General features: G+C 45.4%; 2 protein-coding genes, 3 long non-coding RNA genes and 1 pseudogene across 9 annotated transcripts; 3 read left to right on the top strand and 3 right to left on the bottom strand.

Annotated features, from left to right (window-relative positions):
• Positions 28,554-30,470, top strand: LOC8059371 (translation initiation factor IF-2). The gene has a single exon (XM_002458955.2). The coding sequence runs from the start codon at positions 28,947-28,949 to the stop codon at positions 30,174-30,176; it is 1,230 nt and encodes a 409-aa protein (XP_002459000.1). The 5' UTR covers positions 28,554-28,946; the 3' UTR covers positions 30,177-30,470.
• LOC110433868 lies at positions 38,030-41,883 on the bottom strand. 3 transcript variants are annotated; one of them, XR_002451252.1, is made up of 6 exons: positions 41,831-41,883; positions 41,630-41,714; positions 40,534-40,958; positions 39,731-40,099; positions 39,194-39,249; positions 38,030-38,383 (listed from the first exon to the last, which is right to left on the bottom strand). It is a non-coding gene; the product is annotated as an uncharacterized LOC110433868 (long non-coding RNA). The 3 variants fall into 3 exon arrangements; XR_002451250.1 differs by having other exon boundaries at positions 39,731-40,958; XR_002451251.1 differs by having other exon boundaries at positions 39,731-40,958; positions 41,801-41,882.
• On the bottom strand, positions 42,378-43,979 carry LOC110433869. The gene is made up of 3 exons (XR_002451253.1): positions 43,563-43,979; positions 43,330-43,476; positions 42,378-42,436 (listed from the first exon to the last, which is right to left on the bottom strand). It is a non-coding gene; the product is annotated as an uncharacterized LOC110433869 (long non-coding RNA).
• On the top strand, positions 45,442-71,398 carry LOC110433775 (annotated as a pseudogene).
• LOC110433395 lies at positions 47,564-51,856 on the top strand. Of its 2 annotated transcripts, XR_002450809.1 has the most exons (6): positions 47,564-48,081; positions 48,240-48,330; positions 50,442-50,616; positions 50,725-50,774; positions 50,874-51,006; positions 51,473-51,856. It is a non-coding gene; the product is annotated as an uncharacterized LOC110433395 (long non-coding RNA). The 2 variants fall into 2 exon arrangements; XR_002450810.1 differs by lacking the exon at positions 48,240-48,330 and having other exon boundaries at positions 47,566-48,081.
• On the bottom strand, positions 48,541-50,433 carry LOC110433393. 2 transcript variants are annotated; one of them, XM_021455400.1, is made up of 2 exons: positions 49,726-50,433; positions 48,541-48,862 (listed from the first exon to the last, which is right to left on the bottom strand). In XM_021455400.1, the coding sequence occupies exons 1-2, from the start codon at positions 50,071-50,073 to the stop codon at positions 48,758-48,760; spliced, it is 453 nt and encodes a 150-aa protein (XP_021311075.1). In that variant the 5' UTR covers positions 50,074-50,433; the 3' UTR covers positions 48,541-48,757. The 2 variants fall into 2 exon arrangements, with proteins under 2 accessions (XP_021311075.1, XP_021311076.1); XM_021455401.1 differs by having other exon boundaries at positions 49,734-50,433.

Below are 72,089 nucleotides of genomic sequence, written 5' to 3'. Positions count from 1 at the left end.
CAGATACAATCTTCTTAGGCACTCCATGCAAACAAACTATCCGCTCCATATACAACTCTGCTAGTCGAGCTCCTGAATCAGTGGTTTTGACTGGCAAGAAGTGAGCAACTTTAGTCAATCGATCCACTATTACCCATATTGAATCATATCCTCTCTGTGTACGTGGTAAACCCACTATGAAATCCATGCCTACTTCCTCCCACTTCCACTCAGGAATCTTCATTGGTTGCAACAGTCCAGCTGGCCTCTGGTGTTCAGCCTTCACTCGCTGACAAGTATCACACAAAGCAACATATTCGGCCACATCTCTCTTTAAGCCATACCACCAGTACTTCTGTTTCAGATCTAGATACATCTTAGTACTACCAGGATGAATGGAATACGCTGACTCATGAGCCTCTCTCAGAATCATATCACGAATAGCCTTCACTTCTGGAACGCATATCCTTTGTCCAAACCATAGTACACCATTGTCATCTATTCTGAATCCTGGTGCTTTGCCTAGTACCACATTCTGTGCTATCTCCTTCAGTTTCTCATCTTCCAACTGTCCTTTCAATATCTCTTCCTCTAAAGTAGGAGTGACCTCAATCTCCATAGCATTTACTACGATCCCCAAGTTCAAATATGCAAATTCAGCACACAACTCTTCAGATTCAGGTGTCGCCCGAAGCTCATTAGCATGTTTCTTTCTGCTAAGTGCATCGGCTACGACGTTCGCCTTCCCAGGATGATAATGCACTTCCAAATCATAATCCTTTATCAGTTCCAACCATCTTCGTTGCCTCAAGTTCAAGTCGGTCTGGGTGAAGATATACTTCAAACTCTTATGATCAGTATATATGTCACTTTTATGCCCAATCAAATAGTGTCTCCAAATCTTGAGTGCATGAACCACAGCTGCTAACTCCAAATCATGAGTAGGATAATTCAGTTCATGTTTCCTCAACTGTCTGGATGCATAAGCAACAACTCTACCTTCTTGCATAAGAACACAACCCAAACCCAGACGAGAAGCATCACAATAGATAGAGAAACTCTTACTCAGATCTGGCAATACCAACACAGGTGCAGTAGTCAATCTCTTCTTAAACTCCTCAAAACTAGCTTGACACTTATCAGACCATACAAACTTAGCATTCTTCTCTAACAAAGCAGTCATAGGCTTTGCAAGTTTTGAGAACCCTTCAATGAATCTACGATAGTAACCAGCTAGACCAAGAAAACTGCGAATTTCGCTTACATCTGTAGGTGGTTTCCAATTCAACACATCTTTCACCTTACTAGGATCCACTGCAATACCACCATTAGAGACAACATGACCAAGAAAAGAAACTTCCTCCAACCAAAACTCGCATTTACTACGCTTAGCATACAGCTTATGTTCTCTAAGTTTCTGTAAGACCAATCTCAGATGTTCAGCATGTTCTTCCTTGGTTTTAGAGAATACCAGAATATCATCAATAAAGACCACCACGAACTTATCAAGATACTCCATAAATACTTTATTCATCATGTACATAAAGTAAGCTGGTGCATTGGTCAAACCAAAAGACATAACTGTATACTCATATAACCCATACCTTGTTGTGAAAGCTGTCTTTGGTATATCTGAATTCCGAATCTTCAATTGATGATAACCAGAACGCAAATCAATCTTAGAGAACACACAAGCACCTCTTAGTTGATCAAACAAGTCATCAATCCTAGGCAATGGGTATTTGTTCTTGATAGTAACCTCATTAAGTGACCGATAATCCACACACATCCGCTGACTACCATCCTTCTTATCAACAAAGATAACTGGTGCACCCCATGGTGATGAACTAGGGCGAATGAACCCTTTATCTTGCAATTCCTTAATTTGTTTCTTAAGTTCTTCTAGTTCATTAACCCCCATTCTATATGGTCTTTTAGCTATGGGTGCAGTACCAGGTAGTAATTCAATAATAAATTCAATGTCTCGGTCAGGTGGCATACCTGGCAATTCATCTGGAAAGACATCCGGAAACTCATCCACTACCAAATTCTGAGGATCAACATCTTCATTCAGTTGGTTCACCTTGGCTGTGAGTGGTGCTTGCACTGTTACATTAACACTGATTCGTTCTCCCTTTGGTGTTGTCAGAGCCACTACTCTCTCTTTGCAATTAATATTTGTTTCATGTTGCTTCATCCAATCCAAACCCAAGATCACATCTATGCCTGAAGTTCTCATAACCATGGGACTGATAGGAAAATCTACCCCCCTTAAAGAAAGACTTGCTGAGGGGCAACATAAAGAAACTGGTATAGTCCCACCCGGTGAATTAACTAGCATAGGAGTTTTCATTGCAACTAGTGGAAGGCTATGAACTCTAACAAATGCTTGTGATATGAATGTATGCGAAGCTCCAGAATCAAATAAAACTGTAGCAGGGATAGAGTTGATGCTGAACGTACCCATCATGATCTCTGGTCCCTCCTGAACTGTCTCTGTAGCCACATTATTCACTGTTGCCGCATAAGCAGTAGACTTCTGGTTGTTGTTCGGCTTGTTGAGCTTCTCCGGGCAATCATATGACATGTGTCCCTCTTCCCCACAACGGAAACACCTGGTAGGAGTGTTAGAAGCACTTCTTTTTGTGGAGTTGGCATTTGAGTTTCCTGAGCGAGGTGTCTGCTGACCATGCTGCTGTTGATTGTAGTTACGTTGTTGGAATGAAGGACGTTGGTTCCCACTCTGCGACTGATTCTGGAAACGCTGGGGTTGCTGGTTACGGTTCCACTGACTAACTGGTCCCTGGAACCTCTGCTGATGGCCTTGATGAGAACTGAAACGCTGACGGTTGTTGCTCCCAGATCCTTGTACCAGCATCCTTCTCTTCTTATCCTGACTCTTCCGCATATTATCAAGCACGATAGCACGATTCACAAGAGCTTGAAAGGTAGGATAAGTGTTTCCTGCCAACTGCAACCTGAGTTCATAGTACAAGCCTTTCATGAACAAGCGCTGCTTATCAGCATCTTCCCTGACTTCATTCGGGGCATAGCGAGCCAACTGTTCAAACGTGTCATGATATTCTGCCACTGTCATGGAGCCCATCCGGAGTGATCTGAATTCTTCCTGTTTGAGCTCCATCATTCCCTCATTTATGTGTCGAGCTCTGAAGTCCCTACAGAATTCCAGCCATGTGACAGGAGGAGCATTGTTGGGACGAGCAGCTTGATACGACTCCCACCATGTCTGAGCTGCACCTTGAAGCTGTCCAGAAGCATACAACACCTTCTCCAAGTCATTGCACTGTGCTATGTTTAGCTGCCTCTCCACAGCACGTAACCAATCATCTGCCTCCATGGGATCAGCTGAGTGTGTAAATACCGGAGGTCTCCCCTTCATAAACTCTCCACGCTTGTCCCTCACATGAACAGGTGGTGGTGTTGGTGGAGGTTGTTGCTGCAGGTGCTGCATGAAAACGTGCATCATCTGATTTTGGGTTTGCATGAGTTCCTCCACGGTGATTGGGGCATTGCCACCATTGCCATTGTCATTGCCATTGCCACGGCCTCTGCCTCTGCCTCTTCCCCTTGCTGCCATCTGCATTCCAAGGTATATAAACACATCTTAGTAATGTCCAACATGACAATTACAAGAGTTAACCGAATCTGAAATTTTCTGGGTAGCATCCAACATCAGCAGATCAGAAAATCAGTAATATCTCGAGTTCCAGAATTCAAAAGGATACATGCTGTACACCGTTGGAAAGATAAAGAAATTGTCTACAACCTTCATTTAGATCATATTACCAGATTTCAACGTGAGGTTAACCAAAAACTGGGTACAACCGAAACTGTTCCAGAATTCAGACTGCGCAGAAACCTCAACTTTAAACAGTCATAACTCACAGCTCATAATAGATAATATGGTCATTCTTGCGGCATTGGAAATATATGAAAGTCTACTTTTTCCCAGAAAAATTTGATGAACATTGCACGAGCAGAATTTGATTTATTCCAGAATCATTGCAGACTGCTCCAGAAAACAGCAAAAGACAGAAACAGGATATGACCCCAACCCACTATTTATTCATGTTCTTACTTAAGGTTCTTAACTAGGGAACTTGTGGACATGCCCACAAAGTCCCAGCACTCATTACAAAAATCCAAATCACACATATTCATAATAACAAATCAGCAAGCACCCCAAGTTCACGCCACAATAGCAAAAGACTCGAAATAACTCGTAAACTACTAACGTTCCTATTACATATGGGTTCTTTTCTATTCCTCGGGTGCAGCATCCTTCAAGATGGGTTCAACATGCAGCCTCTTATGAAGTTTGGGGCGGCCTAACTCCGCTCGAAGGTCATCCGCTTCCCTTTGCTCTTTCTCCAGCAGCTTCCTCTCACGGTGTAGTTCATTCTCCAACTCTATCACCTTGAGTGTCAGCTCATAAGTCAACTCCACTTGTGCTTGAAGCTTTGGTTGTGAAGCATCTGCAACTTCTATGGCCCAAGTCATCTTCTCTGGTACAAAGCGAGGATAGTGGTATGTTGCATTGTACTGAACATCCTCAAAGCGTCTACCACGGTAAAAGATCAAGGCCTGGTAAGCTGCATCTGCCATGCTCTCTCTCATCGTGTCCCGGCTGATTCGAGCGATGTGTTTTGATTCCACCTTTCGAATCCCCTTGGTGGCATCCAGTGTCTTGACTATCAGCTCTGCAACCCAAAGTGATCTCCTCAGCGGGTGTTTGTGCTCAGTGCAGTTATACTCCAGTGTGGCTTGCAAATCCGGGTAATGGTGTTTCAATGTTAACACCAAATTCTCATGGAAGAAGGCCTTGGGATCTGCTTCTAGAATCCACAGCTCAGTAGTCCATCCCATCCTTGCATTAGCAGACTGTGGTGGAGGTAGATCTTGCATCTCCTCATCCTCAGGTCCTTCCTCCTGAGCTTCCACCCTTGATTCCTCATCCTCCAGCTCAGGAACTCCATCCACACGTTGTCCTCCTAGGTTGAACATGGCACGGTACTCCTCAGCAGCCATGCGTGCAGCACTGCGGGTACGAGGCGGCATCTACAAAAAGTTTTTAGACATAGATCAGATGGATGCAATAATTTCACAATAGAGCAAGATAGAGAAGCATAAACTTTTAGCAAATAACAAGACCATAGTGGGAAGCATGAAGTAAGTAAAGTAAGGACCTAAATTTTTGACCCTTTGCTAACTAGGTTTGCGTCCTACAGTCAACAAAGCTTTGATACCAATTTGTCACACCCATATTTTAAGAACAAAATAGGATGCATAAAAGACTCATATGTGCCCCAGGAATAGTCGCACACATAAGTAGACAAATCTCAATTGTACCATTGCAGTGTTTATTACATAGCGGAACATAATAAATCACATAGTCTTACACAAAAATGATAATAATATTAAACAACGCTCTCGACGGAAGCTCCACACAGGGACACTGTTGACTGGTTGACTCCAAACCTAGTACTCATAACGATAATCCTCATTCCAGTCACCTTCATTATCATATCCTGGGGTGTTGGGAAATTGCAAGAGTGAGCACATATCGTACTCAACAAGTATAACCAGGGGTTCATGAGGCTCAAATAGCTGACACTGGTTTGACTGCATTTAGCTTTTAATAGTTGATAACATATTTAATCATTGGATAGCAAATGTCAAGGTAGCATAATTAAATCCCATAACCACATGATCAATGTATACAAGAATTAAGAATAACACATATAAACAACATAATAAACCATCATTTATTATCATTATTCACGTTCTTCAGTGTCCGTTTATTCCGTCAGTTTTCCGGGCCGCCCGTATCCGTGGGCACGGCTAGTATACCAGATTTAACACTCTGCAGAGGTTGTACATCTTTACCCATGAGTCGTGATTTACCCTTTTGCCCGAGGCCCGTCGACCTCTTAGCTCACTTCCAAGGAAAACCGGCAGGGTTCACTATGAAGTCTTTCAAAGGTTCGTCTAACAAGTTAGGGCCGCAAGGTTTCCTTTGCGCGCAGATATAGATACCCCCCTTCCGAATGGCACAATGACGCGCAGCCTATACACATAAGGACAGGGGCTCGCACTATACCCAAAACGGTTCAGCCCCTCCGCCCTTTCGGGTAACCTCTAACAAGCTAGAAAAGCTTACTCATACTTGACTAAAGCCAGAGCCATATAGCCCTCATGGTTGTACGAGTTGTCCCAGCTTTTGCCAAGGGATAAGTCCTTATGGAGGGTCAAGATCAATCCAGCAAAAGCTAGAGTTCTTTCCACCCTTTATATTCAAGTTGCTAGAAAGCTTATTTTATTGTTTATTGTATATTCAAATATTCATGTTACAAGATCATGGATTATTAATCAAGCACTAGCAAGAACTTCCCAAATGCATATCCAAATAGGTAACAAGGAATTCAGGATAACAATCATCTATGATTTTGCTACGGTCATCAAGGTGGTAGCATGCATATGATATATATATGTAGTTATAAGTGAATAGGTAACAAGGATGGTCCCAAGTTATACTTGCCTTGCTCAAAGCTCTCCTGAGCCTGCTGGTCCTCAAAAGCTTGGTCTTGATCACCAACGTACAGCTCACCGTCTATTCCCAAACATCAATCAACAACACGCAATCCAATGGAGACAATCATACACAAAGCAAACAAGGTATAATTAGAACATTACACCAAACAGTGGTAAAACAAATATAAAAGTTTATCAAAATATTCTACGCAGCGCTACGATCACACAAACGTAAAGTTCACGAAAATCGGAATTAAAACGTGAAAGTTATGAATTTTCTAAGATTTCCTATAGAGAAATAATTAATTAAATAGTACCAGAAAATTAAAAAGTTTCAAAACAGAGAATAAATAGTTCTATCATGTAGAGCATATAATTACGAACCTAACGCAATTTGAATGGACAAAAACAGAGTTAAAATGAATATTTTATAAGCTATCTAAGTTCAGTGGCAGTTCTGTAATTAGCTGAAAACATAAACCAAGTTGAACAGACAGGAATACGCTTTCAATCAAAGGAAACGTAATCTGTGCCAGGGCGCCAGGGACCGCGGGGTAATTAACCAATCTTTCCAGGGACTCTTTATGAAAATTCCCTGCGAACAGGTATGTTCTAATCTCGGCCGTTGATCGTCGGTTGGATGGTCACGAGCTGCTCCTGGGGTCCTTGGCGGTGGCCGGCTGGCCTCTCCCTGTCCGATGCGGTGGCCGCCATGGCCAGAGAGCGAAAACTCGCCGGAGCTCCTCGGCTTCTCCTTTCCGAGCACCGTTTTTTGAAAGGAAAATACCGGGAGGGCGAGAAGCTCACCGCGAACGAAGCTGGGGGCTTGGCTCGGGCCGAGAGCTAGCAGAGGGGCGTGTCCACGCGCGGCGGCGGAAAGAGCTCCCGGCGAGATCCAGAACTCGCGAAACAAGGCACGGGGACTCGGTTTTGGCGACCTAGATGCGAAAACATGTCGAGGGAGCGATGCTAGAAGCTTTATAGTGGTCGGATTGCGCGCTTGGCAAGGAAATCGCGGGATCCGCGGATCCGATTCGGTGAGGAATCGTTTCCTGCTCGAGCACGGCAGGGAGGAAGAAGGAAAGGGCGCTGACGTGGGGGCCCCAACCGTCAGCCAAAGAAAGGAGGGAGAGGGAGAGAGTGCGCGCGCTGCTGGCCAGTTTGGGCCTCACGGCCAATTGGCCACCAAGCCGAGTCCGGCTGTTTTTTTTTTTCTTTTTTTTTTTAATTTTCCAAAGCCTTTTAAAATCAAATTTTGAGAGCAAATAAAATCCAACATATACCAGCAGCACAAATAAATAAAGATGCTCCAGCATGAATGCTCAATCAAGGTTGCTAAACCTATACTGAATTTTAATTCCCACATAATTATTTAGTTGCTAGATTTCTATGCCCACAAAAGTACTTAAATAAATTAAATTAAATCCTATTATTTGAAAATCAAATTTTGGGTGTTACACTTTTGTAGGAGAGCAGGTTAATGGTGATTCACAGTGTACGGCGCAAATTAGTAAACGCAAACGTTAACTAGCCACGCTTTCAGAGTTGTTTATTACACACTACACACTCTAGCTAATACTAGTGGTAGCGATTGATGGTGGGGCCTAGAAGCTATATATATAGGAGTAGGCATGAAAGAAAGAGTGCCCTAGCTAGCTAGCTAGCTTATATAAAAACTAGTGATATATATACTTAATCTCTTTCCTTTTTTATTACTTTTTCTTAACTAAGACTTATGCAACGTGCACTAATCAACTCGCGAGCGCCACTAAGAGCTGGACTCAATTGTCCGATCGATGGGGACCACATGGATCCCCTTATTTAATTACATGTGATTTGTACTAATCTGATCAGTACTATATATTATGGGAAGTGACTTTTCAAAGTCACTACCACATCTGAGTATTTGTATGGACGCCACTAATCTAAAAGTACAGCATATATAGTAGTATCAACAAAAGTTAACAAGATCAGTTCCAGTAGTTTTAATTATCATTTACTTTTCATAGCTGAAAACCTTATGTTATTGTTTCCTCAAAAAAACCTTATGTTACTAGCTACTTACTACTGTACATATATACTAGCAACTATTATCCTATAGTGCAGTATAGTTGTTACCAGCAAGCCTGTCTTAAGTAACCTGACCCTTGTATATGTAGTGGAGTAGTATATGTATACAAAAGATACCAACTCGGGCAATAATTCCGTTAGGAAACTACAACCTGGATAAAAGCAACATATGGTGTTGTTTAGATGCGAAAACTTTTTGGATTTCGCTACTGTAGTACTTTCGTTTATTTGTGGCAAATATTGTTTAATCATAGATTAACTAGGATCAAAAGATCCATCTCGCGATTTAAAAGCAAACTGTGTAATTAGTTTTTATTTTTATTTATATTTAATGCTTCATGCATGTGCCGCAAGATTCGATGTGACGAGAAATCCTAAAAACTTTTTAGTTTTTGGGGTGAACGGCCGTGGTTAGTTCCCGAAGGAAAAAAATTCGCGACACTGTAGCACTTTTGTTTGTTTGTGGTAATTATTGTCCAACCATGGACTAACTAGGCTCAAAAGATTCGTCTCGTCAATTTCGACTAAACTGTACAATTAGTTTTTATTTTAATCTATATTTAATATTTCATGCATGCGTCTAAAGATTTGATGTGATAAGAAATCTTGAAAAATTTTGAGTTTTTGGATGGAAGTAAATGAGGCCTGGGCCTTGTTTAGTTCCCAGAAAATTTTGCAAAATTTTTCAGATTCTCCGTCATATCAAATCTTTAGACGCATACATGAAGTATTAAATATAGACGAAAATAAAAACTAATTGCACAGTTTTGTCGGAATTGACGAGACGAATCTTTTGAGTCTAGTTAGTACATGTTTGAATAATATTTGTCAAATACAAACGAAAGTTGTATTATTCCTATTTTACAAAATTTTTTGGAACTAAACAAGACCCTAAACAAGTCCATATATGCACGATATCTCAGAAACAAAACGGATATCATCAAAGTGCGTGTACTTAATGTTTGCCAACTTTTGTTGGTGTGTATATTTAATTTATTCAGATATGCAGACATGTTGTTGAGCCACCGCGTGATGACCTGATACATGATGCATGCTACTCATGTGTTAGCGTCCCAGTTAACTGTACTCCTGATGGCCTACCCAGCCTGCAGTGTGGTCCATCTGATGCAGCTGGCTACTAGTACTCGTCTACTTCTTGCCGATGAGTACAGTGTGTATATAATTATTGGTTTTCTTTAATTTTCGTATACGGTCCCAGTCCCACGAGAATACTAATAATTAGGGTACCATATATATACGGCGACACAGGTGCGTGCGCCACCTCGTACGCACTACCACACGAGATCTGTGAGCCCTCTCTTTGGCACGCACACATACGACATGGTTAAGGGACCATTAACGGTGACACCGGCCTGCATGCATGCGCAGTTAGATATACTATTGCTTATATTATTAGAATTTGTAAAGTGCAGTCGCGTGCGTGTCTTCATGTGCTAATAACGTACTCTACTGCTACTACTACTAACAGTACAGCGCCAGGTCGTTCTTTTTAGGTTGCCACAGGACTACGGCCGGTGTGAGTTGTTCCTTAATCAATCATCATTATTAGTAAACCGAGACAATATACGTGTATGACGCTGTAGTGCATTATATAAGCACCTAACGTGCTGCTCTCCTACATGTCCTACGGCCGGCGCTATGGTGGTGTATATAATATGTAAAGTAAAAAAAAAGTAGTAGTATAGCACCACACAAGCTCTCTTTCCATTATGCTAAAACACCACAAAAGAGACAAACATTAGTGATACGAAATTGAAATGAGTCTCCAATGTAAGACTAGAGATAAACATAACATGTCACTGGTTAGGTGTCGCCCATGGCCAGGAAACAAAATGTGTCACTAATGACGAGTTTTCAGAGACTTATCTAAGAGTCTATGATAACGATCTTGGCTCTTATAAGTGTGTTCCACCAAGGCAAGTCTATGATATATTGAAACTTCATAGACCATTTCTAGTCCCAAACACACAGCGCTTTTTTGTTTGGGCCAGAAACTTGAAGCCGTGTCTCAGATTGTAGCCTCCACGGACCCAAAAGGTCATTCAATATGGTAAATTGGCAACTGAAGTCCGGCCTCTCTTCCCCTGACCCCTTTGCTCAGGATCCCACGTCTCTTCTCCTTCTTCACATATCTTCTCTCGACCATCCCCTTGTACCTGCACACGCCCTCCCGCCTCCCAGCCTCGCCGTGTGCTTCGCCATCACCTATCTGCCCCCATGCCAGCTCTACAAATGTCGCTTTGCCTCACAAAATCCATCATTAGGGTTTATTAGGAGGCTAGATATTAGGGGCTTGGGTTGACCTCTAGGGTTTGATTCGGTACAATACCCAACTGCGGCCCACAATGTCGACAACAATCTGGTTTAATTATAGTGATAATTTTAGTTAAATGAATAAAAATGACATTGATAAATAGTCATGAATATTTTAAACATTTTTATTGTAATCATTTGAATACACATTATAATCAGTAACATATATACATTTGAATAATTAACTACTCTATATAAATACTCTAAATCACCATCTAAACCTAGATCATGAGCACTACTACTCCAAACTTTTTGGAGGAGGGCATTTTGGATTTTTGGAGGTGGGCAACCACCTCCAATGAAAGGTCACGGTTAATGCACTGACATGGAAGCAGGCGCTTTGCCCACCTTGGTTAATTAATACAAAAAAATAAAGAAAATCATATGGATAGGCCTACCGAGCCCATCCATGGGCTCGCCGAGCCTATCCACAGGAGGAGGCTGCTGCTAGCTAGATCCGTAGTTCCACTCGCCAGATCTATAGTTCCACTCGCTGGATCTACCACTCCGCTCCTCGGATCTGGGCTAGGTCGGAGAAGAAGATCTAGAGCCGCCACTGGAGGTGGAGAAGGGAGCGGCCTGCCACCACTGCCGGACCCTGAGGCGCTGGAGGTGGAGATCCTGAGCCACCGCCGCTAAAGTTAGAGATCCTGCTAGAGGTGCCGAGCCCCTGAGCCACCGCCGCTAGATCTGCGTCACCCCTGCCCAGAGACGTGCATGTTGAATCCTGTTGTCTCCTCATGGAGCGCAGGATCCTCTTGCCAGGGAGCACCACGGCTGTAGACCGTCGCCTCCTTGCGGAGCGCCAGACGATCTTCGCAGAGCGACGTTGTAAGGGTTGTGCGAGCTTCAGTGTGAGGGTCGTGCGAGCTCTGACACGGGTGCCGCGCATGCTCCGCGTAGGACTGCTGCAGGGGCGCGCAAGAGGGGCTATCGCCGTAGGAGGGGGTTCCACGCGCTACCAAGAGAGGGAGGCCAGAGTGGAGAGGGAGAGGGAGAGGGACGCCAGAGTCGAGAGGAAGAGGGAGATGGAGGCGAGCATCTAAGGGAGACGGCTCGGTCTCGCGTAGGCCGCGCGGTGGGATGGGAGACGAAGGCGGTTAGACAAAAGGAGAGAGAGGAGTGAAAACCCTAGAGTCTATGTATTTATACTTGAAGTCGGATATCGAGCCTCGCTGGGCCTGTTGGGCCTCGTCCTTTTCGGTGGCAGGCCTTATAGTGTGCCCGCCTCCAAAAATAGATTTACGGAGGCACGTATCTATAGTTGACCGCCTCACAAATAGAGGATTTTTGGAGGCGGTTGCCTTAATATGCCCGTCTCTATAAATCAATTTTAGGAGGTGGCCAAAAGTGTCCGCCTCGGTAAATAAAAAATGCTTGTCTCTGTTAATCGTAGCCATTAACCAAGGCGGTTGAATTTTGTGACCGCCTCCGCTAATAAAACGGAACCGTCTGGCAAAATCATTTTTGTAGTAGTGGAGGTTAAAATTTTAAACAATTGAGAAAATATTTTTTCCTACATGTAGATTTCTTGGATATTTTAATCATTTAAATAAACATTACAATCACTAATGCATAATTTAACATATAGGTATGCATAATTAATTTAATCTTCTTTAATGGAAGAAATGTGAAGGTAGCCGTTAAACTTTGTTTCTTATGGATATTTAAAATACTCAAACACCATGCTTTCTAGAGATCTCTCTCTTTCTCAATACATCAACCATGAAAACCTAGATCTAATTACATGACAAATTGTGGAGGACTGTAACACCCTAAAATTTATAACTCATGAAGTAGGTGAAAAATGATTTAATTTGTTGTTTTCTGTGCTCATGAAACATAGGAAAATAATATTTTCATTTAAATAAAATTAATCCTAGGGTTTATAAACGTTGCTGTGCATTCATGCTGGAGCATATTTTATTTTATGCTGATTGCTTTTGTTTTGAAATTGTTTGCATTCAAAATTTTATTTAGAAAAGGCTTTGGAAAATGAATTAGAAAAGAAAAAGAGAAAAAAACAAAGAAAGGAGAACTTACCTCAGCTCCATCGGCCTGGTGGCCCAGTAAGCCCGCAGCCATCCTCCCGCCCCGGCCCAAACTGAGGCCCATGCCGAGCCGGCTAGCTGGGCGCACTCCCTCCCCTCTCTCTGTCTGGATGACGAACGGGCCCCACCTTTCTTTCTCTCTGGCAGCTCGGGCCCACTGGACAGCGCCCATCCCTTACCTTCAGATCCCTTACCTTCAGCCGTAATCGAGCAGGATTCCTTCTACGCCGAACCCGATCCCAGAAAGCCGCGATTTCTTGCCTTTTGCGCGAATCAAATCCCTATAAAACTCTCTCTCCACTTCGCAACTCCTTTTTTGGCATCCAGGACACCCTAACCGAGCCCTAGCCGCCGTCTTCCTCAGCTTGGAAATCTCGTCGAGGTCGGGGACGAACTGCCGCTCGCCGCGAGCCCCGCTCCTTGCCCTTCGGCCCCAACCGAGCACCTCTTTGAACTCGCGGTGAGCTCCTCTACCCCGTGGTGTTTTCCTTTCGCGAAACGGTGCTCGGAATCGAGAAGCCCGTCGTCGCCGGCGAGCTCGGCCGGTAATGGAAACCACCGCACCGAAGCCGGCAGCCTGCTGGCCGGACCGCTGCCCAGCACCCTGGACACGCCGATGCCGTCCATTTGCAGATCGACGGCCAGGAAACACCGATACCCCTTCGCTGCGTATTTTTTTTAAGAGTCCCTGGATTTCTTGGTTTTCAACCCGCGGTCCTTGGCGCCCCTGGAAAACACGCCTTGCTGAGAAGAAAGCGTATTTTCGTCGGTTTAAAACAAAATATGTTTTCAGTTATTCACAGTTTTGCCATTGAATTTGTTTTGCTTATAAAATATTCGTTTTAACTCCGTTTTTGTCCATTCAAATTTCGTTAGATTCATATTTACGAGCTCTACATGTTAGAAGTGTTTATTCACTGTTTTGAAACTTTTTATTTTCGCAGTAGCATTTAATTAATTTCTTTTCTACATAAAATCTTAGAAAATTCATAACTTCTCCGTTTTAGCTCCGATTTTCATGATCTTTTCGTCTGTGAGATCGTAGCGATGCGTAGAATCATTTTTTAAACTATTCATACTGTTTTTATATGAATGGTGTACTGTTCTAATTGTAGTCTTGTTTGCTTCGTGTATGTTTCCATCGATTGTTTGTGTGATCGATGATCGAGTTTAGACGGAGAGCAGTTTCGGTGATCACGATCAGCAGGATCAGCAAGAGCATTTGGATCAAGGCAAGTATAGCATTTGGATTTTATTTCTGTGACCATGATCCCGTGACTAGATTAATGTTAAGTAATAAATGATAAAAATGACTCTTTAGCCACTTGATGATTTATCTGTAAGTGATAACCGGGACAACAGTGCAACCACGAGGGCTATAATGGCTCTGGCTTTAGTTAAGTATGAGTAACTTTTCTAGCTCGTTAGAAGTTACCCGTTGTGGCGCAGTTGGGGAATAGCAGACCGTGGATTCCTGCGGGTGAATCACACGGACTGACTAATGAAACCAAGCGGCCCTAACTTGTTAGACGAACCTTTGAAAGACTTCATAGTGATCCCTGCCGACCTCCCTAGGAAGGGGGGTAAGAGACTAGCTACCTCGGGCGAAAGGGTAAATCATGACTCATGGGTAAAGATGTGCAACCTCTGCAGAGGGTGAAAAACTAGTATACTAGCCGAGCTCACGGTCAGGAGCGGCCTTGGAGATTCTTGCTGCGACGATAATGATTCCTATGTGTTAAATATGCTCATTATTTATTATTTAATGCTATACATTATTTATGTCACATTGATCATGAGATTGTGAGAGCTATACAATCTAGCTGCTATACTTGTGGAGTTCGACATGGACTCACTCTTGCTATTTCCCCCACACTTCAGGAGATGTGTTAGGCTTGTGATCAACCAGTCAGTTGGATCCTGTAGAGAGAAGTTAATACCCGAAGTTTGGAGTTGTCTATCCGCTGTTTGTTATTAAAGGTTATCTCTTTTATACTAAGTACGTTATATATTTATGCATTGTCTTTTGATATTACCTCTTATTTGTAGCTATATGTGATATTTGACTTCTAAGACTCACATATGGTGCATATCTGGTTTTATCCTTAAAATCGGGTATTACAAGGACTCATCCAAAAGACAAGAGATAGATATTAACTAAGGTCTTGTTTAGTTCCCATCCAAAAACTTTTTATCCTATCATATCAAATATTTAGACACATGAATCAAGTATTAAATGTAGATAAAACAAAAATTTAACTGCATAGATTAATTGGATTTTGAGAGGTGAATCTTTTAAGTCTAATTAATATATGATTAAACACTAATTGCTACACTTACACATATGCTAATAATAGATTAATTAGACTTAATAAATTTGTCTCGTGGTCCTGACAGATTATGTAATTTTTTTTCCATTAGTATCCGGACACGTTATGCGACATCCTATATGACATCCAATGTGACACTCAAGAACTTTTCGATTTCGAACTAAACAAGGCCTAACCTTCTCGATCTGAGCAAGCTCTTTTTAAAAAATAAAGATATAAACCTCTTCGTTGTATTTTGTAATTTATAGACTTTCGAGGACACCGACAATGGAAGATCCGAAGATGGCTCAAGAAGAAGTGTTATAGTGTCCGTATCCTTGTTGGGGAAAGCCATGCATCATGCAACTTTATTAACTTCAAATAATAGTCAAGTCATCGACTAGACAAAGAATTGATATAATTCATTTATACTAGTGATATTGTTAAGTGAACCGTCAATATAGATCACTAGGATTAACACAGTGATTCGCTTGACACTGCTGTCATTGTAGGAGTATCTGCGGTTCATAGCCACGCACCCACACATCTGTTTGGCGCCTGCTCTTTATGAGCCGTCTATGGGGAAAAACAGGAGACAACAAAAACTGTTCCTATACTAGAGGGTGTCTATATAATTAGGCCTTGTTTATAGATGTGAATTTTTTTTGGATTTCGCTACTGTAGCACTTTCGTTTGTTTATAGTAAATATTATCTAATCATAGACTAACTAAGGTCAAAAGATCCGTCTCGCGATTTACAGACAAACTGATTTACAGACAAACTGTGTGATTAGTTTTTATTTTTGTCAATATTTAATACTTCATGCATGGACGTGACATGAAATCTTGAAAACTTTTTGGTTTTCAGAGTAAACTAATCAAGGCCTTAATGGTTTTCTTTAATTTTCCTACGGTCCGACAAGAATAATAATTAGGCACCGTACGATGACAGGTGCGTGCGCGACCTCGCGGGCTACGACACGAGATCTGTGAACCCTCGTTGGCACATATATGCCGTACGGAAATACATATGGTTAAAGGGACCATTAGCGGTAGGTGACACCACCGGCCCTGCATCTTGCAGACTTGCACTGCATGCATGCAGCAGTTAGATACTACTGCTTACTAGAATTTGTGAAGTGCAGTCGCTAGTATAACAAGTACATCGCCTGGCCGGTGGTCGTTCGTTCTTTTTAGATTGCCACACAGGACGGCCTTAATCATCATTAGTAAACTGATGACAATGTATTTAAGTATGCATGCATCTATATGACACTGTACGGCACCTAACATGCATGTGATATACGTACGTCTACAACTACAAGACATTCATGAAGACACATATAGAGAGCTCAGAGCTTCGATCGCTAGCTATATATGGGCGCGTCACCTGCCTTTTTTTGTTCTATAGATGTCCGACAATATCTGCAAAGAAAATTGGTGAGAAAACCAGGTGCTGAGGCACAATTAAAAAATGAAGAGGTGATAAATCACAAAAAAAATTAAAAAAACTCAAAGCGCCTATGCATGGCCTTCGATTCGACTCGGCATAATCGTTGCCAAAGAAAAGGAGAGGGAGCATAGCATGACAATATCAAGAAACTTAATATTGGGCGTAAACGAGGAATGGCATAATGCTAGCGCGCAATAACCTTGCCTGATTTTAGATTTAGTTACAAACGCAAACGTTCATATATACACGCGTACACTCATTCCAATGAATACACGCACGCACACACTACCTCTATGACCATCTCTGAAAAACCGAGGTGAACCGGCAAATCTCAAGATTAGCGAAATCACTATAGACACCTTGTTATTGACGCGCACGTTGCCTACCACTAAAATCATAGCGCCGTTAAATCCTAGAATAATCTAGAAAAATACAATCACCTATATTAAGTCGGGGACTTAAACCTAAGTGGATAGATTTCACTATAAGGATTTGAACCAGCTGATCTATGATCAGTTCGCAACCTTACCTGATTCATCTCTTCTCCTAATATTATTAGTTATTAAGAAAAGTTGTTCTCTATTATTAGTTATTAAGAAAAGTTGTTCTGATCCGTCTTTTTTCCCGAATAAAGCACAGTTGAGAGGATTTTTAAAATAAAATATATAAAGTCACATCAGCTAGCATATAGTATATACAGTCTACTCCCTCCGTATTAGATTTAGAAATTGTTTTGGATAAGGTTTGGATCAAAGATTGTGAACATAAATCATCAATAACTTTAAATTGTTGAGTTTGTAAATTTTAAAATTATATGAATATTTTGGAAAATATTTTCATAAAATTATATATATATCATTTTTTCTAAATATTTTTATAAAAATAAGATGTCAAAGTTATGTTTTGGAGACCGTGTCTTTGTCCTAAATGACTTCTAAATCCTATACTGAGAGGCTACTGTATGATTAAATGAACGCAAGTGGTGCAATAAAACTAATCCCAAGTTTTTCTTCTCTGTGAGCGGGAGAAAACAAATCTCAAGTTGAAATGTGTCGCCCTATGGTTATGGATGAATCTTAAGATAATGCTGATGTGGAGAAGAAAAGAGAGGAGAGAGATGAGAGCTTAGCTCTCATACAAGCACTAAGCTAGACACAGAAGCGTATTTTAGTGGCCCTAAGTAGAAAGTGTAGTGAGGAGGATTAGGAGAGAGATTTTTTAAGTTAAACGAGGAGAATACGGAGTGCGTTGCTGCGGGAATGCGGTAGATTACGTGGCATGATTATGTGGACAAACAAAATACTTATGTGTCTTGCTGATGTGGACATTACAATTATATGGCTAGTGGTTTTAGTTGTGTGTATAGTGCATTGCTTAGTTGGACAACTTGCACGTTGAGAGAAATATGATGACTTGCTGACGTGGACACTACAATTGCATGAGCTAGTGGATTTTTAATTATGTGTGATAGTGGGTTGCTTAGGTGGACAACTTACATGTTGAGAGAAATAGGTAGTGGGGTTTAGCTTTATAGGAGTATAAGATAAGAGCCACCTATTGTATAACTTTGATTTTGTAACTTGACTCCATTATCTTTTTGGAAACAAAGCAATCATTTTATTGTCTTTTCATGGGTTCACTTGAGTCCCAGAGTTACCCAAGAAATTACAAACTCTAGGAGGAGATCAGTCCAAACATGCGATTGATCTAGATCCTAACTCAAGCCAACCCGAGCAATTTCATGAGCGCCATTATTACATGATCACGGCGCATGGACCATATCTACATGCACAAAAATCATAGAAATTAGAAATTTTGCTTCTCTAATGAAAACACTGGTGGCCGAGAAATCATAGTCACTAGACTGAAGACCCCGTACTAGAATTGTTGAGTCTCGTTCTAGGAAAATATGAGACATCCCTTGATCAATCGCTACAGTAAGAACTGCAAGGCAACGATGGATCTCCACACTAAAGGCATCATGTGTAGCCAATTTGCTTGGCTGAAAAGCTATGACTGAAAGTACTCTTTATTGATTTGTTGTGAGAAAAAATACTGATAAATGACTGGCAGATTTAATAGTTAAGTTCAGGCAAGTCTCCCTGTACCGGCTAACATTGCTAATCTATCATGAACTCTCGTAATGAAACCCCGTTCACATTTCCTTTCTTCTTGTGAAAAAAACCCCATCAAAATTTATCTTGAGTACTATGAGGCCTTCTTTAGTTCCTTCTAAAAGCTAAAAACTTTTCAAAATTTTTCGTCACATCGAATTTTGCTGCACATTTATAGAGCATTAAATATAGATAAAAAAATAAATAATTACACAATTTGCTTGTAATTTATGAGATGAATATTTTGAGTCTAATTAGTCCATAATTAGATAATAATTGCTAAATACAAATAAAAGTATTATAATAAAAAACTTTTGACTCAGCGTGATTATTTGTTCCTGCGGCTGCCACGGGCCGGTCCGCAGACACATGCGTACCGATCTATCCTAGGATACCTTCCATTCACTGATGTGATTAATAACGAGAATAATACACCATGACCGCCTCCGACAAGTAGTGTAGATGGAGCTAATAAGGGACATTCAATGCCAACAACGGTGGCACCACATACACCATGCATGTGTATGCAATGCAACTGATAGTATAGTTTCAAAATATTTTACAAAATATGAACAGTAACGTTTTCGTTTGTATTTAATAAATATTGTCCAATTATAAACTAATTAGACTTAAAAGATTTATCTCGCAAATTACAGATAATTTATGTAATTAGTTATTTTTTTTATTTATATTTAGTGCTTCATGCATGTGCCGCAAGATTCGATGTGATGAGGAATGTGAAAAATTTTGCAAAATATTTTAGGAACTAAACAAGGCCTAGAATGAATATTACAAACCAGAGTGTGTTGTATTTGGGCTGGAAACAAGGTGGAATTATAGTTCCATATTTCAGTTTTTTGGATGGTTTTAACCCATCTTAGTATTTTATTGAAAAAGAAAACATGATGTGGTTCCCATTCTTGTTTATCACGGGCACGGGGTATAGCCTAATGCGACCAGAAATTTATGGGTCGATGATTCGTCTCTCTTCTGCTAGACATTATTACCTCCGATCCGGTCTGGTTTATAAGTCAATTCGCGTACATCAAAAGTCAAACTATCTTAAACTATTGTGATACAAAATTGACACTATTAGATTTATAGTCAAACACATATGATATCCAATAATATAAATTTATAATGACTAGGTAATTAATATAACATGAAATAAATGAATGATCAAATAGTAATTTAGAAAATCGTGATATGCTGCTACCTCTTGCAAACTAGATTGGATAGAGTATGGTCTACATGAAAAACCGTTTTATAGGCGTAAGCTCGGGTTTTTTTGATGACGTAAATGCATGCAGACTACGTAAATGCGCTGACCGATGGGAATTCCGACCGATGAGCAACGAACGCATCCTCGACAGAGCAGCAGCTACGCAGTCAGGCCTTGTTTAGTCCAAAAATTACTCAAAAATTTTAAAGATTTCCATCACGTCAGATTTTACAACACATATATATGAAACATTAAATTTAAAAATAAATAAAAACTAATTATACAGTTTGTCTATAATTTATTTGATAAAATTTTTAAATTTAGTTAGTTTATGATTAAAAAAATATTTATCAAATATAAACAAAAATACTATCATAAACGAAACTAAAAAATTTTGCCAACTAAATAAGGCCTTGTTTAGTTCTGAAAAGTGAAAACTTTTCGGAACTGTAGCACTTTCGTTTGTTTGTGACAAATATTATCTAATTATGGACTAACTAGAATCAAAATATTCGTCTTGTAATTTACAGCTAAATTGTGTAATTAGTTTTTGTTTTTGTCTATATTTAATGTTTCGTGCCACAAAATTCGATGTGACGGGAAATTTTGAAAACTTTTTTGTTTTGAGGCTGAACTAAACAAGGCCTAAGACGTCCGTCATCGGTTACCTGAATCGTGGCTATTCTCCCACGTGCTGCTACAAGGAACCTGGAGGCTGTAGCAAGTAACAGCGCATCTAGTACTAGCTAACTGCAACCGTGCGTGCATTCGTGTCATGAGCTCGACCACTCCAGGCAGCGCATGCATTTGACAAGTCACAAATGACAACAGTGTCAGTTTATTAGCGAGATCGAGGACCTGCCTGCAGTGGACGGATCGGAGCGATCGAGATGCCGGCCGGCCGGCCGGTCCATCGGTCTGTGCGTTCGTCAAGCTCAAGCATCAACCTGCCCAGTGCACGCGCTCTGCTTGCGCTCTCTCGGAACCTGAACCTGAACCTGTAGTGTCAGGATGTTCCCACATTGCACGCCGCATCTGCTGACAGTCTGATCATACGCATGCAGTTAGCCAGTCAACAATCGATTCATTGGACGATCTATCTTTCGTCAAAGGTGAAGCAGGTCTCAGTCTGCAGCCAATGCATGTAAAGACGATGGATTATTGGAATATGTTAGGCCTTGTTCAGTTCGCAAAAAATGTTGAAAAACGGCACTGTAGCACTTTCGTTTTTATTTGACAAACATTGTCTAATTACAGAGTAACTAGACTCAAAAGATTCATCTCGCGGTTTACAGATGAACTGTGCAAATAGTTTTTGTTTTCATCTATATTTAATGCTCTATGCATGTGCCGCAAGATTTGATGTGACGGGAAATCTTGAAAAATTTTGCGAACTAAACAAGGCCTTAGTAGCGTCTGGCTGTAGTGGAAATGGAGGCATGGGAATGGAAACGGATAGAAAGCAACAGCAGCCCCACGTGTTACGTACGTCCAGCCGCTTTCAGAATCAGGATCATCCAGACAGAAAGAGACGCGTATCACGTATGCACATGGTCTAGTCTCTAGTGACGGAGAAAAGAAAAACCTAAAGCTAGCTAGCTACGTGTTTCATCAACTGCAGCAAAACATATACTAACAAATCTATAGGCATTATACATATAGTATTTGCAAACGCAACAAGGCAAAATACGCTAGCTGCTCCACCTGCATCCTCGCCTACTAGCTAGTGTTGCAATTCAGACGAACCTTGCCTGCATGCAGGTCGTTCTCAGAGGAAAAGTTTTTAGCTGCATGGAATTAGGGCGGTCGCGGTCGGTCGACGTCGCTGTAAAACATGCATGCGGACGTGCGCCGATCCAGGGCAGCAGGATTCGATCTTGCCTGCCTGCCTGCCTGCCTGCTTCATTTCAGGGCGTGGTTTTGGTTGCTGACTGCCGGCAACCGCACCGCGCGATCGATGCCTTTTTTCCGGGGGGTGCAGTGGTGGTTGGAGCAGATCAAATCTCCCGCTGCATTACTAGCTCAGATCGCCAATCTTTTTCATCATCAGTCATCATGCTGCGTCGCCACACCATCACCAGACGCTGCTTAGAATATCCCGAGTTCCCGACACGCATGGCTCTTGCCAAAGCTCAAGGCTGGAGCTGATGATAATCTTCTTTACGAATCTTATTAATCCACTCTACGTACCCAGCTAGCTCTAGGCATGCACTGCTGCTATTAGCTGGGTTCTCACTTCTCAGTAGCACTGTTTAGTAGTTCATTTCCTGTGGATCTGGACGACTGAATCAGCAGCTGAGTGCTCTCTGACAGGACAACGCAACGCCTGATGATCTGCATGGCATTGCGGCGTCAGTTTAGTCGCATTATTTTCGCTGCGCTGCGCAACAAATTGGTTCTTCTGTCTGCAAATGACGAAAGTGCTCCGAATAATTGGGCAGACCTTTATTGAACTTTTCAAAAGAGATAAATACTATTATATATATTCTTTACGACTTTCCAAAGGTTTAGTTGAATTTTAAGTACGCAGTGACGACGCGCGGTGCTTGGCTACGTGCAGGTAAACCACTCGCCACGCACGGTGGGTGTGGCATCATGCTGGGCCATGGGATTGGGAAAATCCTGTTAGCTGCTATGCTAGGCGGTACTACTGCAGGCTACCAAATTTAAAACTAGACCCAACCTAATCACCAACAGTAATCCGTAAAATCAAAAGAAATCGCCCCTTGTCTGCCAAGCTATACGAGCCTGAAATTCAAAAGGATCTATTTATAGCATGGCATTTTGTAGCAGCAGGAGGATCGAGGAGGTGACGTTTAATAAACACCAGGAAAGCGATGCTCGTCTGATTGACGAACTCGCAATGGGGTTTTATAGATTTTTCTTTGTCTCGGTTGTTCCGATGGTGACACAAGTGAACCACTGTTGCCTGATGGCGGCTTCTCTGATCCTGATTGTACCTTTTTTTTAGCAAAATCCTGATTATACCTGCACACGTCAGCACGTACTGCATCGCAGATGTAAGTAAGGCCCAGAAGTTAGCTGGGCCTTGGCCCAGATACGTCGTGGGCCTTGGGCTAGTCCGTTGTGGGCCTCAGGATTAAATGGAGTGGATGAACAACAGAGGAGAGGAAAATTGCTCAAAGGAGAGGAAAAACCGACAAGGCCCCTCCGTTCCATCCACACGTACAAAATGGTTGACAAACGGAGACAAAATATCTTGACAAAACAGGTTTTAATTTTTTTTGTTTAAGAAGAGATGAAGGCTTTATTTAAAATAAGCTTCCGGACTCTCTAGCAAGGTATAAAATTATAGTTTCCAATCCAAAGCATGCATACAAATTAAGTACTGATTGTCCTCGGGTATCTTATTTTATAAAATCATCATTCGAGACAACATCTCAGTTGAGCGTTTTTAGTCGAAATTTAAACATAGCAATTTTTTTCTCATGAAGCAAGAACACTATTTTGTTGAACAACATCATTTTTCATTTTCAAGAGACGAGTGCTCTAATTTTCATTAGAAAAGCATTCCATGTTCGGGATAAGTACTATAGTTTCACAAGAAAATTGTTCTGGGTTAAAATTTTAAAAATGCCAACTCCATGAGAAAGTCTACCTAGTGCATATGCAACTGAAATTTATTATTTTCATACGTATTTTTTGCGAAAGAAGTATGAATCTCAAATTGTGACACTGCGCATCTACATATGCACTATTGGTGTGCATAGTTTCAAAATTTTTGAAAACTCTTAATTATAGTTTTTCTGTAATAACTCCTAATTATAGTTTTGCAAAGGGTTTTCACGATTGCTGTGAATATTTTGCCTTGTACAAAAGAAAAATATTCAGTGCAAACAATATCTTTGATACAATCGTGAAAACTCTTTGCAAAATCATACTTACGTGGAGTTTTCAAAATCATACTAGCACTATTTTTGTCCTATTTCATTATTTTCGTCTTTCTTTCTTGCATAGAGGAGCTAACACATTATTTGTTTGCCGGTTGCCTTATCTTTTACTATTATCACTTGTCTCTACCATGCAGGACATTTCCTTCGTTGTGTACCACCTGTTTTACGTTGGCATCGTGGTGGTGATGGTAATGGTGTCTGACAACTGGTGGGATCCTTGGCCAGGTGTTGTTATCCTATCACTTGTCTGCACAGCTACACTGTGGCTAACACCCAAGATGAAGAAGGTGTATGTTGAGTTCTATGCGACCAAGAGGACAACAGGAAGTGACAGTGACCTTAGCACCAAGCTCCTAGCATTTGAGAAATAAGCCAACGAGGGGGCATCATGTAGCTAATATCAACAGTTGTAGTGTATGGTGACTTGGTAAGTTGGTAGTAGCACGATACCTACGCACTTGTGTAGGCAATGGCCGGTATCTATGCTCTCTCTCTCTCTCTCTCTCTCTCTCTCTCTCTCTCTCTCTCTCTCTCTAGTGCTACCTGAGATCAGTATTGTATGAGTTGTTAGCAATGGGGTGGAAGGTGGATGGAGGCTATGGATGCACTCCATTGCCATCAGCAGAAGTATCTCCTGTGACCTGTGGTACAGGAACTCTGTGCTTCTTGTTCTGAATATGCATCTCAATATTTTGCTTTCGGCTGTAAATGTAGTCATCTGATGGTAAGGCTCGAAACAGGCTGTACGCCTGTACTCTTGCCTCACATGAGTATGGGCTGACCATTTGGAGGGCCCAAACACGACAAAGCATGGTGCTCCACTTATGGCAGGAAACTTCTGACGCGAATTAGGCCCATATGGTTAGGATACCCTGTAGCAAGTACGGCCCATAAACAAAACTATGGAGCTTGAAGAACACCGCTAGCGAAGTCCGTCCTTCTGGGCCTCCAGGGTACAAAACAGAGTGCCCATGTGGGACCCAAGACGGAAGCAAAAGGATCGATCGACAAGACCGGCACGGAATTCCATGGGCGCCGAGGCAGAAGATGATCAGAGTGCTCCATCAGAACTCGCTGCGCCAAAGAAAAGAAAAAGAAAAGATACTCGCAGCTGACACGAGCCCGTACGGAATGGAATCATCGGCTAGGGCCGAAAGCGACCCGACTTGTTGCTGCGTCCTGCACCGCCACCGGCCACCGCAGCAGGCATCCCGCATCCGTGCCGTCCGCCTGCCCGGCGCAGCGAGCCATGCTTTGCCAAATGCCTTTGCCTGCCTCGCTGCGCCAAAGCCTGGACGACGACGGCACCCGATAGCAACCTCACAGCACTGGCTCGCCTTCGCGGTCACTTCCGCGCGCGACCGCCTCGAGCGGCGGCGGCGGCGGCCTGCACTGTGCACTGCCCGAGCTAGCGCGGCGTCGGCACGGCATGCATGGGCCAGCCAACTGATGGGTTCGTAGAATACGATGATGGATGCCCCTGCCTGCACAGTCGAGAATCTTTCAGACGGCGATCCGATTCCGATGCGAACGGTAGGCTGCCAGCGGGCCCTTTGCGTTTTGTGGTCCGACAGACACGAACACGATCTCGGCAGCAGAGGCGAGCGCGGCTGTAGCACCCAGCTTCCACAGCAACTGGTAGCGGGCGGTAGCTCTGCTCACCTCCTCTGTTACTTTTTTTTTGACGAAACTGGAGGGCCGAGCCCCTACAGGAGATTTATTGGAGTGAAAAGAGCAGTACAGGGATTACAGATCAAAAAGAGAGAAAAGAGAAAAAAGAACTCTAAGAAGCTAGGGAACATCAAAGAGAAAGAAAAGAAAGAAAGACAACAACCAAAGAGAGGACATTAAAAATTTGGAAAAAAAGCTTCTGATCCATTGGGAAAAAATGGGTTGCTGTTCTTTCTTAATTCTTAGCTTTACTAGCCTGAGCTCCTGAAGTAAAGTTTCCTTGACGTCAGTGACGGAGGGTTGAAGACTATTGAAAATGCAATTGTTCCTTGCTACCCAGATTGACCAGCAGGTAAGAATGACCAGCACCATGAAAAAGCTTGAACGAAGCTGACTCTTGAGATCTTCAGTGATGTCTACAAAGCAGCCTGAGCTTGCGATACTGACATGGATCAGGCCCCAACAGTCCTTTGCAAATCGGCACTGGATCATAAGGTGCAAAAGTGACTCTTCTTCCCTGTTGTCACACAGCACACAGTTATAATCGTCAAGCACCATATTTCTTCTCCTTAACAAACCCCTTGTGCTTAGTCTGTCCTTCAGTATTAGCCAGAAGAATATTTTATGCTTGGGCTGGCATGGGGATTTCCAAATCCAGTGAAAGGCTTGATGAGCAGGAGGGCAATCAATGAGTGACCTATAGATTTTAGCTGAGGAAAAAATGTCATTGCCCCAAGTGTAGCACCATCTGTCTTTACCCTCTGAAGATGTGTTCTGATCACAGGTCTCTTGCAAAGAGTTGAATTGTACCAGGGCTTCTTCAGACAGAGGCAATTGGAAAAGATCAGTCATAGTGTCTGTTGTTAACACTGCATTGACAGTAAGAGTGGGGGTTTTTGCAAAGGAGAAGAGTTCAGGGAACACTTGGGCAGGGCAGGGGTTTATCCACTTATCCTTCCAGAAAAAACATGACAATCCATCACCCACTACCACAGATGTACAGCTCTTAAAACTCTCCAGCAGCTTAAGATTGTCCCTCCACCAAAAAGATCCTTTTTTGGTATGATTAGGCAGCTTACCATTCTTATATGATTTCTCCCAAACTAGGTGAACCCAAGGAATATCCAGTCTGTTAAAGAACTTGTGAAGATTCTTTAGAAGAAGAGCATTGTTCTGTTGTCTTAGGTCTATGACACCAAGACCTCCAGCTGTCTTGGGCTTAAACTTAGGCCTTGTTTAGTTACCAAAAATTTTCAAGATTCTCCGTCACATCGAATCTTACGGCACATGCATGGAGCATTAAATATACATGAAAACAAAAACTATTTGCACAGTTCATCTGTAAACCACGAGATGAATCTTTTGAGCCTAGTTACTCTATAATTGGACAATATTTGTCAAATAAAAACGAAAGTGCTACAGTACCATTTTTCGCAAGTTTTTGCGAACTGAACAAGGCCTTACCTCGTGAAAAATCACAACTTTGGTGAATGGCGATGAGTCTGCTACGAGTTACTACTACTATACTGCACGCAGTCTGTGCTGTTCAGATAAGGAGGGGACAAAGATCCAAGGGCAAAAGGGCGTGTCCTACAGTCATCAGTTCATGACCCGGCAGCAGCGGTTGCGTTGCATGGTAGTTAAGCGCCATTGCCATGTCCCCATTTGTGGTGTCTGGTGGGAGTTAAAGAGAGCTTGCATTGCTAGACAGTTGGGCTGGGTTGGGCATCCGAGGCAGGCGCCTTTCAGCTACGTACGAGTACTCCTCTCTACGGAGGAACAGAACATGAACATGCATGATTGATCGGTGGTTGGTTAATCCGGCTGGGTCAGGCTGCGCCACCACGTGATCCGGCCGGCCGGCCCGCCAGCCGCTCCTCCTCGCTCCTTTTCCGGTGCAAGCGCACCATCCTGGCCGGCCGACTCCATTCATTCATTCATCGTCCCGGCCGGACGGCCGGGTATGTACGCCGGCAACGAACTACAGTAGAGTGTGTCCACCTGACTCTAGGCCTCTACACACCCCCGTGTCCGGTTCGATCAGTCCACGGGCCGACGGGCTTCCCTGTTGCTTCCCCGATTGAATCGAATTCCCCGTCCCGTTTCAGCAGCGCGCGCAGCAACTCGACGATTCCCCGTCGGATCGATCGAGCACGCTCACACACGCATAGCTGCAACAACCGACGCAACGACCCGCATATATATGTTGCGTGGTCCCAGACGCGCGCAGCGCAGCCGGAGCCCAAGGGCACGCCGGCGTACGTAGACTAGACGCCGTATCATTGGAACTGCATCGGAGCCGGCGACGACACGGCGCAGAACGTCGACGCCGGGTCGGTGGATGGACTGACTAATCGAACAGGCGGCGGCCAGCTCGTCATCGCCCCACAGCCACGCTGTACGGAACGGACGAGGCGCGTTATGCGCGGCGTGTATCCGTGTAGTGTGCGTGCTGGGCACGGACAGGAGGAGGAGGGGGCCGCTGCGTGTGACATGCCTGTGGCTGGGGCTGGAAGCGTCGCGGGGCGCGCGCTGTTCCGCGCCACCGCAGAGCGATAGGGATTTAACTGACGCGGCGGCCCCGGTCGGCGTCAACCAACCACCTGATAACGAACACATGTCGCTCTGTTCGTGCGAGCTCGTTTCCCACTGGAGACTGCGACATGGCTGGCTAGCTAGGGTAGGGTTGGTTTATCGCAACAGTGCGTTCAGTACGGACATGTGATGGTGCCTGCGGCCTGCTGGCTTTGCTCTAGCTCCGGATGTGTGGTGGATGTGAACGAAGCAGTAGCTTAACGGCACCGATCTCTCCCTTGACGCTTGAGAGAGAGAGCACGGCAAGGCAAGAAAACGTGATGGTGGGGGCGGCCGTCCCCAGAAACGGGCGAGGGCGCGCGTCACCAGACAAAGATTTCAGAGCGCATATGCAACGCTGCGTTTCGCGACAGGCGAGGCGGAAATCAGCGGCAGCTGAGCTGTGCCTGAACGGGGCTGGCACTGCCACTGCCGCACCACCATCACCCCCCACCTCCGCACCAGGGCCGCCACCTTGATGTGATTGATAAATAACGCGCAAGTGCCCACGCCTCCTCCCTTCTCTGCTCCGCACGGCTCACCAAGCACTGCTCACAGCCTCACACACAGTCACAGCATGCCTCTGCGCGAGTGAGTTCATGGCATCCTGCTGAATCCGTCTCCCATTGCCGCCGCCCGCCCAGATCCAAGACGCGGCGCTGCCAGGCTGGTGCCGTCGCGGGCGCTCTTTACCGCAACAGCAATGGCGGACACCGTGGGGGCGCTTCCTCCTTCCCCGATACCGGAGTGCGACTCCGGGAGGTCCTCGCCGTCCCACGCCGCGTCGCCCGAGTTCGAGTTCTGGTTGGTGGGCACGAACCCGTCCCCGGCGCTGCTCACCGCCGACGAGCTCTTCTCCGGCGGCGTCGTGCTCCCGCTCCACAACCTCCAGGCGCCGGCCGCCACGGACGGCGACGGCGCGCCTGCCCCTCAGGCCGACGCAGACGACGCCGCCGCCAAGGCGGACTTGAAGGGCGCGGACGCCGCGGCGCTCCCGCTGCCTGAAGCCCAGGCGCAGGAGGCGGAAGGGGAGACCGCGCAGCCGCTCGCGGAGTCCGGCATCGCGCCGACCCCGGACCTCCCCGCGGTCACGTTCAAGTGGAAGGACATCTTCAAGGCGGGCGGCGCCGCCGGCGGCGAGGCCAAGGAGCGCAAGAAGGTGGAGCGGCGCGTCAGCAGCGTCAGTGGGAACGCCGAGCTGATTAACATCAACATTTGGCCATTCTCCAGGAGCCGTTCCGCCGGCGCAGGTGGCGGCTCCTTGAGCAGGGCCAAGCCCAATCCGAATCCAAATCCAATCCCCAACGCTGCTGGCGCCAGTCCCAGCGCCGGTGCCGGTGCGAGCGCCAATACCAACGCCAATGCCAGCGCCCCGAGCGCGCCGCCGGCCCCGCGCAAGGTGAGCAGCGCGCCGTGCTCGCGTAGCAACTCCCGTGGGGAGTCCTCCGGGCCTGTGCCGACCATTCCCGCCACCACCGCAGTAGAAGCACCAGCCGGAGAAGAAGACGCCGACGCGGCCACCCAGCCGCAGCCCCAGGCGGCGCCATTGCCCGCCGCCGCCGGCACATCCAGCGCCACGTCCATGTTGAGGAGGTGGGTGCCCGGACAGGGCCGTAACAATAATAACGGAGCAGGGTCAGGGTCCGGCGGCATCCGCGTCGGGCGGCCCAGCGCCGTGTGGCAGCTGAGGCGCAACAAGCTGCAGCAAACCGCCGCCGAGCAGAAGCAGGTGAGCGCCAAGAAGAAGGCGGCCGCGGGCCCCGCCCCGGTCTCGGCACCCGCCGCGGCCGGAGCCAACGATGACAAGGCGGCGCCGAGCGTGGCCGCGCCAGCGGCCGGCTGCCGGAACAACGTGGAGGGCGCCGGCGAGGAAGGGAACCCACCGCAGGGGCTCTTCGGGCTCCGGACTTTCTTCTCCAAGAAGGTGTACTGATCAGCAGCAGCCGCAAGCCACGGCATTGTACATACAAATTCGAGCTCTAGGCTCGTTCTTCCATATCTTCACTTTACCTTGCTCCCCTTCTTGTTTTCTTTTGTTTTTTCTTTTTAATTACTCTCATTGCTCTGCTCTAATTCGATCGAGTAGCTTCGATATCCCCTGTACTGTACTAGAACGAAGCTAGGCTAAGCTCTAGTGCTCACCTCAAGCAGCCAGCCATGCCCATGAGCCGTGGTCGGCCATGGATGAAGCAGAAAGCACCCGTGTCCATGTAACACGCATGCATCATCCGTGTCGCTCGCTCGTCGTGTCGTGTGTGCGTGGCGGTAGTAACGAACAGCGTGACATGGTGAAACATTCGATGATGGGTCGGTAACTTTGCCATGAGTCCATGCCCAGTGTGCAGTGCCGGGACGACGAGACGTGACGAGATGCCAAATGATTTGGGGCAAAAGGCTGGGACAAAACAGTGCGGCAAGCAGGGCGCCGGGTGGCCTCTGCGTCGTCTGTCCGGTCGAGCGATCGATTCACATTCCGGCGGTCCAGGGGATGGATGGACGGACGGAGGGACGGGACAAACGATTGGCAGCAGTAGCCCCAGTGCATGCGGCCACTCGCTATGGAACAAGCGGCGTCCGCGGGAGCCGGGACGGGAGGGGCATATGCGCTCCCTCGCCAGGGCGGGCGGGCGGGCGTGGCGGCGAGCGCGCGACACCGGCAACGGCCACGCTACACACGGGCGACGGGCGCACGCCTGCCGCGCGCATCGCACGCACATGTGCCGCATTATTCTACGGCTCCCTCCCGTGCCGTCGCCCATGCTGCATTGCCGCTACTCGTTCAGTGGGGAGGGGCGGCGGCGGCGGCATTCGCTCGCCCTCGCGCGCCAGCCGAGAGCCGCCCACTCGATCCACTCCGTCCCAAGCCATGCGGGCCTGGAGTCCTGTACCACGCGCTGCGCTGCGCTGCGCCCCGCCCGTGCCTCCCTCGCCTGCGACCAGCAGATTTGGTAGCCATCTGCCTGCGACGCGACGTGATCGCCATCAACCGAGCTGTAGTGTAACCACTAGTAATAAGTAATAACCGCAGCCTAGTGGTGCCCGCGGCGGCCGGTAATGACGGTAGTAAATCTAGGAGGTGGTGGTGGTGGTACGGAAACTATTACTCCTAAACGAGAGGCCGGCCAACAGATGTACCGTGGTGTAGCGTTAATGGTTCGCTGTCCCTCTTAACTGCGCAGCTAAATAACACGATGAGTGGTACGAGTACGATCGCCGTGCCGGCATGGCTAGGTACACCAGCAGCAGGACAAAGTCGGGTCCCATCGCGAGTAGCCGGGCCGGGGCACTGTGATGCATGGATCTACGTACAGCAGCAGCAGTTAGCAATCGCATCAGAGTCATTTCAAATTTAAGGTTAAGAATGACCTAAAGAGAGCGACGTCAGTACGTCACGGAGAAAGAGAGAGACAGGCGAACGCGAGACACGCGCGCCGGGAGGCTAGCAACGTGGGCGCCGGGCGCGCGGCGGACACCGTGGGCAGCGTCTGAACCTGAACCTGAGCGGGAGACGTGAGTCATGTAACCACCACGGGGACGCAGGTGCGGCACCGTGGCAGCAGTACGGACTACGGAGCGCACGAGATCGGTGGAGCCGTTGGATTCGGACGCGGCGGCGAAGGCAAGTGGCCGGCAGCGGCTGACCACGGAGCCTGGACGACGAGTTGATTTATGCAGCCTTCGAGGCTGCTCAGGACGGCATCGCGTCCTTTTGCTTTATTATTTTCTCCCCTTTGGATTTGGATTTGGATTTGGGTGGACAAATGGTACAGGCAGGCCGGGTGGGCCGGAGGAATCAATCGATCTGCTTTCACGCATCACGAGCAGCTTCTTCCCACCCGTCACCCAGGCAACCGCCGGCGGTGGCGAGCGATGCCGGTGGACTCCGCGAGCGTCCGTCGCGTCCGGTCCCGAGCCGGGCGACGGAGGAGGCTGACATGGCTCGGTGGCATCGCACTTAAGGCAACCGGCAGGGCCGCGGGGAGTTGGTGGCAGACGGGGGAGGGACGGCAAGCGGTGGTGCTCTGGTGGTGGTGGTGGCAGGGCCGGGCGCACATGCCGTGTTGGGGTGCGACGGGCGAATCGGCCGGATCCGGGGCAGTGCACGGATGGTGCCATCGCCCCCCGGCAGTGATTGGATGGACGGATTCTGCCTGCGCATCTTGGATTGGAGCCGCGTAGGTATGCATCACGCGGTACCACGGTAGGTTTGTTCGGACATGTAGATCGAGTACAGGACGCACACATGACCACGAGCTAGCTCCAACTAGCTACAGACGTCAATATGGATTTGTTTCGTATATACGTATACCAGTACGTACAAAACTTGGAATGGAGCTGGATGTACGTTGACATGTGCATGAAGTGTTGGACGATGGCAGATCCGGGTCAGCACATTTTTTTGCGTAGTACGTGCGTGCGGGAAAACCCGGCAAATCCAGCTCCGCCGTGAACACTTACGTACAGCCAAAGCTGTGGTAAACATATTCTGTTTCAGACTTTGAGTGATAGAGAGGCGTGTTAAGTGTTAACAGCGTGAGCAGTGCAGGGGCGGGATGAAAAGTGTGTATAGGGGAAAAAAACAAAGACGAGTTCTAATGGAGGAGCGCGTGGTCTTCTTCCGTCTTTTCTTCGCGGTCCTCGCTAACCTACACCTATATATAATACTCCTGTAATGGAGTACTACTGTACTAGCCCTGTATAGGACTTGTTTACTTTCATCCAAAAACCCAAAATTTTTCAAGATTCTCCGTCACATCGAATCTTTAAACGTATGCATGGAGTATTAAATATAGATAAAAATAAAAATTAATTACACAGTTTGGTCGAAATTGACAAGACGAATCTTTTGAGCCTAGTTAGTCAATAGTTGGACAATAATTACCACAAACAAACGAAAGTGCTACAGTGTCGCGAAATATTTTCCATCGGAAACTAAACACGGCCTAAACTACGTACCTTAACTGTAAGTAGCATCCCTTTACTGCGTGAAGGTTCGACTTTGTCGGTGTGAACGTAAGTACTGTACGTGTACGTGCAGTGCTGCATCGATGAACGCGCGCGGGTACCAGTCTTCAGTCTAGCTATAGCTATCGGCACATGGATGACGCGCGCGCGATGGATCTTCATCTCCTTTACACGCGGGATGACAAGTAGGCCTTGTTTAGTTCTTAAAAAGTTTCAGAAATCCTTATCATATTAAATCTTTAGACATGTGTATAAAACACTAAATATAGATATTAAAAAATAACTAATTGTCAATTCATTTTTAATTTGCAAAACAAATTTTTGAGTCTAATTAGTTCATAGTTGAATAACAATTGTTAAATACATACGAAATTGCTATAATATCCAAAATAAAAAAATTGCTAAATAAACAAGGCAAGCATGTTTGGCGGGGCTTCTCTCAAGCATTCACTCTAGCTTCTTCGAAGAAATTTTGCTAAACAATTTTCTAAAAGAGCTATTTTTCAGTAAATAACAGATAAGCCTTGTTTAGCTGGTGGTGGGAAAAAAAAATTAGATACTGTAGCATTTTTGCTTTTAATGGCAATTATTGTTCAGTTATGGACTATACTAAACTCAAAAGATTTTGTCTTATAAATTACCGACAAATTGTGTAATTAGTTATTATTTTTATTTATATTTAATGCTTTATGCACGTGCTAAAAAATTTGATGTGACGAAAAATCTTAAAAATATTTTGGTTTTGGGGTGGAATTAAACAAACCCTAAGCTAATCTGACCCCTTCCAAAGAGTTCCTCAAGAAGAGTCATGACAAACAGCCCTCTTTTATCTTTGGCTAGCTAGCTGAGGGCAAAACATGTTTCATGCTTGAATGGGGCTCATGTGTTGTGACGTGACATGACATGCTCATATATCCTCGACACGAGAGCAACACGAGAGATCGTTCTCCAGCAAAATACTACTCCCTTCATCCTAAATTGTAAGTCATTACAAGAATCTTGGAGAGTCAAACTTAGAAAAGTTTGACTAAATTTATATTATAAAATAATTATTATTATGGTATTAACTAAGTATCATTAGATTCTTTCTTAATTATATTTCCATAGTATACTCACTTTACGTTATAAATTTTAGTATTTTTTTCTATAATTTTGGTCAAACGTGAAAATGCTTTGACTTTCCAAGATTCTTGGAATGACTTACAATTTGGAATGGAGGGAGAGTAGAGAGCAGTTGCACGGATGCGTAGCATCTTGTTGACACGTGGCCGTCTGTCCGGTGCGCACCGTGCACGCACTTCTTCTTCTTAAACGGCGAAATAAGGGTACTCACAATGCAAGACTCTATCACAGAGTCCAAGACAATTAACGACATATTATTTATGGTATTTTGCTGATGTGACAGCATATTTATTGAAGAAAAAGGTAGAAAAAATAAGACTCCAAGTCTTATTTAGACTCTAAGTCTACATTGTTCGACTTAATAAATAACTTTAGACTCTATGATAGAGTCTGCATTGCTAGTGTCCTAATAAACCCGCGCATGCAACGAACACGGTGTACAGTATATACTTGCTGTAGTAGCAGCCGCCGTGCGCAGATGGTTTTGGAAGGCGGTGTTGTTTTGTCAACTTGTCCTCGAACTGTCGCTGACGAAGGCCTTGTTTATTTACACTCAAAATCTAAAATTTTTTAAAATTTTTTTTGTCACATCGAATCTTTAGACGTATACATAGAATATTAAATATAAACAAAAATAAAAATTAATTATACAGTTTGGTCGAAATTGATGAGACGAATCTTTTAAGCTTAGTACGATAATTTTTTTCCAGAACTAAAGCCAAAGCCAGGCCATGCCCGGCATTGAAACTGAACAGGCACTAGTTGTACAGGATATAGGTATGGATAAATACGACACTGAGGACACGGTCATGGTCATGGTCTCATGGGTGATGGACACGATGGACGACGCGTGATCGAGTATCTGATTGTGCCCACCACCGATCGATCGAGAGTGGCGCCGTAGAAGAGGATCCCGGCCGGAGGCCAGGACGACGGATCGATCGAGACGAGTCATGATTGGTGCGCTGAGCCCGATCGACACGTGTACGTACCGACGGGGCCCCTGCCGCGCACGCACGTAGTACCACTCTATGTGTCGATGTCGATCTCTCGCACATACTTTCTCGTTGGGGCGCGCGACGTGACAGTCCGTAGCGGCGAATGCCTGTGGACGACAGAAGAACCACCAACGAGTCCACCACGGCACCACTGTCACACACACACACGCCTACGGTCGGTCGTCACACTAGCTAGCTAGAGTGTCCTCCCGGCCGGGGTCCGGGATCGATGATCGTCCGGCCGGGGAGCACGAGCACGGTGCCCAACAGCACGTTGGATCCGCTGCACATATCATGTGTGCCGTTTGCGTACGTAGTACGTGCACTAGACGTGTGGGGCGCGCGGCGACTGACCTGACGATGTAGTAGCTGTGCTGTGCTGTGCTGTGCGCCTGTGCCTGCGCCGGCGCGTAGTAGTAATGTGCCACTGCCGGGCGATGCGGGAACAGGGGCACGCAGAGCAGGACACAACACGTACAGGTCCTCCTCCGGCCTGGGCCTGCAACTGCAAGGTCTCCGATCCCAATCGATCCTCCCCGTGACTGTTCCCTCCCTGCGCCCGACCTTGACTCCCTTGGCTATCGTCTCCCCACGCGACTACACAGCTTTGATGATGAGGCAGGGGCCGCGGCAGCAGCAGAGCCGGCCCTGGTAGTCTGATGCGAGCGGCCGGGCCGGGGCGCGCGGCTGGAGGTCGAGCAACAGCTAGCTACCGGTACGTGAGCACCGGCCGGCTGCGTGCGTGTGTAGTAGCGCGCGCGGGGTGTAGCTAGCTTCTGTAGCCGCGCAGGCTCAACTGAATACAACGTGCTGGCGATCCCTCGTAAAAAAAAAAAAAATGCTGGCGATCCGGTGGTGGGGCTGCCGCGTGTGTGTCACACTGACTAACGACCAACCTGCCTCGTTCCGCCACATTCATTTTGTATTTTAAGAAGAAAGCTGACCACCTAACCTGAGATAAAACTAGGCAAAACAAAAGTGTATTCTTAGTGGGTATAATAAATTAGGTAGACTATGTTGTGACAACATTTTTCAAAAGTTAGAAAAAAAAACATATCCAAATTACATTTCCAAAGTTCATCAACTGTCCTGGTAATCCCCTTAACTAATATTTGCTTCGATTTACTTTCCTTTCAGTTAGTCATGTTTACTAATATTTGCTTCGATTTACTTTCCTTTCAGTTATTCATGTTTACCACTTAACAATTTTTGTTTCCCCGCCTTGTTTGTTTGAGCGATAAACCATGGCAGAAAAGTATTGTGGTGAGAGAAAAAACATTGTTGAATGGGTGTCAGATTTGGCTGATAAGCTCAAGCAAACATACTGGTATAAGTTGAGTTTTAGCTTGAAACTGTAATGAGGTGATAGCAGAAATCAAAAGTTGAAAAGAGTCGAATTCTAAATTTCTATCATTATATCTCATGTACAATTTGCTTGTAGTGTTGATATTTATTGGATGTCCTAAACCATTAAAATATACACTCCCTATGTCCACAAAATAATACAATTCTAACATATTACCGAGATAAAATAAGGGAGAATTATGTGTATGGCCCTAGAAAAAACTTATCTTAGGTATATGGTTCTCTTTTTTTGAATTTGGCTCTATAGCCTCAAAACAGAATTTATTTAGCTCTATGACCTTTTATCAATTTTGGGCAAATAATAACGGTGTTAAGTCAGGGTTAAAAGACCGTTTACCCTGGCGAAAAATGGTCTTTTACCCCTGACTTAACATCGTTAGCTGCCCAAAACTAACAGAAGGCTATAGAGCTAAATAAATTTTGTTTTGAGACGAGCCAAATTCGAAAAAAGAGGACCATATACCTAAGACAGGTTTTTACAAGACCGTACACCTAATTCTCCCATAAAACAACTTGAGTTTTACTAAGTATAACTAACACCAAATACTTATAATATTAAATAAGTATCATTAGATTTTTTCATACCATACTTATTTGGTGTCATAAATATTAATATTTTTTATCTATATATTTGGTCAAATTTTAGACATGTCAACTAAGAATGCATCTATAATTGCATTCTTTAGTGGACAAAGGTAGTGATTCGAGTGAAATTTGAACATAAACTATGGTTTTAACTATCACTGCACATAATTAAAACTCAACTTGTATGTGGAGAAATTAAAAGATATATACATTTAAGATATAAATTGGACAAACTAAAATAGTTGAGGGGACCCGATCGTAGTAAAACATTAGCTTATGAAGTTATTTGGATATAGCCTAACATGGGGGGCGGGGGTACTAATTTTGGACATTTTTAAACAATTTTGTATAGCTAAGGTTGGTTGTGACAATATTTTGCTGATATTTAAACATACCCCTAGTTCAACGTTTAATATTACATGGATGGGTATTCTAGGTTTAGGTTTATTTTATATAAATTGAAAATAAATTCTGATGGCTGCATTGCATGATATAAGCCTATTATTAATTTGCAATATTCGTAAGAAAAATATATAGGTTAGCTACGGTTGGATCGAGCCCCAGACGAGAAAGGAAGCATAACTAGTAGGAAACGCGCGCCCCTGCGCGCGATTGGAAAGATACTGATGACTGTTGTTTGGAGAAGATGCACACAATAATACTATGGATATGTTTATCTGTAGAATGCCTTTGCTGATGTGTATTTTGTCCAAACTCGGATACCAAAGAAGGTTATATACACCTAGAGAGCAAAGCTATGTATGTAGAGTTTTTTTTTTTTGAATACATATAGAGTAATTCATGCAACAATTATAGATATTAGGTCTATCATACACGAAGTCTTGGTGGTCATACAAAAGCACTGCAGAGTGCTATGTAGCAAGGATGTGGAGGCTAGTTTCTGCAAAATGTAGTGCACAGAAGTACCCAATAGTGGTAGGCCTAAATATTACTGAAGTCACTAAGTCTGTGGACTATAGAATTTGTTGGGCTATGATAGAGCCGGTAAGATCAGCCAAGGTTCATGCTGCGATCAAACTCCCATCCTTGTTCATCATCGTCTGAGATGCTAATCGATGACTCTGTGGATGATGCGGTCATGTACCTGTCAAGAATTAGGAGATATGCGTCTGTAAAGAACTACAATAGACGTGTTGTTGCTATAAATTAACCTATAGGTTGTTGGAATCAAAAGAGTTTTGTAGAAGCCATCAAGGGTGCATTTATGTTAACTGCAGGGATGATATGTTTCTTAAGAGGGGTTGTCCTAATCTGAGTATGCGTAACGCGAGTATGACAGGTATAGTCAGTACATTGAAAGCATGGTTGAGCTATGCTATGTTGAAAGCATGAGTCCTAACAATGGATATAATTTATTTACTTCAACACTGGCTAGGCAGTACGTGCAACCAAATATGGCTTCTTAGATTTCGTAATTAAAAATTATAGGGTGAATTTGAATTTTCTACCAAATATGAATTTTTAGACTCTAGAAATGTGTATTCGATCATACTCTACACCATTTAATTTATCTGTGAAAAAAAGGCAAGCTGCATTGGTTATCTAAATAAAACATTACGCGATAAACTTCGGTTCTTGGCAACAGTATATATTTCCTATATTCATGTTGCATCTGAACGAAGTTGACTCAAATTTCACAGCATCAATAGGCCACCCTATTGAATTGTCTTCTGGATAGGTGATAGCTAGATTGAGTACATGAATAGGGAAATACAGATTCAAGTTTGGAACCAAAGTTCATATTAGTTATAGATATTTTTTAGCAGGAACTATAGAAATGGCAATAGTAGACCATGACACACATGAATCACGCAGACTATAGAATGGATTTGAATAATAACACACACTTATGCAACTCTGAAAGGAACGATGGATGAAAGCGATAGAGATAAACCTGGGTCGTTCTTATCATCTTTAAGTCCAGAGAGCAAAGGGGGTGTTGTTGAGTTGCTGACAAAAATATGGCAAAATCGAATTTAGGAGGCAACACTGGAACTCTGAACATTCATCATTTTTTCGAATCAGCACAAACAACAGCTCTGTAGTAGAAGACCCATTTTTTTATGACACTGAGCACCATGCTAATAGCATCTAAGTAACACCTTGCTGGAATAGTAGGTTGCCATCTTAGACTGTGAATAAGCAATTTATTAAGCAAATAATTATTTTCTATGTATCCATTTCCTATATAGAAAAACATGACCAACTTGGTTAGTGCGCCGAGAACAAGCCGGGGGAAAAAAATTGGTAGATGCATCTTTTGGCTAGATCTTTTTAGTAAAAAAAACTTGCATGCAGAAATACGAGCATCAAAAAGGTGAAACATTAAGGGCCTATTTGGATGTACCAACTAAACTTTAAGCGTCTAAATTTAGATGGCTGGGATGTAGACAGCTCAGCTAAACTTTAGATAAGTTCAGCTGTTTCATACCAGCTAAAAAGTTGTGAAGAGATCTGGATAAGGACATGGAAGTTGTCTGCTTTTCAATGTGTTGAAATACCTCTCTGCGGGCAGATTATGTAGAAACCACATAAACTAAAAAATTCAAATGATCAAGCAAGGGTTACTATCTTCACGAATTTTAGCAAGTACTGAACCTTTAAGTAAACATTAGAGGGAAAGAAATATGGTTAAGAGCTAATATACAAAGAAAACCTCCTAAGCTCAGAGGCACTTACTTGAATATTTTCACATGTTCAGAGGCACTTACTTGAATATACATAAGTGTAGTATGAGGCATATTTACCATTTGGCTTGGTACAAACCTGTTCGTGCTGCCATTGATTAAAATTTAAATACCTAGGCAATCATATGACCATGTGAAGGAAAGTAATCAGTTTCAAGGTGTTTACAAAAAAAAATATGGGATTAATAACAACATGAATAATTTAGTGCAGTTCTAACTTGATGTAAATTGGTGCAACGATATTAATGGACGACAACTTATGTAGTTGCATTTAGTGCAAAAGTAATTAGTCAAGCAAGCACTATAGGTATTATTTTTTTGTTTCTACAGTGTTCGCAACGCTCAAACTCCAGATTGTTTAAATTATTACTTGTATTTTGAGTTCCATATATATGACTAAATTTTACTAAGCAACTCAAAATCCTAGGCATAATTAAAAATATTTGTAGACATAATAAAATGGTAACTACAGTATCTATGTGTGAAGGAGCAGAAAAATATGACTATGTTTGAGAGATTGAAAAGTTTATATTTAGCGCTTGGTCACCAGATCTGGGGAACCGTCTTGGAGTAACCACCAGTCAGGTAGGTGAGATTCAGCAAGAACTAAGATTTGGTCACATACTCCCTCCAAGTTGGTAAAAGAAGTCGTTTTTGACAATGACAGGGTCTCCAAAATATAACTTTGACTTTATTTTTCTATAAAAAAATTTATTTAAAAGTGATGTGTGTATACTTTTATAAAAGTATATTTGAAGACAAATCTATTCATGCGGTTTTCATATTTTTAAGCTCAACAACTTAAAAATTATTCATAATTTATATTCTCAATATTTGACCCAAACCTTATCCAAAACGACTTATTTTACCAACATGGAGGGAGTATTGTTTGTTCTGAGGACAATGGCCCAATGAAAGCCGAGCTCTGTGTGCCCATCAATCTGTATTCGGACGGCTTTGTCAGCACATGACCTGAAAGTATGGTAAGACAATCAATGCACAAAGTCTGAGTAATTAATAAAGAGCTTTTAAGCATTTATGAACCTGGCGGTAAGTTGGACAAAATGCATGCACAACCAGGGAGATGACATAGCACCGAGCCCTTTTTAGCTTAATTTAGTTGAGTTGAAGATTTGAAATGATAACTTTTCACAACTTAAGAAATGGCATTAGGGCGATAACCGATATGAATGGCGTAGTGCAAGAAATTGTTACACATAACGTGAAAATTGGCTGATAGTAAAAATTAATATATAAACAAATATGATTCATAAAACATTCCTAAATCTCTTATTGTAGGTGAGGCAGAACATTAGCATAGATATAACTTCATATATGAATGTAGGGTTATAGATGTCATATGAGAGGGTAAAGGCAAATGACTGGAATTAGCCTCTTTGAAATATTGTATAGCAAAGGCACTCTAACTCTGAATATTGTTGGAAAAAATGCTTGGACATACATAAATAAAATGATTTCAGAAGTTAATGGTTTGAACTTTAATGGGAGTCATCAATTTGTATGATTAGGAACCCTTTTTTTGGATAATTTTTGCCATGACAATAAAAAAGTTCACCACTCTCAAATCCTAGGTTTGTGTAACCTTCGAAATACATGAAAGAAAGATGGAGATGGGAAAGTACCTAGTGTGCATTACAGAGGAGACCTGGGTTCAAGAGGGGTGGACTGCTTCAATCATAGCTGTAGGTCCGCCTGGCAATCTGCTGCCTGCAGGAGGGATGTGATAAACATCAGCTGAAAGGTTTAGGTACTGTAAAACGATAGAAAACTTATGAGCCATCAAAATTGATTACTGCCATGTCTGTCTACTGAGGTGGACTCACAGGGCACTGCAGTTGAAACTAAGATTAGGCTGCCACACCTCCCATCCCTTGGAAGAAGCATAAAAGCATTCTATCTCAGTGAAGGAAAAGAGCGAAAATAGGACCAAAATAATGTCTCAAATTCAAGAATGACTAACAAAGGCGACTTTTAGTATTAGAATGAAAATATTTATTGGCACCAATAAAGACATGTAGGTGTCATCGCCAGAATATCCATATCAATCAATCCAATGGAATGGAAGGGCAAAACTTACAAAGGAGTCTACTGCCACTATAAACCATTGTTATCATAAGGTATCCATATTTTTTTTTCTCAAGCTTTTGTTATACAAAAGATAAAAATATGCATTATAGAAGAAAGCAAGGAATATAATGCAAGGTAAGCAATGAGTAGATGGAACCATTTTGAGGCCACTAAGAATGTGAAATCTCTGAATTGTTCGATGCAATGACTAACAAACAATAAGTACAGGATGTTAGGATGTTTGTGATAAAGGGGAAATGAATTGAGCAAAAGTTTGCTTGCCTATATAGCCGAATATGTTTTAATATTTCTGATCCATGAGACCATGACCTCATATTCCGTCTTGACAAACAAAGATCCACCTGAAAAGAGTGAAACAAAGATCAGCATAGGTATCTCCAATGGGAAATAATATATATATATGCAAACAGGATGGTTGTATATCCTCGGCTACTCTATATATAAGACACAAGACGATCATCTATGACTTCGAACATGAATAGAATATTTTCTTTGTGTCATTACAAAGCAGAGTTACTGCACAATCATTTTGTCATCCGTAGTTTGAAAGAAGGAATACTATCATTCTGTCATGAAACCGAAAGGAAGAAGCGTGTGAGCAAACAATAGTCGTAGCCAACTACTGTATATAATTCTAAGTTGCGTCGACTTTGACATGGGAGGAAGATCAATATGAAGAAAAATAAGTAACAATTCTCTAGGTTTTTATGTTTTTTAACAAAGAATGATTAAGTCTCCTAGAAATTGCATTTAGATAGAGAAGAGAACCAAAAATGCTCTAAGCCAAGGCTGTAGCAGGAGCAAAAATATAGCACTAAGGTAGGTAATTTGTGGAAAGGCTCCCATGACCTACTTGTAATGATCTATTTGGCGATATATCAAAAACGATGTAAGCTAGCATTTTTTGTGGACTACAACCAAAAACATTTGTATGCAGATGATGGCCTGACTCTTAGTCCATTAAGAAGGCAAATAAATATGGATACTGTGGTCACTATTGTATATCTCTGCAAGGGATACATGCATTTACCACATATCAATTTGCTAGCACGAAGAAATCTGCACATAAATCATAATTAAAAATTGAAGCAACAACATTGGATAATGGGGTTGAGTAGATTTATTACGTTTAGTTAGCAAGTGACTGGGATAGGAAACAATTATCTAAAATCGCAAGCAATAACTTACAGAAAAAAACAAAGATAAAGCTACAATTGGAGAGAAGTGAACATACCAGGGGGCATTGGTCTCCAGCCTTACCGGTGGTTGCACAGCCACAACTCGCTTGAAGCATATTTCTTAGAGATTGACACAGAGAAGACATACAATGGAGCAGAAGGCAAGTATTGGAACCAAAACCCTAGAACAGGAATCCGACTCCCTAGAACAGGAATCGAACTCATTGTGGGGAGAAATCAGAGAGACAAAAGCAAAAATTACAAATATTTATAAGGCATCTGAAATCACCTTGTGAAGCTGGACAGCCACCACCACTGATCTCAGATCGAGATGGACGTTGGGGGCACCCACACCGACGGCCACATCGGAGTCGGGAGAGACGGAGAGGGCGGCAGCTGCGGCCACAGCCGGCGCATCGCCGCGCGACACCAGGAGAGCGAGAGAGAGGCGACGCCGGGTCGCGCCGGCCGTGCCGGAGCACCAACCACGCTGGGCCGCTGCTCGCGCTGGGTCCGCCCGCGCCCTGGCCTGGCTCGTGCCTGCCGCATCCATAGAGGGAGAGAGGGAGAGAGAGGAAGGAAAGAGCTGAGACGGGAGAGGGAGCCACGGCATCCGTGATTCACGAGAGGAAGAGAAGGCTCTGGAAAAGCCGAGAAGAGGAAGCGACGGCAACGAGAAAAAGAAGACGACGAAGTGAGCAGCACCGAAAACCCTTTTATTTGTTTTTTTATAGGACTGGCCCAACTGTGCCGTGTTGAAAGGTGATGAGGTGGGCCCGCGAGCTGACGTGGGCAGTACGACGTTGCGGGAAGCATCTTGTGAATGGTAAATAAAAAAAATAATGAATTGAGAACCGGCTCAATTGCAAATGAATGGATAGGCCTAATGGCCCATCTCGCTGGGCCTCCAAGCTCCAAGTGGTGCGCAGGCGTCAACTTGATACAGAAATACAGCTTTTTTTTAAAGAATATCCTCCAACAGGCTATTTGAATAGTTAGCCAAATATATACATCTTCTATTCTCGCTAGCCAAAAATAGAAGACAATAATAACTCTCTAAAGTGCGCAGGAGATATAGAAAAACTGTTAGAGCATCCCCAACCGTTTTGCAAATAAGCTTTGCATTCATGTATTTGCAAAAAAGTCTTAAAAACACTTATCCAACGGTTTGGCATTTAGACTTTGCAATTTTTTAACTTGACAAAAAGAGAGGAAGGATTGGCATATATGCCAAACCTGTTCACACTTGGCATTGGGAAATTGGCGCGAAGTGATTAATGCCAAACCATTGGAGATTGCCTCTTTTCACCTTTGCCATATTTTTTTGAGACTTGGCAAACTCTCTCATTTGCCAAACCAATTATGCAAAACGGTTGGGGATGCTCTTAGAGTGTGAAAAGACATAAAAAATTATTATATGCAAATGGCTCTCTGAATAATTTAGAGAGACTTAAAAAATGCTCTAATAGTCCTACTTTTCTCTATAAACTACAAACCTAACATTGGCACGTCAGCAGGAAGCACCGATAAGATGATATATTTTTAGTGCTATGGACCTAAATAACGTGTTATGACAAGTGCATGAATCACTAATGTCTTCAACACAATTTTTTTTCTGTCACCTCACCCTGTACTTATCTTACTCATTGACAACATAGTGGCGGCACATACTTTAACCTTTAATTTATAGACTTTAATGATATTATTTGCTAGATGATATGGCTAATTTGCATATTGTTTGCTCTATAATATTCATGGTGACTTTCATCTATAAAAAACGAGACTCTATGCTATCTCTATTTTGATACTTAAAATACCTAGTGGTAGATTAGTAGTCATAGATGGATCCATATGACCTACACAAGAATGTAAGAAAATGGGGAAGTTTTGGCACGTTTATATGGTTCTACGTTGGCTAGAGGTGGAGGAGAGGGACAGATTAATACAATTTCCACTTAGATTTTTAATGTAACTATTTTTTGTTACATTTTGTATTATTAGCCAATTCTAACAAACGAAAATTCACATTTTGTCTTAGAAACCTTGGTCCTTTCTCCTGAACAAGACCAAAAAATTCGACGTTTCCAACGCCACGGCCTCGCGATTTCTCTTTCCCGACGCGGCGATGATGGCTCCGTGCCCCCACACCACTCGAACCAGCCAGCAAAATGCGCCGCCACACACGCATCGTGTCGACCCGCAGAGACTCCCATGGCGTGTTCGACCGTGGCGGCTGGCGCGGGGTGGTTGGTGTCACCATTCCTGACAATCTGAGTAGCCGGCTTCGCTCCTACGCCGATGACCTCCTTTGCTACCTCCCCCTCTTGGAGTCCGCCTCCACCGACCTCGATCACCTCAAGGACTACCTCCTTCGCCTCCACACGTACGCCTCCATCGTGGAGCGAGCCCAACACCGCTCGCCCCACCCCACACTTCTCGCCTGGTTTAATCGCCTCCAGGATGCCGCGCACGACGCTGATTGGTTTAATCGTCTACGGGATGACGACGCTTGTGTGTTGTGCGAACAAGAAGCTGAATCTGGGGACCACTTGTTGATTGGCTGCGTCGTCATGAAGGAGCTATGGTGCGCACTGTTGACGCCGTTAGGCCTGGCCTCGCTCGTTGGTCTGTGACGAGAACTTAACTGATTGGTGGCTCCGGCAGTCCGGCAGCAGCTTCGTCTCGACGTCGCTTTTCGTCCACCTTTTGACTCCTTGATGTTGCTCGTCTCTTGGATTGTTTGGAAGGAACGAAACAACAGAACGTTCGCACAGAAATCGGCAGACAGAGCTCTTCCGTAGGGTGGTTTTTGAGGCGGCTGATTGGGTGCTGGCGTGCTTTAGAACCCTTGCTGTAGCTTTGCCACTTTGGTCACATTTTACTTTTGACATGTAATCCTCAGCTTCCTTTTCATTATCTAGGGCCTCAGTTTTGGCCTAATGTCGATGGTTCCTCGCTGTCGGGGTTAGGTTTGTTACTGTACCTTTCCCCTCTTAATAAAAAATGGGTGAACGACCCGATCTAAAAAAAAGTGTGCACTAGGTAGGGAGAATAGTCGTGAACACCAGCGTTTGCGGGATATTGGGAGGAAAATTACTTCGAATCTTAATGGATCCCCTCTTGCAGCCAGAGTTATTTGGTGGGAGGCTCAATAATACTCGAATCGGAAAGGAGTGGAATAATATCTCACAGACATATATTCATGGTGACATTGTCTCGACACTTCTGTCGAGCCATTATCAATTATCATCTCCCACAACACTTGCAATATTGCTTTGCGTACTGCAGCATATTTCCAAAGAACTGGAAGTTTGAGCGTAAGGAATTGATCAGAATGTGGATAGCACAGGGTTGTGTTCAGATGGAAAAGGGAAGCAGGTATAGAACATTTCAAACAACTGTGGGCAAGATCATTCTTTCACACCCTTAGGCAGGGAAACAGAACACACTATGTCATGCATGACCTGATTCATGATCTGGTACAAATGGTTTCCTGCTGTGATTGTGCGAGGATGGAAGGCAACAAGTCTAAAAACATACCATCGACTGTTAGAATGTATCTGTTTCAAGCAACTCTCTACCACGGCTGAAGGAGCAATTTGACTTGAGAAGATTACAGACGTTAGTTGTATTTAAAGATTCATCGATGACCTTAAGTACTATTCCACATGATTTTCTTGCTGAGATAAAGAATGTATGCACGTTAGATCTTTATATCAGAGGTACCTGAAGCAATTGGTTATCTATTCATCTGCGTTACAGAGCACTTCCTGGTACTATCAAGAAGCTATCTGAATCTGTGAGCATGTTACTGCATCTTCAAACTCTTGATATTCCAAAGAAGTGTCAGCTCGATGGATTTCCTAAGGGCATGCATTCTGTTGGTCAACTTGCAGCATCTTGGCGTAGATTTAACATATATTTCAATGATAAGGGGTATTGGTACTCTGGTTAATCTTCAAGGGTCTATTGAATTCCATGTTAAAGAAGAACAAGGGCAGAGCTTAGTGGAGTTGAAGAATATGAACGACCTTCATGGTCTACTTCACATCAAGTACCTGGAAAATGTTCAATGCAAGGAGGAAGCTTGCAATGCTGAATTATCCAATAAGCAATCTCCTATCTCCTACAACTAAAAAGACTAAAGTGTGGATATTTTTTTTGTGCAGAAAAAGTTTCGTCCGTCTGCCACACCTGTGCGATCGCGGCCGTTTCCCTTAAAATACCACTCTGTGTGGGCAGCGCAAACCATTTTTGATAAAATGCCACCCGTCGCATGTCAATAGACGCAAGTTCGATACCTATCTCCGCCACAATTCCCAGAGAAAAATCAGACAAAGCGTTATGTCCGGAAACCTCCTCCTTTCTTCCCGCAACGCCGCCTCTCCCTACCTCGTGCCTTCTTCCTCCCGTCTCCCCTTCGCCTTCCCTCGCGCCACCACATGGGGATCCAGGCGGAGCTAGCCCAGCCCTCGCATGGAGCCTAGCATCGCCAGACCAGCACTTCCGATGGGACAAGTAGCGCCTAGCCCCAACGCGCCAAACCCTAGAGTCGTGGGGCGCAGCCTTGGATTAGGGGATTCAAGGTGATTGTGAGATTCAAGGTGATTGTGAGATTCATTGCAATCCCAATGCCTATGTTTCCTGGGCTCCCAGCGCTTCGCAGTTCAGGCTACATACAAGGACAATTGGCCACCGGCAGGATTGGTGCCGCCCCTCACCAGGCCGCTCGCCCGTCCATCTCCAGGCCACCCATCTCCAAACAAGGACAACAGGCCACACGGCATCGACGACCCTCACCCCTATAGGTTCATCCCTCTTCCTTCCCTGAGCCCCTTCTGAAGTTCTGATTTGTAGTCCGATGGTTAAATCCAAGATCCAAGTTACTTCTCTAGGCATAATAGCCACCCGATGATAATCTGTACCCTGTGAAGTTTTGTGGATGTTGAATCTTGTATTTCTGCAGGTGCTTAAAATTATGGTTCAAATAGGGGTCCTTGTTCCTACTGGCGATATGATTGTTGTTAGAAGAACAACTCAATTTTTTCTTATAATAGGTAGTTACTTATCCCTGACAAGATTTTTTTTCTCTCTCGAACGTGCTTGAGATCTATGTGTTATTTCATTAAAGAAAAAAGTAACCAAATACAGCACCGTCCTTGAGAAGATTTTACCTTGTAGTTATAGCAAACTAGGAGGTACCCCCGTGCTTCGCACAGGGCAGTAAGCCAGGAGTATAGCATATGAAAATACCCCAGACACACAGATTGCAAGAACTGATTGAAATTATTAGGGCAGGTCTTTTAGGTAGTGTAGAAAATAAACTACAGCAGATGGAGTGGATGTGATCATTGCTACCAAATGTAGTACATGGGATGTCATTAGAATTTATAGAGAACTGTTGGCTATTGACCTATTTGGAGTTGTGGTAAAACTTAAAAGCAAAATATTCATAAAGAATTGTTACAAAAGGAGTACGCACTATTAGACACATTTGATTGCATGTAGAACTGAAGATATAGCCCGCATAGAAGGCGGCACCATTATCTTTCGGAGTTGCTCAGAGACCATGAAACCAATACCCGATACCTGCATATCCATATAAGATCAACAGTTATATACGTGGAAAATATTTCAAACACCTCCGTACAATCAAATTCCAAGTTCAAACAACTTCAAACATGTTGTGAAATTTTGTAGCCGAATAAATGGTTGCTTACAGCAATTTCGTATATATCTGTACTCACATTTATGTTCTGAAGAGTCTAGCCCAGAAATATATTTGTGTAACTGTTGTTGTTCCAAACAGGCCAACATGTGATGATTATAGCAAATGAGGCCGTCCAGTACATTTTTTGTTTTTGTACCTGTTTTCTCTTATATATGTAGAATATTTGTAGGCATTAATTCATTACCCTTTTTTTTTGGAGAGGAAGCCATATGCTGCGAGTTATAGGCAGCTCACAAATCTCACTAATGTCGCTGAATAATTTGTAGCAATAATTTACCAATATGAGTATTCCGTGCTTGGTATTATGCATAACACATTGTAGATAATTAACGGCAATGAGTAATGTACCTACAGGATATGGAGTCTGAAACTGCATTAACCATGCTGCAAATAGAATGGAATGCATACAAATCATGAGGGAATTTTTTGAAGCAGACTCCACTTACTGTTACTAATAAGCATAATTTGTATCATGAATATGGAAGAAGGTTCCCAGGTGTGAACCTGATGTACCATAATCTATATATGAGTCTCAAAGATTGTAATGGACAGATTCGTTTTGCCCAGAGTGGGGGGGAATATATATGAATGAAAGTATAACCCAAATGTGTTCACCTAAAGAACTATAGAAGGATGATATCCTGGCTGTTAACACAATTATTATAAAAAAGGGGATAAATGTAACACAAATTGGTGTGATGAGGAAAAAGGAAGGCTTTACATGGTTACCTCCGTTGGCGAAGCGTGGCGCACGGCCCGTGCTGCGGGAGAGGCCGAGGGCAGTGGCGGCGTGGCGCACGGCCTGTGCTGCGGGAGACCGAGGGCGGCGTGGCGCGCAACCCGTGCTGCAGGATAGGCCGAGGGCGGCGGCGGCGTGGTGCGCAGGCTGCGGGCGCAGGAACCTGTGGCCACGCGCGGGGTGTAGGGCGGCGATGGTAGGGGATGGAGAGGTGGCGGAGTCCCCGGGCGGAGCGGTGGCGGAGTCGCCATGTGAAGTGGCGACGGATGCCCCAGGCGGAGGCGTAGTATCGACGGTGCTGAGAATATGTTGAGGGATAGATCTGGACATTTCTTTTTCTTTCTTTTTTTCTGCAGCCCTGAAATCTAAGGGAAGTCGGAGGTATCCTTTTTCCGTCAGATGTGGGGCGGTGGCTGTTTACTGTGCTCAGTACAGTAAAATGTGAGGAGAGTCGGAGGTGCGGGCGTCTACGACTTTAGTAGTATTAGTTAGATGAGGTTTGTTGAACTGGATGAGCATGATGTTTGGCTTTGTTTTGTTTGCATATATTATTTATAGCTTTCAAGAGCATCTAGCAGTAGAAAGGAGCGATAGAAGGCAACTTGAGAACTGTAATTTAGAAGCAAACTTGATTGATGGAAATATGTCATGATTTATTTTATCAATTTTGTTCTGATGACTCGAATTAAATTTTACAGGAGAGGATCTTTTGGCGATTGCTATTGACAAGAGCGAACTTGTCTGCTGGATGACGCTGAGTCCAGGCAAATTCAGTTAGCCTGAACTGGAACCTACTCTAAATGTTAAAACAAAGTTGATAGAGGGGCACTGCAACTGCAATTTTAATGTGAGAAAGTTGATCAAGTGAAACAGGTCTATCATGAAATTTTCTTTCTTTGATATGGAACATTGTTTTCTTAAAGTTCAATATTATCATCATAATGTGCCTTAATTCTTAAAATCTTGCTCTCTATCATCTAGGGAGTTGTTGTAGGTAGTTTGGTGAACCATGCAACTTCAATTCAATCAAGGTGAGTTTGTAAACAAACTGGAGTATATACCATCTATCAGATTTCCGGCACATATTTATTCTCATCACCTGATCTTTAAATCTTTAATACCCGTTGCAGGGACCAGCAACCATTGCATACTCCTATGCATTCTTCAGGCTACAACTTCTGATCGGGCTTGTCAAGGTTAAAAAGTTGGATCAGCTGGAGAGACTGATAAGTGGCACAACCTGAGCAACGATCTGATCAATTGGTGAGAACTGAACCGTCACTTTTCAGCACTGTGACAAAGCACAGTTAGCAAATTTGTTTCTACAATTTGTTATGCATGTAAACTAAAAAAATAAGCAGACCATATCTTTCTGAGTGCAATGATATTTTTCTACAAGAATTTACAATGTGCTTATCTATTTATGGCAAGACTGGAGGCAATGATTTAGCAATGTGCATTGCATTTGGACCATTTTCTATGGATATACAAAATATTTTCTTTGTTCTAACCTTAGTCCCTTTCTCTCCCTAAGATACTCATGTTCATACTATATGTTCCACTGCTCGATCTTAATATAACAACCTGTCGATAGAAAGAGAGCTAGCACAACCAACCAAACAATTTATAATAATCAATACATATTAGATACATCATTGCTCGATCTTAATATAACAACAATTTCAAGAAATTTGCATGGCTTGTACAGAAAGTAAAATTCATTTTGCAGTTGCACTGGATGGCCGATGGCATTGTGATGATGGTGGGCATGGCATTCTGACAGTCATTGGGATCAATGGAGACTGGAGAGGGCAGAGTGCCAGCATGATAGATGGAAGGATTCAGTGTGTGGATTGCGCGCAAATAAGCTAAGGAGTTTTTCTTTTGTTGTTAGACATTGTGACATGTAGAAAAAAATGACACCACTTCCAAGTTCTAAACTCAAAATATTGTCTATTGTTTTGGTTCACTATTGGATGATCAGGAGGGTGCTGTTGTCATTTGAAATGGGGGGATGTCTATGCCCACAGGTGGTTTCGTTGCTCAGTCTGATGTAGTACGATCTTATTGTATTTTTTTTATAGTTATGAAATCTCAAGGATGGTTGCCAATATTATCTTTGATATTTTTTCTTAATGGTATATATATAATATCTTTATTTGGTAACAAAAATCTACATCTAACAAAAACTTGTTTTGTTGCTTCGTTTAGCAATCTGTGCTATAGTTGTGACTGAATTTCGGTACTTATGTGTAGATAAAGTGGCACAAATTTTATGCTAAGCATGGTCATTAGCTAGATATGATCAACTGATTTACTTAGAAATATGTGGATACATATGTCTCAGCTCATGAAACTTATTGAATAGAATCAAATAGAAATGTCATCAAAGATTCTGAATATTAGAATGAATTTAAGGTATTTGATTTTATTAGGTTTTATTTACTACAACAAAAACTGAAATAGTCAGACTATTTATTACGCTAGCAAAGAGTATGATTTTAGAATAAGTGTTTTATTTTGAATTTGGTATGTCCATGACCAGTCCCGCGGCAACGTGGTAATACCAACATGCTAATACGTTGGTTTCGCCATCATCAAATTCTGGTGTGGCAATGCACATTGATCTGTCGTGGAGTGTCAGTCTATGTGCCCATCGATCTCGAATGTGGCCGTCACTCATCACATGTTGAGGTGGTTGGAAATGGAATCTGGTTGTCGCTCATCCCGTGCTAAGGTGGTGGTGTAGGCGCGTGAGCCAAAAGGAGGGTCCACATGTGTTGGTGGGCGGACAGGATTTGTTGGGGACACACTAAAGAGTTTGGACGAAAAGACAACTCATATAAAAACTTTTATAAAGGAATGGGATACTGATGTTCTAAACATCACGATTGCATTATTTGTTTAGAATAACGTTGTAACATGTGCTCATACATATGTTATCATGGTATTGTGTTTTCTTTTACTATGTACGGGCATTTAAGAGCTTTTTAGATTAAATGTCACTTTAATGTTGGTTTTTAATTTCACAGTATTATTATTTTATCATGCGATTCGTTTATTTTTAGATAAAAGTTTAGTTGTCCCGTAGCAACGCACGGGCACGCTACCTAGTATCTTATAATTCTGAAACTTGAATGGAACTCTGCGAGTCCAGCTTTTGGTCCCACCAGGGATGCTGAAGTATTAGAAGGCTTAGAACCGAATCCAAACTTGGAAGAGCTTCATATTAAAAGGTACAAGGGGGAATCATCACCAAGCTGGTGGGAGGTGAAAATTCTGTCCTAGCGTAAGTCCTTGTATCTCACAAACTGTAGGAGGTGGAAGCTACTTCCTTCACTTGGACAGAATTATGATTTTTCTATGATTCATTATGTTCATTATGTATATATACTCATGTGGAATCTAAAAAAAATAGATTTTCTATTTTATGTTTTTTTTTCTATGATTTACTATGATTTTTCAAAGATTCAGCCAAATAAATAAATAAAAGAAAAGGACAAAACCTTTATAGCAAAAACTTTGTACTAAAATATACCATATTATATGTTTACTATGTAGATCTATTTATGTGGAGTCAAAAAATTAGATTTTCCATTTTATGATTTTTCTGTGATTTACTATGATTTTTCAAATATTCAGCTAAAACAATTTTAAAAAAGGAAAAGACAAATTCACTATAGCAAAAACACTATTCACTGTAGCAAAAACCGCCTTTCACAACTTCTACAGGAGGTAAACAATTTAAAGAGTTGAGAGTGGTGATTTTTGCCCGGTTTTAGAGTCAAGAGAGGAAAAGTGGACTTTCATAAAAATTGGGGAGAAAAAAAATGGAGTTTTTCCTAACCGATATTGCAGGGATCCTTGATTGCGCCGAGCGGAGCGGCGACCGCAGTAGCCGGCTGGACCGGAAGCCCAACGTGCTTGGGCTAGTGCGCGCATGGTTCAAGCCGCTACGATGGGCTGGGCTGCATGGTCGATGGATGCCTCGATGGTTCAAACCGCCCATTCATCGAGACGCCAACCTCTTTTGGCAGGACTGTGAGCAGCTCCAGCGAAATATATTTCACGGTAAATCATGTATAGTAAATGGAGAGTATATTCCATAGTGAATCATGTACTATGAAAAATTTAAATATCTCAAAATTTTATTTTTGCTGAAAAAAGAAACGCCGCTTAAGATCACATGGTAAGAGTAAAACCGCATGGTAAAACCCCGACAGCTCCGTTCTCTGGTTGTTCATTTCTCGATTATTGCCCATGAGATGCCCCTTTCACACCGACAGGGTCTTCTGCAAGGCGAGGCTGCTTGGATGATGACAGCAGCTTCTTCTAGATCTGTGAGTGTGACTCTGTGAGCAGTAGCTATCTTTACAGTGGTCAGACAACGGTATCGCTATTTTGTGCTATCGCTACACCCAATACTTTTATCCATATGGTAGCAGTTTTACTTCTGTTTCTCTACTCTACACCCATCTATCTTGAAGAATTCCATGTGATCCTGACCATTGTTCTGTCACTAAAATTTTCCCCAAAAATGATTTGTCTGCAAACTAATAACATACACTTGTGTGTGCCTCTAATCTGAAACTGTGGGGGTATAAACCCCTATACCCTTACGCCTAGACTTGGGCCAGGAGGCTTGGCCCATTACGAGACGAGTTCAAGGCTTGATCCGACAGCTTGGAGTTTTGTGCAAGGAAACAAGATGTGGAGATCAAGCAGGATTCTAGTCGGTTAGAATAGGAATTGATATCAAATTATCCATGGCAATTATAACCGACTAGGATTAGTTTCCAGATCTGTAACCCTGCCCTCCAGACTATATAAGGAGGGGCAAGGGACCCCCCTAGGACACATCATATTCTCTCAACACAAATCAATACAACCAGACGCAGGACGTAGGTATTACGCCAACTCGGCGGCCGAACCTGGATAAAAAGCTTGTCCGTGTCTTGCGTCACCATCGAGTTCGTAGTTTGCGCACCGTCTACCGATAAACTACTACCGTGGGTATACCCCAAGGTAGACTGCCGACCAGCTTTCGTCGACAGTGGCGCGCCAGGTAGGGGGTGTGCGTGCAACTTTTCCGGCGAACAAGATGGTCACGATCCCAGCTTCCGCGACCGTGCCTGAAGGCCTCACGTTCACCGTCGGCCAGATCACGTGGACGACGTGCAGCGGCGGCCTCACGACCACGGTTTCGAAAGAGATCCAGATCCAATCTGAGATCACGCCGTCTCCGACCACACGCGTGACGGCACCAAGCGCCCGACCACCGTTCCCACTCTACAAGGGAAAGAAGATCGATTGCTCGGACCTTCTCCAAGCGCTTGATCGCGCTGACTCCAAGCTACTCGAAGTTTCCCAACTAATAGACGGAGTTCTGCGTCGGCCCGACCAAGCTGCTCCAGCGGATTTTTTCAAATCCCGCCGGTCAACTCGTGTCGCCACACACGAACGGCTGGGAACGTCTCTGACGATAACCTCAACACCCTCAGGACGATCCGTCGAGCTCAAGAAGGAAGATTATCCTTGCGGCCTGAACAACTCGGCCTCTGTTTACTCACAGCACACCCAATCCGTTTTCAGCAAGGCGGGTTGGTCGCCGACAAGGAGCAATCGTCACTACGTCAACATGGTGACAATCCGAGAACTACGGGACGGCCAGGCTTCCAGCACCAACTCAAGCACCGGTTCCGTCCCCACCGAGGTTATAAACACCGAGGACGAGGACTATGACCTGGATTTTCCTTCACACCCTCCGGGTTTCAACCGTTTCCCGATATTCCCCCCCGGCGAGGGGATATTGTGTTCAATGTCAGCGCGGACGAACCGGTCGTTGATGGAGAAACAGATGACCAGAGGCAACTCCGCGAACAGCGCAACGCCGATCGCGCCCGACGACGCGCAGACGAGCAACAACAAATGCCACAAAATAATCTCAACGATGCCTTTGACATGGTCGGGGACCAGCCAGTCTACAAAACGCCAAGCGCCAACGTGGCTGTCGCCATGGCTAACCTAGATCAGCTTCCTGATACCCCCGAATGCCAGGGAGTCCGGACCAGCATACGAGCACACCTGATCGCTGCAATGGGACAGACGGCCACTCTGCTCAAGAGAGTCCAGGACGTCTCTTATACGGAAGCCGCCTCCGACCAGACTAATCGTAGCCGGGCCTCACCCAGCAGGCATCACCGCAGCCGCTCCCCCGACAACCGTCGAGGGGACTCACGGCGCGACGATGGTGGTCGGGACGCCGACGGTCGCCGCAAGCAGAACCGCGTACGCGGCCAAGAAGTAAATCAACACAGGGATCTCCGCCACAACATCCCTCCCAAAGATGCCCGGGACCGCATCAACAGGCGCGCCGCAGAGAGAGCAGTCCACGAAAACCTGCGCCGCATCGAGTACGATGCAACGCACGGTCCTCCGGGCCTAAGACAGTTCTCCTCACACCTCCGCCAGGTCGTGTGGCCCCGCAGTTTCAAGCTCGAAAAACTCAAAAAATACGACGGCAAGGAAAATCCAGAGAACTGGATCACCCTCTATGAAATCGCCGTCCGATCAGTGGCAGGGGATGAGCACGTCATGGCTAACTACTTCCCCGTAGTCCTCGACCAGGCTGGTCATCAGTGGCTTCTCGGCTTACCCGAGGACTCCTTCGACTCTTGGGAAGAGTTACGCCAGGCTTTCATCGACAACTTCATCGCCACATGCGAGCAGCCTGGAAACAAGTATGACCTTGAAAGGATAAGGGACAAGAAGAACGAACCTCTGCGCGATTACATCCGACGATTCTCGGATATGCGCCACAAAATCCCGAAGATTTCCCATGACGAGGCCATCTCAGCCTTCATCAAGGGCCTGCGTTTCCACGAAGCGCTGAGGAACAAGCTGTTGCGTAAACGTCCAACAACGGTAGCAGAGCTCCTCGCCACGGCCAAAAATTACGCCGATGCCGATGACGCAGAAAAACTAATCCGAGACGATGCGAGGGGTCCCGACCAGCCTCCCCGGCGAGATGACGGTCGTGGTCGCTACGACGGCAGAAACTACCGCCGCTCCGACAACCGCGATCACCGAGACGGTTGGGATCGGCGGCGCGACAGCCGCGACGACTTCAGAGGAAAGCGCCCTCGCGACTACGACCACGAAGTAAATACGGTCAAACGTCCCAATGGACGACGGGACTACCAAGAAGACTACAACAAAACGTTGAAGGGACCATGCCAACTACATCCAAAGTCCAATCATACCATGGAAGAGTGCCGCGTCCTCAAAAGTATCTATACACGGTGGGCCGCCCAAGACGACTCCGCCAAGAAAAATAACAAGCGCGACGGGCACGATCACGAAGATGAGGACGAGGACCAAGATAGGGACCCCCGACACCAGTACGTCAGCCCCACTGACGTGGTCCACTCCATTTTCGGGGGCAAGGTCTCCATTGAATCTAAGCGAGAAAGAAAGCTGTTAAAGAGAGCTTGCCTCAACATAGACAGCACGGACGGGCTAGTCGCAGACCCAAAATTCCCCCCGTGGTCCCATAGGGAGATCTCGTTCTGCAGGAAGGACCAGTGGGCCGCTATCCCAGAGCCGGGTCGTTTTCCCCTGATTCTGGACCCTTGCATCAACAGCATCAGATTCGAGCGCGTGCTCGTGGACGGGGGAAGCTCCATTGACATCCTCTTTCGCAACAGCCTGCCCGCCCTCAAGATATCTCCCGCACAACTAAAACCTTACGACGCCCAATTCTGGGGGGTTTTGCCAGGTCAAAGTTCAGTGCCTCTCGGACAGATAACATTGCCTGTCCAATTCGGCACACCCGACCACTTCCGGACGGAGTTCATCAACTTCGTAGTCGCGGATTTCGACGGGACCTATCACGCCATACTGGGCCGACCATCGCTGACAAAGTTCATGGCAGTCCCACACTACTCATACCTAGTCCTTAAGATGCCCACGGAGAAGGGTGTCCTAACCATCAGAGGCAACGTCTACACTGCGTACACCTGCGAAGAAGAAAGCTTCAAGATCACCGAGGCAATCGACCTCTCAATCCGCATGGCAGAAACAGCAAACCAAGCCGCACAGCTGCCTCCCGACCAGCTCCGACTACCCGAACAGGCGACAGCCAGGAAGAACTCAAAATCCAAGGAGTACAAAGAAGTGCAGCTGGTCGAAGGCAGCCCCGAGAAGACAGCCCTCATCGGGGCCAACCTGGATCCAAAATAGGAAGACGCGCTCGTCAGGTTTCTAAGGGACAACGTGAGCGTTTTCGCATGGAAACCCGCAGACATGCCCGGTGTCCCACGAAACCTGATCGAGCACTCCTTAAATGTCTCGAAGACCGCAAGACCAATCAAGCAAAAACTGCGACGGTTCGCTCGTGACAAAAAGGAGGCTATTAGGACAAAAATAACACGGCTTCTAGCAGCCGGATTCATAAAAGAAGTGTATCACCCCGATTGGCTCGCCAATCCGGTCCTTGTACGCAAAAAGAATAATGAATGGAGAATGTGCGTTGATTACACTGATCTCAATAAACACTGTCCTAAAGATCCTTTTGGTCTCCCTCGCATCGACGAGGTGGTCGACTCAACGGCCGGATGCGAACTCCTCTCCTTTCTAGACTGCTACTCTGGTTATCACCAGATCTCGCTAAAGGAAGAAGATCAGATCAAAATGTCTTTTATTACACCTTTCGGCGCATACTGCTACACGACCATGTCTTTTGGACTCAAAAACGCCGAAGCCACTTATCAAAGGGCCATCCAGCAATGCCTCCACGACGAGATTCGTGATGACCTCGTCGAGGCCTATGTGGACGACGTGGTCGTAAAAACAAGGGACGCGAGCACCCTAATCGACAACTTAGACCGAACTTTCAAGGCACTCAATAGGTACAAGTGGAAGCTCAACCCCAAGAAATGCATTTTCGGCGTTCCTTCCGGTCTACTGCTCGGCAACGTCGTCAGTCGCGACGGCATGCGACCAAACCCTTCAAAAGACAAAGCCGTACTCGACATGCGACCACCGAAGAACGTCAAGGATATTCAGAAGCTAACCGGATGTATGGCCGCCCTCAGTCGTTTCATCTCAAGGCTGGGAGAAAAAGGCCTCCCTTTCTTCAAACTATTGAAAGCGTCAGAAAAATTTTCTTGGAGAGAGGAAGCCGACGCTGCGTTCACTCAGCTTAAGACCTTCCTCACTTCACCACCTGTCCTCACAGCGCCTCAGCCCAATGAAGACCTACTTCTTTACATTGCTGCAACCGACAGGGTTGTTTCCACGGCAATAGTGGTCGAGCGAGATGAACCAGGTCACGCCTACAAGGTCCAGAGACCCGTTTACTTCATAAGTGAAGTCTTAAACGAGTCCAAGGCCAGGTATCCACAAATACAGAAGCTCATATATGCCATTCTGGTAACGTCAAGAAAGCTGAAGCACTACTTCGACGGCCATCGAGTCCTGGTGACAACCAGTTTCCCTCTCGGGGACATCCTGCGCAATAAAGACGCCAATGGCAGAATTGTGAAATGGGCGATGGAATTGTGCCCATTTTCGCTGGAGTTCCAGAGCCAAACTACGGTCAAGTCTCAGGCCCTGGTCGATTTCATTGCTGAATGGACGGATCTCAATGAGCCCCCCGTTCCCGATGTCTCACACCACTGGTCAATGTTCTTTGATGGGTCCTTGAACATCAGCGGTGCCGGCGCTGGGATACTGTTCGTATCACCAAACAAGGACAAACTGCGTTACGTCCTTCGGATCCTTTTTCCGGCGTCAAACAACGTCGCCGAATACGAAGCATGCTTGCATGGCATAAGACTAGCCGTTGAGCTGGGAATCAAGCGACTCTATGTCTATGGCGACTCCGCTTTGGTCATCAACCAGCTCAACAAGGAGTGGGACGCAACCCACGAGAAGATGGATCTCTACTGCAAAGAAATTCGCAAATGGGAAACCAACTTCTACGGCATAGAGTACATCCACGTGGTCCGGGATAAGAACCAAGCAGCAGATGCGTTGTCGAAGTTAGGCTCATCTCGGGCCCAGATCCCGCGGGGTATTTTCGTCCAAGACATCCACGAGCCGAGCGTAGGCTCCTCTCTGGTCGACAAGCAACCTACCGAGGCAATGCTCATAGACGACGCCACTCCGACAACCGGTGGGCGTGACTGGCGTACCCCGTTCATCAAATACATATCGGATGGGATAGGCCTTCAGGACAAAACAGAGAACGAGCGCCTCATTCGACGATCAAAGAACTACATCCTAGTCGACGGAAAACTCATGCGGAAAAACGCAAGCTCCGAAGTACTGCTCAAGTGCATACCCCAAGATGATGGTATCAAGCTCTTAGAGGACATACATGCTGGATCCTGCGGCAATCACGCCGCATCCAGAACGCTGGTCGGAAAGGCTTTCCGAGCAGGTTTTTATTGGCCAACCGCGGTCGGCGACGCAGAAAAACTGGTTCGACATTGCGAAGGATGTCAGTTTTTCGCTAAGAGGACCCACGTACCTGCCCATGAAATTCAAACCATCCCGTCGTCTTGGCCCTTTGCTTGCTGGGGGCTTGACATGATCGGGCCATTTAAACCAGCCCCGGGCAATTTCAAGTTTGTCTTCGTGTTAATCGACAAGTTCTCCAAGTGGATTGAATACATGCCCCTGGTCAAGGCAACCTCCGAGAAGGCTGTGGAGTTCCTCAATCAAATCATACACAGATTCGGCATCCCGAACAGCATAATCACCGACCTGGGCACTCAGTTTACTGGCACCACTTTTTGGGACATCTGCGATGACAGAGGCATAGTCATAAATACGTGTCAGTGGCACATCCACGTGCCAACGGTCAAGTTGAACGTGCTAACGGAATGATCGTTGACGCCCTAAAGAAAAGGTTGTACACCGAAAACGACAGAGCACCCGGTCGATGGATGAAAGAATTGCCGGCAGTGGTCTGGGGCCTCCGAACTCAGACCAGTCGAAACACAGGGGTGTCTCCCTACTTCATGGTGTACGGCGCAGAGGCGGTCCTGCCGTCTGACATACACTTCGGATCTCCTAGAATCGAACACTTCGACCAGGCGACCGCCGACAACGCCAGAGAACTCGAAATCAATTGCATGGAGGAAAACGTTTAGATTCTTGTCTCCGAACAGCAAAATATCTCGCGGCAGTCAGGCGATACTACAACAGGAACGTCAAGGACCGTTCCTTCGTGGTCGGCGATCTGGTACTTAGATGGAAAACAAGCCAGGAGGGAATGCACAAGCTATCCACTCCCTGGGAAGGACCCTTCGTGGTGACCGAGGTCACACGACCTACGTCCTACAGATTGGCATACCCAGACGGAACACGGGTGCCTAACTCTTGGCACATCGACAAACTGCGACGTTTCTATCCATAAAGTTTTAATAACTTTCCTTTGTAAGTATCTTATAATTGTTGATAATGAAATTCTCTATTTTTTGCCTATACCTTGTCGCACACAGCACTCGGCAAAACTCCTGCAATGGATGCTCTTAACGACTACCAAGACGAATACGGTGACACGTCACTCAGATATTCTTACAGCGCTCAAAACAACAGTCATGACAAAAAGCAAACTTTATTACAAACTTTACATACAAAGTTTACAATAAATACCCTGACGGGCAGACACTAGTCTATTCCTACAGACTACTCTATTGGCCTAGCTGCTCGGGCTGATCACCCGCGTGGCCCTGCTGCCCGGACGAAGGGGTCGGGGCCACCGGCGCCTGGCTGGTCGAGACCGCAGGCGTCGACCGCCCATCTCCCGCAACGGACGCGCCCGACAACTCCCTGGCCGACCTATCTGAACTCGGCTGGTCTGGGGGAGTGGCCGTTCCGCACAGATTGATGTCGCCGATCACTGTCGACGACAAGTCCAGCAGACTACCCCGAAGCTCGTCCGCTTCCTGTGGGCCGACTTCCTTCGGGTACCCCTTCTCCAGCCTGCTCAAGTCGACCAGGGGGTAGTGGGCGCGCACCATGCTGAGGACGTGCGCGCCGGCAAACTCCCCGGCGTCCTTCACGAACTGCTGGAGCTAGTCCCACGCCCGTTGCGCCTTCTCGACCGGGGTCAACTGCGGCGCGCGGGGCTGGCTCTCCGGGAGCTCGGGACTGATCAGGTCTAGGACCGGGGACACTCCTTTCCAGATCCTGCAACAGTTGACCTTCCAGGAGTCCCGGTCCTTGATCAGATCATCCAGGTGCTTCTTGGCGTTCACCTTGAGCACTGCAAACGAAACAAAGCGTTATTTTCGGCATACCAAACAAACAAAGAGGCGACAAGCAGCAGCTAACAAGGCGGCACCCATTACCAGATAATTTCCGGTCCTTTCGACCCAATTCCTCTCCTGCTCGCCGCCCGGACTCCAGCGCACCGGCGAGCTGTTGGCTGAGCTGCTCCTTCTCTTGTCGGAGGCGCGCCACCTCCTCCTCCAAGCCTGCGTGAATCATAAACTGGTCAGTAAAGCAAGCTACACAAGTACGCAAAGCTACTCGGAGCGTGTGACTAACCTTCTCGCTGCCGGTACTGGTCGGCCAAGCGACGAGTGAGGTCGAGACGACGCTCCTCTTGGGCACTCATCTCGGCCACCTTCTCCCCGACTTCCGACCGCAGCCGGTCTACCTCCGCGGCAAGGGCCTTGTTCTCGGCCACGACGCCTTCTATCTGGTCAAAGCACCGTTTCCGGTACTTTGTCGTTCTCATTGCGCCCTACAAAGCGAGCATATAACGACCATGCAAGACAAGGCATAGAATGTACAGCAGTACAAAAAGTCGCTTACCTTGACTTCGTCGACGAGGCGCTTGGCCGCGCGCTCCACCCTGGCGGCCTCCTCGGTCTCGGCGAGCTCCTCATGCCCGATAAAGTGATCCCCGCGTTGGCGCCACACATACACGTGTTGGCGGCCATCACGGGGACGACCCTCAATCTCTTCCACCTCGTCATCGGAGGCCGCCCGGGTTTCTCCTCCTGCGCTGCGTCACCCCCGGTGGTGGTCCCAGGCATTACTGGTCCTCGGACCAGACCTGGGGAGCCTGCAGCCGAAGAGGTTCCTGCTCGGGGCGGCGTGGGGACTTCACTCCCCCCGACAGGAGGAGGGGACGGGGATCTTCCCTCCTCTTCTGTGGAGCCAGCTGGGGGAGCCTCTTCAGCCCTGGTCGGGCTGCCTGTCGTAGTCGGTGCCGCGGTCGGGAGCCCCTCGGTGCTCCCAGGCGCGGCTGCAGCTGTAGGCTGCTCTGTGGTCTGGGGGGCCGTATCTTCAGCAGCGCGGACAGGCTCGCCCGTCCCCTGGCTGGCAGCCTGGCCGGGGTCGACATCTGACGCCGCACTACAGGAACAAAAGTGTAATTTAAAAAAAAAGCAAAGAGGAGTCCAAAATACGTAAGTCGAACACTTACAGGTCTGATCGACGATGGGTCGCGGTGAACCTCCTCCTCGCCCGGCCGGTCGGCACCTGCGCCCCCATCTCGACAACTTGCGGTGCAGGGGGGTCGCTGGCCACTCGATCAGTAGCGGCCGGCGCATTATCTGGGCGGCTCCGAGGCCGTCGGACTAACGACGGCGCAGCCTCCTCCTCGTCGTCGTCGTTGTCAACGATCCGCACGAGCCGACGACGCTTCGGCGCTTGGCTGCTCTCCGCCGGTAGATCTGCCGGCAACATCGGTGTCGGCAAGGGATCTGCCGGCAATGGCCTTTTCCCCGCTACCCTCTCCTCGGTGGTCGGGACGGGGCGGGCTTGTTCCTCCTCACTGCTGGTGTAACGAGTACACCTAGCAGCATTGCCTTCTGGCAAGTCTTCTCCCGCAGGATTCTCCATCCCCGGTGCCAGTGATATATACACTGTGCACCGGTCGACATCGCCGATCTGCAAAAGCAACAAAGATGAGTCAGCTACAGACGATATACGAATGCTAAAACAAAATACTCTGCAAGATACCTTTGGTGCTGGTCGGCCTAACTTGAAGGCTTGCACCCGATCACTGCCGCGGATGAAGCCTCCGTCCGCAAAGTTGAACAGCTCGTTCAACAGCCGTTGTACCTCCGCCTTCTCCAAGATCTCCGGTCGCATCCTGGTCGGGTCCACGCTTCCGGAATACTCGTACGCCGAGTGCACCCTCTTCTGGCAGGGCATCACCCGACGACAAATGAAGTTGCCGGCCACGCCAAGCCCATCCAGGCGCGACCAGTCGATCAACTTCATCAGATCCGCCACTTGACCGTCGAACTCCGGGCGGTCGGTCCAGCTTACCCTCTTCTCGGGAATGTACCCCACGTCGTAGAACGTGGAGCTGCCCGGTTCCTCCCTGACGTAGAACCACTTCCTATACCATTCGGTCAAGGAAGTGTTCCATGGACAGTGCAGGTAGTGATTCTTCATTCCATCACGAAGGTTGAGGTACACTCCACCTGCAACCTTGGAGCCTCCAACTGCTCCCTTCTTCCTCAAGCAGAAAAGGTAACGAAAAAGATTGAAGTGCGGCTCTATGCCAACATAGGCCTCGCACAGATGAATAAACGTGGAAATAAGGAGAATTGAGTTCGGGTGCAGATTGCAAATCCCGATCTCATAATACAGAAGAAGACCTTGGAGAAAAGGATGAACCGGAACCCCAAAGCCCCTCTTAACGAAATCTTCAAACACGACGATCTCACCGGCACGAGGGTCGGGGAAGCTTTCTCCTTCCGGTGCTCTCCAGCCGCCGAGCTCCGAGCTGTGCAGGAGTCCCATGTCGACGAGGTCACCGAGGGATTTGGTGGTGCTGCGGGACTTCTTCCACTCCTTGGCCATCAGTTCAGCCCTCTTCTTGGCGTTGCTCTTCGCCATTGGAGGTGAGAAGTGGATTTGGGTTACGAAGATGCAGGTGATTGAAGGAGGCGAAAATGGAAGGCTTGAGGGCAATGGCAGGGTAAGGAGTACAGGCGGAACTGTCGGGCTTTTATAACCCGCAACTCCAGCTCTCCCACTTCCCGTATTCTCGGGAAGTGGGCGGGCCATGCGGCGGATGCGGCGTTTCGGTTTATAATGATTATAGACAATTAATGCGGCGGAGTTTTCGTACCAATTGGTGGTTCCCTTTTTCTAAAACCACGCAAAGGGCGACTGTACAGTTGCCAGGCTCAACTTTTCATGCGTCCATCTGACAACCCATCAGGAGGTCTCGTCATGTCAACTTTAACTGAAAAGATCGTTTCAATAAAAAGAAGACAAACATGCCAGAGAGTCAACAATCCGGGGACTGCACCGACCATCGAGCACTTGACGCTCGGGGACTGGTCGCCCAGTCTATCAGCTCGGAACTTCAAGGACTGCACCGACCACCGAGCACTCGACGCTCGGGGACTGGTCGCCCAGACTATCAGCTCCGAACTTCAATGACTGCACCGACCACCGAGCACTCGACGCTCGGAGACTGGTCGCCCAGTCTATCAGCTCGGAACTTCAAAGACTGCACTGACCACCGAGCACTCGATGCTCAGGGACTGGTCGTACAGTATAGCAACGCAGAATTCTAAGGAGCACACTTGGTGCTTGGGGACTGGTCGTCATACACCCGGGGACTGGTCGATTAGTCTATTCAATTGCAGACGAGCATGATATGCTCGGGGACTGGTAAATTCAATTTTTTTAGACCTTGCTACAAGGCTCATACTTCGCCTTCCAGCAAGCTCGGGGACTACATCGGTACGATGCATCTAGCGATGCATCTCAGTCTCAAAACTACTTTGGGGAATTTTCTTTTGACCCTGGCACCACGTGCCTACGTCACCTACTACCAGGCTCGGGACTAAGTGGGCACACTTCACCTTGCGGTGAATATGCTTGCTTTTTTGAGGTCTATACTTTTCAGAAAAGTAAAGTGGGCACACTTCACCAGGAAAGAAATCTTTTTTAATTAGGAGCACCATGCATTCTTCGAACAACCTGCTTCTTCGATGTCAATGTTGATCAACTGTCTTTTAAGTTGGTCAAAATACCGTTGCAACTGTTCGGGCGACTTTCCTGCTTATTGAAGACGTCAAGCCTCACTGATCGAAGAAGCTCAAGACGGCGTGTTACATCACAATACATGGTGCTCGGGGACTAGCTGTGGGGGTATAAACCCCTATACCCTTACGGCTAGACTTGGGCCAGGAGGCTTGGCCCATTACGAGACAAGTTCAAGGCTTGATCCGACAGCTTGGAGTTTTGTGCAAGGAAACAAGATGTGGAGATCAAGCAGGATTCTAGTCGGTTAGAATAGGAATTGATATCAAATTATCCATGGCAATTGTAACCGACTAGGATTAGTTTCCAGATCTGTAACCCTGCCCTCCAGACTATATAAGGAGGGGCAAGGGACCCCCCTAGGACACATCATATTCTCTCAACACAAATCAATACAACCAGACGCAGGACGTAGGTATTACGCCAACTCAGCGGCCGAACCTGGATAAAAAGCTTGTCCGTGTCTTGCGTCACCATCGAGTTCGTAGTTTGCGCACCGTCTACCGATAAACTACTACCGTGGGTATACCCCAAGGTAGACTGCCGACCAGCTTTCGTCGACAGAAACCATGCGGTGAAGTAGGGTTATTTCTTTCTTCATCTCCGAGACCAAGCAATGTGTCCTATACTCAAAGACCTAGTTGCCATTCTTGTGCTTTTAAAAGGGTTTGAGTTCCATAATAGCATTGACCACCCTTGTAGAGTGTGTCCATAAACTAAGAAAGAGCTACATGATTCTTTATTGGGTGGACCTTCAGTTTTCAAACCCCTATATTCTAATCCTGTACACCAAACATCAAGGCCCAATGCAGCAAGCTACAGATATTTTCTCCAATATAATCCCCTGGATTCCTGCCTCTCAAAGTTAAAGAATGATTGAAAGACCTCAATGATTCGAAGGACGTTCCAAACCCACAAGCAAGGCATAATGTGCATAATATGAACAACTGTCCACGACTCACATACTCCCTCCCTACAAGCTAGCTACACGCCACCGGAACAAGAAGTAGCAGGCCAGCAACGGAGAGCAGCATGCACCGCACCACTACTGCACAAAAGAAGCCTATAAAAAAAAAAGTCCATCCATCCCTCATCCCCTCTATGATAAGACTATAATACAAAATACAGAAGGACACAGCGATTAGGCTAGGAGGTCTTGCTCCGCTAATGGCCAGATTAGCGGCAGGCCATCTTGTCTGTCTGTGATTGTGCTTTCCCTCTCCCGCACGCTAACCCACCCCGGCAACAGTGTTGACCCAGCCCGAGCGCCCTAATCATGCAGCCCAGGCGCCGCTTTTTAATCAGTTCCGGCTTTGCTAATCCGCATTATTTTACGCCGCCGTGACACCATGGCGGTGCCTGCCGGGCTCGTCGTCGTTGATGGCGCCTCGCTCGCTGCAGAGCGCAGCAGGAGCAGCTAGCTGCCGGCCGTTGACTAGCGGTAGACTCGCCGGATACTCAACCGGCCCCGGCCGTCTCCGGCTAAAAATACCAATAAGGTTGCTGTCCAGGAACTGCAAAGTGCCCTGTGCACAGTCACCATTGTCGGAAACGACGTCTTTTCCATCGTCTCTTGTCGTCTTGGACGTATCTCGCTTGTTGCATTGCATATTTCCATGCGCTGTTAACATCTAACCTAGCTGTTCTTAGCTTCTTGCCTGCAGTGACTGTTTCTCATCAGAGAACACGATGCACAAGGGAAAACCTCTTTTCTGGTAAAGTATCTGTTCCTATATATGCTAGTTGAGTGCTGCCGTGCTGGGAATTTCCGGAGATGCATGTGGCAGGACTCAAAGATTAGGTATATATCTGTGCTGTTCTTCAGTAGATCGAGAGCATCTGTGCTGCTGTGGCACGATATGATCTGCACCTAATAATCGATCTTCAGCTAGCTAGGTTGCTTTCAGAATTTATACCTCCGGGCCACTACTTCCACGGCTGGAAGGAAGAGGCAGAGAAGGAATTGGCACCCAATTCCGTGCTGTGACTTCAAAAAATGGCATGTTCTGGGCAAGGATTTCAACGTGTGCGATCTACAATTAAGCCTGTCACTGATTTAATGATTATTGCAGTGACAAGACATTTCGAGACATCAGACACGACATATATATATATACAGTACTATGTGCGAACAACATATATATTTGTGGTACAGTGGTAGGAATTCGGATGCAAGAAGTAGGTGCTATGTTAGGTGATTAGGTCTGGGGTCTATACTCTATACACGGGTAGCTGCCCTTGTTGTTTTCCACGCTTGTTCAGCATGGAAAACACACACAGAGTCGCCACAAGCAGACAGATGACACATTGTCCTGATGAGTCCTGACGACAGAACCGGGAGCTGAGATCGATCGATTTTAGCATTTCATTCAGTGACTAAGCCTGGCTTTTATATTCATCAATTATGCTACGGCCGACGTGGACAGGGCGCTGGATGCAGCACCGATCCGACTGTATACACTTTACCTGCTGGCACTGGCAGGGGTTGCTTTCGGGACAGGACTTGTGATGCCGCTGATTACGCGGTCAAAATTTAACAGCTCAACCTGATGTCAGAGCTCAGAGCTGTGTCAAATTCCAGTCACACACGCGCTTGGCTTCTCCCGTTTGTTGCTACCACAATGGTGATTTGTAAAGCCTTAATCTTTGCGAGTCTGTCTGGAACCTAATCCAGTTTCGTACAAAAAGCGTCTGGTCATTTCTGGATTAACAATGCGCTTTTTGGGCGTCACCGATCTGAATCGAGGTTAGTTAACAGACGACAAGCTGCTCCAACAGTGGTGCATTATATTGCTTGGTCCTGCATGCACTGCAACTACAGCAGATGGCAGCAGTTGCTGTTGCATATTGTGATTCTACTCTCTTGTTGTTTAACTTATCAGGGGAGGGTTAGTTAGTTGCTCGGTGTGTACTGCGTCTGCTTAGATCAGTCAGGCGTCTATTTGCATGCAAACCCCCATGCATGCTGACAGCTCCGAATTTAACAGCTCCTAAATACAGGCTGCTTCAGCCTTGTTCGCGAAAAATTTAACAGCTCCTGGAGTTTCTTAAGCTATCTTTTCTTTTGAGCAAGTGACAAATGGTTTTTATACATGCTTGGTTCTGAAGAGTAATTCGTATAAGCACATCACTAGTCTACTATAGCACTGTGAAGTTTGTTTGTCAACATTCCTGGAACGTGCAAATGTCAGGGAAACAAAGCTGAGACTGTGAAATCATTCATCTCTGCACATTGCACTAGTAGTAATAACTTTCATCATTCTCTCTCTCTTTTTTTTTTCTTTCTGAAAAATTGGAGCAGTGCTGAACTGCTGGCTGATATGCTGGTATCATGGGGTGCTCCTTTATCCGTTTCCCTTTTTTCTTTACAGAGAATAAAAGCCTGCAGCAGAGGCATTTGTAATCATAGTTCCCATCTCATCCCTCTCCTGTTCAGGAGAACAAAATCATGCACATGGACTGAATTTCTTGGATGCACACGTCGTGTATCTGTATGGGATTTGTTTTTTCTCCAGCTGGTTTGTGAGCCTCTACTGGCACCTACCTGAATCTGCTGAAGAAAAACCTAACCAATACGATCACATATACTGTACGGCAATAGTTTCAGAACTCCTTTCTGCCATCAGCAAAGCCCGGCTCTTCTCTGATCCTGAACCATCCGTTTGCTTGCTAGTCAAAAAGGGTCGTGTCACTGAAACCAATCACCAGTTGCTCGTGATGCTGCTGATCCGGAGGTTTTCTTTTTTCCAATTGCGTTCATGAAGCATCGAGAATGCTTGCTTTGTTTCCATCAACAGCTCCCCATTGACCTAACCATGGAGGTAGCTAGGTTGCTCGCTCGTTCTTTCAAACATCGTCCTGTTCGTGCTCGCCAAAAATCCAATAATCTCTGTTACGTTCTTCGTCACGGAACAAAAAGCCTGTTCTTCAGTGCATGAACAGGCAGCGTCAACAGCAGCAGCTCATCGCCAGAAGATCGGATGAGCCCCCAGATCGAGCGAGTGCGTTATCACTCGTCTAATCATGGTCGTCACGATCTCCCTGATGCGTCCTTCCGCTGTATTATTTTAGGGGGACGTGACACCATGTGCGCTCCGGCGGGTGCGTGTATGTGCGCGTCTGCGTCTATCCTTGCCCTGCCCTGCGGCGTGCTCTTTCTCTCCCTCTCTCGTCCTCTCACCATCAGATGCGCACACATCCACGTCATTGAAATGTCGAGCACAGTGTGCTCATGTCAGTATGTTACAACTCATCACAAAGGGTGCAGCAAAGTAACGGGGGAACCAACGAATGAGATCGATCGAGGAGGGGTTATTTTTCTTCCAGTTCCAGGGTAGTAGGTGTTGCAGATCAAGTTTGGTCTCTTGTTTTAGCCATTTTAATCGCATGTTTAAGGTTTAACCCCGCTGTCTCGATGCGGCATTCATTAAGATTGTTATCCTAGAGTGTAGCCATGACATGGGCCTATGTAGCCATAGATACTTACAACAGAATAGTACTGCAGCTTCATCCGTTGCTGTCAGAATTTACCCTTCCAAAGTATTGGGGGGCAGGTTCAGTTCCATGCTCAGACTGACATCGTCTCCCATTTGTTTAGCCGTTCAGTTAGATATGAGAGCATCATGCTTTGAACTGAACATATCAAATGTCCTGGTATGCAAGCATAGAAAGATCTTAGACCCAACATGTCTCCCATAGATATAGAATTGGAGCTGTGTTTTTACATGAACTGTACTCTAGTCTGGAGATCGCATACGGCATACCCCCACTGTGTTTTTACAATGATATGGCTTTGCATACGATCAGAGAGAGGTTGTGGTGGTAGTGTCAGCTAGCACATCGGAAGGACTGGTCAGAGGTCATCACCTTAGCTTCAGGCTATACATATACTCTACAAAAAAAAAAATTGTAGAGTCTTCTGGTTAGTTACTTGTGTCAGGAAGCTAGTCCTTATCATGATTGGGTTTGATGCCTTTGAAATATATACCTGGAACAATAGATTAGTAGTTTGTGTTCAACGGTTTCCAGCTTCATTAAGCGGGTCTGTACTTGTACGTATCTGTATCTGTACTAAGTGGAACGGCAGCTTTGTACTATTCTTCATCAGCCAGTTATGAATGATCCTGACAGACAGCAACACCGATGGATCGGCTTTTTTTTTAAAATTTCCCAAGTTATCCAAATCCTTCCTCGACCATTTATTTTTTTGTTGCGTGTATATCATTGTGTTTCCAATTTCAATTACGACAGTTCCTCTCCTCTCATCTTGACAGATTATTTCGCGCCGTGCAGTCTAAGCAAGTACTACTGACAGACGCCGCATTTTCCACGTCATCCACAGAACCATCATCCATTAATTCCTCTCAATTATCCTTCATAATCTTTTTTCCACCACAAGCAAGCTAAGGGTTCAGAGTCCAGAGGCTTGTATTGTTCGTCGTCAGAGGCACTGAAATTAAAGCCTGCATTTGTTAAAGCACGCAGTGGTTAGCACTAATCAATAGCTAAGTCATGTCACTGCAGGCAGATAAGCACGGGCATGGTGGAGCAGATGCAGGCACGCATTTCTGCTGCCGCGTTCCCGCAGTTTCTGAACCAGTATCCGGGCGTGAGGAATTAGGTCAGCAAAGCTAAAGCACAACTACTAGTCTTCTCCTCCCCTATTCCTTTAGATTCTCTCTCTGTCTCTCTTGATTTCAAAAAAAAAGAAAAGAAAAGAAAGAAGCACCAAGCTGCCCGCTGCATCTGTTTGTTCCACTATTTCATTTGTATATGTACGTGAGAGTGAATTGGCATGAATCATGGAGCTAATTAATTAAAGTAAAGTGCAAGGGCGGCCTGATTAATCTACATAGGCACACCTGCACACAGCTGCTACAGCTAACTCGTGCAACCACGTACTAAACTACTGCTGCTCCGATCCAATCCGATGCTTGGTTGATGGCAGAGCCACACAGATCCTCAAAACTCTTCCAAAATAAGTATAAAAGATGCGCTTTTGGATCCTTTGATGGCTCTCAAACAACAACAATCACAAACCAAGACCTAGGGCCGGCTTACTAACAGAGAAGCAGAGACCAATCATAGCTTCTGCATCAAACAACACATGCAGCATGCTCATTGGCTGGATATGAAAACCTTAAACCATCATGATCATGTTAACCTCATAGACAAGTTCGTGTTATAGCCCCCGGCCCAATAATTATACCCTGGATGGTCTCCTTTTCAAGCCATGGAGACGTCATGTCTAATCAGACGAGATCGATGCGTGCCCTAATCGCTGGCTGGCCGTGTCAATCCACACTTATTAA

Source organism: Sorghum bicolor, chromosome 3, assembly GCF_000003195.3.
Source record: "Sorghum bicolor cultivar BTx623 chromosome 3, Sorghum_bicolor_NCBIv3, whole genome shotgun sequence".
Taxonomy (NCBI): domain Eukaryota; kingdom Viridiplantae; phylum Streptophyta; class Magnoliopsida; order Poales; family Poaceae; genus Sorghum; species Sorghum bicolor.
Note: the sequence above shows the minus strand (reverse complement) of the source record. Positions and strands in the feature narration are given on the sequence as shown.

What these genes read in the sequence shown, in the direction of transcription:
- LOC8059371 (XM_002458955.2), top strand. Translation starts at nt 28,947, where the DNA reads ATGGCGGACACCGTGGGGGCGCTTCCTCCTTCCCCGATACCGGAGTGC.
- LOC110433393 (XM_021455400.1), bottom strand. Translation starts at nt 50,073, where the DNA reads ATGTCCAGATCTATCCCTCAACATATTCTCAGCACCGTCGATACTACG. An exon ending in TCGCCAACGGAGGTAACCAT is followed by an intron (nt 48,863 to 49,725) that starts GTAAAGCCTTCC and finishes ATGGATATGCAG; the next exon opens with GTATCGGGTATTGGTTTCAT.